Here is a 71,516-nt window from a genome sequence, read left to right on the forward strand (position 1 = left end):
AAATTGGGGCACTTTGGTGACCCTCTAGCCATTCCAGCCTAAAAAACACCATTGTAGGTTACTGCTCCTGGTAATGAGAGGTACTGCATAAGGACATTGAGCAGGAACAGATGAAGGGACCCTGGTTCTGGTATCGCCAGTGCCCCAGAGACCAATCCCCTCTTCATGGAGGTGGCTTCTTTGGTGCTCCCTGTGACCCATGCCAAGGAGCTCTGGCCCAGGCACAGGCCATGTGTGGTAATGGCTAGAGAAAGGCTCTCTTGAAGGATTTGCCCTAATTGGAACATTGAGTGAAGGATGAACTGCAGGGGGAAAGTGAACAGGCATTGGAGAGGGATTGGTGCTAACTGGAAGGAGTCTGCAGGGGAGATGGGCACAGCCTGAGGCATGGGTTCCTGGAGAGCAGAGAAAGGGCACTTCCCAGCACTTTGGTTCACCTCTTCTTCAGACATGTGCCTTGTCACCCTGCCCAGGCCCTGGTCCCAGAGCGGAGCTGGAGCCAGGCAAAGGACTGAGAGGTTCTGGTTCAAGGTTCTGAGAGCAATTCCAGGACAGACACCAACTATGGAGGCACAGGTGGCTCAGAGTGAAGGGAGGAGAGGAAACCCATCCTGCCTTGAGCACACAGGTAAGGAAGCTCAGAGCACACAGATTTGCATAAATCCAGTTGACAGTTCTGGGTACTCTTCAGGGAGCTTCACACCCCATTCAGGCATTCCACCCATGGGACACTTTGGGGACTCCCAACCCTGATAAAAACAGTAGAGGTCACTCGGTAATTGCCATTTTTCAGACCATAAAGGAGACAGGTATCATGCTTTTAGAGAAAATTTAATAAAGAATGCAAAATGTTCCTGGGTGGACTACTTGAATTCCAGGTGCCATCCCTTTGGATGGCCAAGAGACGATCCCCTGTGACACCTGCTGGACCATGCAGTTGTAGCAGCAGCATTCAGATCCCATGAGGGGCCCAGGCTTCTGCCATACCCCGCCTGGATGTCAGGATTCCTCTGTCCAGCTGGCTCCAGAGCTTGGGCACTGAGGCGGGGTCCACAATGCAGGGGCCTCCGGCTCCTTACGGTCCAGGCCAGGGACTCTCTGCTGAGGGGAGGACAAGCAGCACAGCAGAAGCAAACTCCTTTACTTTGGGGTTCTGACACCTTTTGCCCCAACAGTCAGACTCCCCAGGGTTAAAAAAAACTCCTCCATCTCCTGCTGCAGGAGGCGGTTCCTCCTCTCCGCATCTTCCCGTGCCCGCTCGGAGTTCCTCAGCTTGATTTCCAGCATGGTGTATCTTTTCTTTTCCTGGTCCAGTTCTTCCTCTAGCTGCAACATTTCTTTCCGCAGGTTAGCGGTACCTTCTTCAAGTCTTAAAAATCAAGAAGAAAGACCCTGCTTTAGAATGGCTTGCTGGGTTTGCCAAGAGAACTGATGGGGGAAGAGCCTCTCAGGCTGGGCCTGGAGGGGTGGCCGCGTGCAGCGCAGGCCAAGCTCCAGAGCGGCTGCACAGCTCCCCCGCCCCCAGACCCTGGCACTTCACCTCTGGAGAACCTGCCCATAGCTAGTGGTTCAGAAACACCAGTGTGAACCCTTGGCCTCCAGCCCTGAGTCCTCACTAAAATATGAAGACCACTTTACCCTGTGGGCCAGCCGACCATCCTGCGGAGGATGGACTGCGGAAAGCAGGACCTGTCCCCACTGGGACTTGCCTCCACTCTCCTCCCTCCCACTGCCTCATTCCCCAGCCACACACGGCAACTCACAGGAAACCCCATCAGCCATCAATTCCATTCCTGCTAGCCCTTCTAGTTCCAGCTCAGTGTGCCCTCAGTGAAGCTTCTCTGAATCCTCCCCAGCAGGTCACATTATTGCTCCTTTGTGCTACCACAGAGTGACACCACTTCTGTAGAGGCTGACACTGTACAAAGGTTGGTACATCTGTCTTTCCAACCAGACGACCAGCTCCTGTCTGGCCTGAGGGAGGCACTGAGCCTGGACCTTGGGAACCGGCCTAGCCACTTACAAGGCACATGACTGTGGGCAGAACACAAACTACCCTGAGCCCTAAGGTCCTGAAAAATGCAGGGACAGCCTCACTCAAGTACTACAGCTACAGTGGACAAAGACCACATGTGTACAACGCAATGCCTGGAACCTGGTGTATGAGGAGCAAATGTCAACTCCTGGCCCCAGACAGGGGCTGGCCTCCACCTCAATCACTGAACGCCAAGCTCAGAGAAGTGAAAAAACCTCCCTCCACCCCTGCCTTCCACCTGGGGAGCACAGGACATGATGTCAGAAATAAGGCCCCCAAGGCAGGTGGCAGCAGCCCCATGGCCCCTCACTGTTACTCTTAAAGTCCCAGGGCTCTCTCTGCCAATTCCTCCCACCTGCTGGTGAACTCTGGTGCACTCAAGTATGGGGCCCTGGTCCAGTATCCAGACCTGAAGCACCATCTACGTGCTAATGACCCTCAACTCTGCTCAGAAGTGAAATAAGCATCTCCATCTTCACAGGTCCACAGCTGAGCCCCTGACCCTTCTTCCAAGAACTTCTCCCCAGCCCCAGTGAACACCTTCTTTCAGTTACTTGGCCAAACAAAAATGTTGTCCCTAAGTCAGTTCTTTTTCTTACCCCCACAGTTGCTCAACTAGCAAAACCTTCCAAATATGTTCAGCATTTGGCTCCTCTCCCCACCTCAACCACTGCCTTGGGCCCATGTCACCCAGGCAGGCCTGGATCCTGTGGCCTAACTGGTCACGCTGTCCTCAGTACAGCAGCCAGGTGCACCTGTCAAAGTGATCAAAGTGCTCAAGGCCCTCCACTCACTTAAGAGTCCATTAGGAGTAAAATCCAGAGCACAGTCTGACTGAAGGTCCTGCCCCCTGCCCCAGCCAGCCCTTTCTCGCACCACACCCCGTCTGCCCCCCTTCCCTCTGCCTACAGCACCAGCTCAGCTCCAACCTTCCCCCCACGCTCCCCTCCCCTCCACCCTGTTTCATTCTCATCCTTTATCTAACTTCCTAACAGACCACACAGATTTTAAAGTCTATCTTTTGTAGAGTCTGTTTGTGCCCCCCACAACCACACAAGGACAGAGATGTTGATCTGTGTTGGTCATAGCTCTGTCCTCAGCATCCAGCACAGGGGAGGCAGGGGGAGAGCTGATGCCCCTGCCCACCCAGACCAGACCCAGTACTGGCTCCATAGGAACAGAATGAACAAGATATATTCCCCCTAAGGCCCACCAGATGGGGCCCTATTCCTTCCTACGCTCAGAGGCCTTTTCATTTTCGACCACTCCCCTCCAAGCAGGACAATGGGTGGGACTGCTCTGCCACTACAGGGTCTGTCATTGCTGTCCGTTTGCCTCTGAGGGCCTTATCTCTCTTCCAACCCACCAAGCAGAAAGCGGTAAGAGCAGTGTTTCCGGAGCACTCTGGCCATAGTCAGCTCTGTGCTGAGCACTCCCCCATCACCTCACGCAGTCTTTAAAACAAATGTGTGAGGTCCCTGAGTGGACGGCCAGTCAGTACCCACTGGGGGCAGAAAGCCTGTCTGGGACACTCTGTCCACACCTGACGGTCTGACCGAGTCCACCACGAAATAACACTGCATTTCCCCTGAGAAATGGAGCCTCTGAGTATGGGAAGGAACTAGCAGCTCGGGTGACAAGCTGACTCTGACCTCCTGTGAAGCTGTCCGTGGTGAATCGCCCTGGAGTCCACAGCTTTCATCCATGTGTTTGTTCGTCCCTAGCAGCTAATCACTTCCTCTGTCCCCATCACCGCTTCCACTGTCACCTCTGCCTGGTAAACCCAGGCTTGCATTTTTAGGGACTCCACACAACTGTATACCTCGAGGTTTTCTCATGGTGTGTCCTTTCTCCTTCTTGCGCAACTCGATCCTATCGGTCCTTTAAGTCCTGGCTCAGAAGTGACCTGCTCTGACCCTCCCTGACCTTCCTTGTGGCCTCCGTCCTTAAAGCTCTTCTCCTGTCATATATCTACCAAGGACACAGCCCCTGCACACATTAACCCTCCCTGGAGGCCCAGGATGTGGCTTCCAGAAGAGCAAAAATGCCAAGTGCTGCCATCCCAGTTCCCTTAGGCTCAAAATGAGAATTAGGAATTCCTTCTATCTCCACTGCCCCTGATAGAGAGAGGACGCCCTCAGAACCCACAGACACCCCTGCGAGTGGGCGGGAACTGGGCCACAGGTCAGAGAGCCAGACCAAGGAGTCAGAGATGATGCTGGAAGCACAGTGCTATTCAATGAAGCTTCTGCTGGCAACCTTAGCTGGAGAACCTGGCCTCTCAGAGCCAGAAAAACACCCTCCTCACAGGGAGGCTGGGAGGGTCAAACAAGGACCGTGGTGAGCAAGCTTGAAAGGCTCAGCACGTGACACAAAGCACCCTCCTGTGGTCAGGGCAGGATGGACAGCCTGGCTCAGCACTGCCAGCTCCCTCCCCAGAGGAAACCAGATTCTGATCAGAAGTTGTCCTCATTCACGTCAGACCTAACTGCTGTCAGCATAGCCCAGTGCCTCTTACCTGACTGAGGGCCACAGAGGAACCCCTAGCCTCAGCCCCTCTATCAGCGGTGCTCTGAGCAGCCCAGGCTGAGATTCTGACTCATTCCTTCAGCAGTATTCATGGAGCTCTCCCTAACATAAAACCCCCGAAGCTCCATCTCCACCCTGTCCTGCAGCATTCTCCTGCAAAGGTGACTTCTTGGGGCTGACTGCTCAGACCCCTGCCTCCAGGAGGCTTTCCTTCAGAACCAGAGGCTGATTGCCTGGGGCCAGGCCCAGTGAGCGCTGCCCCACAACAGCTCTGCCCAGCCCAAGGCACAGCAGCCTTGGTCAGCCCAGTCTGCAGCCCTTTACCTTTGCACACTTGTCTCGTACTCAGTCCTCTGTCGGCACAGCTCTGCCCTGAGCTCTGTGATCAGGCCCTGCAGAGTCTTGGAGTGGTGGGCACGGTCCTGGGCCAGGCTGCCTGGGTCGCTAGGCTCGCTGCTCCTGGGGCAGAGGCCCACCTCATCCAGGCTGCGGCCCAGGTCTGGGGATCTGTGGTCCTCATTGCTGCTGGGGAAGGGGGAGGGTTCTGGGGCCCCCTCGGTGAGCAGGGAGCTGCAGGCAGAGGAGTCACTGGCCCGGCAGGCTGTGCAGCTGCTGACAGAGCCCCTAGCAGAGGCCTCAAAGGAGGAGGCCCCCGACCATGCTGAGCTGGACATGCTAGGAGTGCTGGGGAAGAGGCTGGCTGCCGGCACGTTGTCGTAGGTGGAGAGTCTCTGTGAGGTGCTCGAGTCCTTGAGCCGGTCTCCTGAGGAGGCCCGGTGGTGGCCTCGCAAGGAGGACAACCCATTCATGAACCAGTTCCCGCCAGAGGAGATTATGGGCACCTCCAGGGACGAGCTGCCTGCTGTCGGGCTCCCTGACCGGGGCCCTGACTGCCGAAAGGAAGACTTCCAGTTGGGCAGAGTCTGCATCCTCTTCCCAGGGCTGCTGGTGGTCAGGCTACAGCGGCTACCCGGGCCCAGGGCAGAGTTTCTAGCCAGTGCAGCCACAGTGGCCCCATCCAGAGATGAGGTCCTGTGTGAGGGTAGGCCAGGGGCGCTGGGGCTCCTGGGCTCTGCCTGGTGGTCCCTCATGACCTCCTCGGAGCCCCACCCCACTGTGCAAGGTGGGCCCCCGTGGGGGGAGGCTGGCCCTTCAGTGGTCCTTGGAGTGAAGAGCTGGCTGTGTTTGCGGATCAAGATAGTCATCAGGTGCTGGACAAGGGAAGTGCCTGCCAAGGAGCCAAATCGAGAAAGGCCTGGCTGTGAATGTCTCTCCAGTCAGACCTGTCAGGGGACACTGCAGCTTGGACCCAGGGTGCCAGGCTCTGCCTGCAGCCCAGAACCAGGTTGCCCCTCAAGAGAGAACTCTGCAAGAGGTTGCCATCAGCCACCCTGAAGGAAAGGATGACCATTATACCCTCCAAATCCAGGCACAGACAGAGGGATACTGCCCAAAGATCGTCTTCCTCAGACAAATGCGGGTCCTGAAGCAGAGGAGGCACTGTGCCTCCCAGCCCACTCCAGCAGCTAGGTGCAGGGGAGAAAGCAGGCGCAATGCCCATGAAGGCTGTGAAGTGAGCAAGTGGCAGGCTAGGACTGGAAATCAGCTTCTGGGTGTCAGAGCCCTCTCAGCTGAGTCCCCGTATCTCACAACCCTATGCTGCCAATAATGTCTGTGCCTGACTACCCATGCTCTCAGGGGCTCTGGGACAGGGACTAGAGATGTCTTACAGGTACATATGGGCACACATGCCCTCCCACATTGTCATACAAACATCCAGTCACCTTCCATGATGGTCACTGGGTCTTCTATCTGTGGCCGAAGAATATTAGGTCCAAAAACGGTTGCCAGGTTTTGGACGCTCATCTTGTTGACATTTGAGTGGGACTGAACTTCATCTAGAAACCTGCCAAGTAAGGAAGAGGCCATTGGCGGAGGGGCAAATCCTGATGCCTGCTCTGTAGGGAGCTGCCTGGGGCCCACAGCCACATGCTCCCACAGCCAGCTACCCCTGCCAGCTTGGTAGAGGGCAGAGCCTCCCTTAGGGTCCAGGACGGACAGCAGAAGCAAAAACCTGTAGGACAAGGTACTGTCATCAGCATGGAAGGAAGACACATGGCTGTCTCACCTGCAGTGGGGCAGATGTCAGGGACTGGGGGAGGGCTGACCCGCATGCTCTTTCTCAACACCTGAGCTGGGGTCATGTCAGGAGGTGACTCTTGGGTAAGGGGACTGAGAAAGGCACGAAAAGGGGGCAAAAAGAACAGAAGTATGTCTCTTCCCTTCTGAATGATCCACGAGGGACTGGAGCACCTCCTGCTTCCACTGTAAGCTAGTTTTGCACAGGGACTGTTTTCTTTAGCAGTCCCTGCTGGCTCTCTGACTGGCACTCAGGGAGCAGTGTGGGATGGGAGAATGACCCGGCCCCTGCCCCGAAGTCACTTACTTGCAGATATATCTGAGCAGGTTGTAATTGGCCAGGGGAAGGCTGCTCACTTGTTTAGCCAACTCCAGAGTCCCCTTGGTATTGAAAAAGAAAAACAGCATTTCAGAAACCAGCAACTGGCCCTTCTCTCTCTGAGGGAGGGACAAGTAAATGGGCAGGGATGAGGGTGGCAGGCACCAGAGGCCAGACCTCCAGCTGCCCATTCGGCTCGGCCTCCAGTGACCAGAGGGCACCACCAACTCCATCTCCCTCTGAGGAGTGGCTGGGCCAGACCTATGACCTCCTGGGAAGGCAGATTTACTTTGGGGACTGGTGTGAGGGGTGGGCCTCTGCAGGGCATTGGAGGAATGTCAGGGCCAGTGCTTATTGAGACACAAATATTTGCCAGATACAGACCCCTCATCTCCCATAGGGCCACAGGGAAGGTAAACAGTCCTTCCTAGCCAAACACCTGCGGGTGGGGGTGGGAGCCTCTGTCCTATCTCAGATTCTTTCGGAAGGAGGCAGAATATAAACAGATGAAGGGTCTGGTTGTTTCTGAACTCTGTGGCACTGGGTAGCCTGATATGAGTGTAGAACTGGGTGGTAGAGTAGGAGTACCTACTGGGTAGTGTCCTGGGTGTGACCAGCACTCAGCCTGCTTTAGGAGGCACCTGCCCTGAGCCCTCTCAGGCTGAATGAAACCCCACGCAGAGAGGGTCCTGCACAGAGGGAGTGCTCCAGCACCCCCCACCGCCCCAGCATCAGGAGGCTTTAGGCTGCCCCATGAACAAAGCAAGATAAACCTGCCCCCACAGCAGGGTTCTCCCGCCCCCACCCCAACACACACACAGCAGGCCTCAGGTCAGGATCTACATGTCTCAAAACATGATGAGAGTCAGAGTTTTGTGTGCTGATTCCACAGCCCCCTTCCCACACCTAGCAGGTCCACCTCCCAGGATGAGTCCCCAGGAGCCACTAACCTCCCCCTCGTCCTTGGTGAGCAGCTGGGCGCAGCTGAGGAAGTCCTCATACCTGGCGAAAGGGACTAAAGGCTCGGGCAGCTCCCGCAGGTACAGCTTCAACAGGGAGGCCACCGTGTGCACGTCTGTGGTGCTGCCAGCAAGGGGACACATGAGAAGCATGGGTGCCAGGGAACTGCGAGATGTACCAGCATGTTCCCACCCACCGGCAGGCTCTGCTCTCATGCCCAAGCACGTGTGCGCACGCGCATGTGCACAAAAAAGCCACAGAGGGCTGGAGACTGCATCTGCTCCGACTGACCCAGTTAAGAAAATGCCCAGGCTGCTTCCAGGAGCCTGGCACAGGGGTCCAGAGTTGGCTAGGGACTGGAGCCCCAGCTCAGACAACCCACAGCCCAAGCCCCTGCTTAGAAGCCTTGTGCCTCAGGTCTGGGTTGGCCCTCGGGGATGGCATTGTGAAACTCCCCACTGCTGTAAAAGCTATGGGGCTGGCAGGGTGCAGTTGCTCCCCACACTGTGGCTGCTCTGGGTGGGAGGAATCACACAAGATCCCGCTGGCTCAGAGGGGCCCTGGGACAGCCGGTCAGGGAACCAGTGGGAGTGAAGAGTCCCCTTCTGTGGGCCTGGTGGCCACCCCAGAGTCCTCTGCAGGGTGACATGGCAGCTGCACCGTTCCTGGGTGGATGGGAGCGGGGGTGGGCAGGGAGGCAGGCACACAGCTGTCCTTGCCCAAGCCTGAACTTCCTCCTGGGGTGGGCAGATCAGAGGTCTGACCCTTTCCCCAGTGGATGCTTGGGCTTCTATGCTCCTCACCCTGTTTCCAGCACCTAGCATCCTAGGTGTCTGCTCCCAGTCCTTGGTCTCTTGCTTCCAGCTCAGAGATGCCCTGGCTAAGATGAGCACCATGGAGGGCAGCAGGCCTGGGCTCCAGGACTGTGTCTGGTCTTGGATTTCCTCTAAGGTAGTCTGCCAGACAGGGCTTGGGCTTGGTGACTGAAGACTCTGCTGGTCCCCTTTGTGTGCATTTACCTGTTTGCCATCTTCCCTGACCCCTTGAGGGCAGGACCTTTTCTGTCTAGTTCATGGCCACATCCCCTTGCCTGAGGGGGCACTCTCACTCAGTAGATGGGTGAGGTAAGTTGACTGAAGGAAGTAAGAAGGGACTATGGTTAGGGTCAATGGAGCAGTCAGGGTCTGGCTCAAAGGAAACCCTCCTCGGGGCTTGGCAACAAGGTAGACAGGCCTAGAACTGCTACACGCCCCAGGGCCAGGGCTGGGGAAGGGTTTGGTATGAGACAGCTCTGCTGACTGAGGCTTCTGGCCTGGTGGGGCTATTTATGGAGCAGGGAGCCCAACACCTGGGCCTGAAGTTCACTGTTGTGCAGATTATGGTTTGTACCTAGGAGTCAGACTGTTCTGCAATGCCTCGGAGCAGTTAGATGGGCACCAGGGCAGCACTAGAGGACCACCACGGACATGGTACAAAATGAGAAAGAATGGTGTCAGATAACCCAGGAAGCAGTTTCTAGAAGGAAAAGTGCCCAGAACCCAATGTCAAGGGTGAGTTTCCAGGAATCACAGAAGGGGCATCATTGGAAGCAATCTCCAACTACAATCCTGGACCACACGGGCATAGGATAGAAGAGGCCCAGCTGGCAGAGGTTCAGAATGGACCACAGGATCACTGAGACTGCAAATTCTGGACCACAAGTTCAGGGTATCAGAATGCAGCTTCATGAGACTCCAGATAGAGGGAGGGACCCCTGTGCCTCCTGGGCAGACCTCCTCTGGGGAATGGTGGTCAGTCTCAGACTCCACATCTGAAGAAAGACATGGGCAGACTCTCCTGACTACAGTGATGCGTCTGGGCAGAAGCTGGAGGGACGGGGGTGTTCTGCTCCACAAAGAGGCCTGAGAAGTCCAGGGCTGCCAGTAGGAACCCATAAACCTACCCTGGGGCAGAGAGGGCCACATCTGTGAGGGCAGATCCAAGAAGAAAAGGAAAGCTCCATGGAGGCCAGGGTAAGCTTGATGCAGGAAGAACTTCCTATGAAAAACTGTCCCCATTTCCCCTATTCTTAGCCCCTTGGCTCTTAGTGAGGTTGACTCTGCCCAAAGGGTAAACCTGTGGACCTAGTAAGCCCCAGTGATGGGTTAGGATGGGCACTGGCCCAAGACAAGTGGAGTAGACTTGCTCCCCATCAGGAAACCTGAGAGCATGTGGGGCCACAGCTGCTGCCCCATCTTGGCACTGATGGAGCCTGGGGGCAGGTCACCCCAAGCAGAACCCAGGGCAGACGCTCTAAAGAGGGCCTGAAGTCCTGAATGGAGCACAGAGGCCCTTCCTTTCTCCTGCCTGAGTTGGGTTTAGGGGCATCTGCAGCAGAAAAGGCCTGCCTGGAAGTGAGTGACCTCCTCCCTGGCAGGACTGTCCCTGAAAGGAGGCCTAGGGAAGCTGCAGGAATTTGGGGCTCTGGGCTCTGCCCATTGGGGAGGACTGTTTCAGCACACATGCAGCAATGTGAGGAACCATTCTCCCCAGAGTCCTGCTGCCAGGTTTCCTGGGCACCTGTGCAAGCCTGACTCTGTAGCTGATGTCCTGGGAGGAGGCCCAGCAAGGGGATAATGGCCCCACCTTCATCCCTCCCCAAGGGGCTCACCTGTCAAACAGTGGCTTCTCCCCACAGTCAAAGGAGTCCTGCAGGTCCCTCACCAGGTTGGCCTGGCCTGGCATGCGGAAGAGCCCCTCCTCAGTAAGCCCGCGCTCCCGGATGAAGTCCACACACTGTTCCACCAGCATAGGGGCCAGGCGGGGGCCATACTTCTGCTCATGGTGGACTGTGTCCTCCAGGCGCTGCCCAAAGACCCCTGGGCATAGAGAGGACGTGGTCACACCCTCAGCTATCCAGCTTAGCGGTGAGAGTGGGCTCTTGGGACAACGGAGGGCAAGGGCGGCGTCAGGGCCAAAGGCGGCTGGCTGCTCCTGAGGGAGCAGATTAGAAATTATAAAGGAACCTGCCAGGCACCTGGATGCCAAGCCACCTGGGACAGGGAGCAGAAGAGCACTGTGGACAGGTGTCCTGTTTCGTCTTGTGGAGATTGTGCAAGCCTGAGGAACCTTAAAAGGGCCCGCAGGGAACATGCATTACACATTTTATTGATTAGTTTATTCATGCAACACTAGCCTCTAAAGAGGAGAGGCCAATGATTTAAAAACTCAAGACCATGTCCACCACAAGACCCGCTCTAGAATGTTCTTAGCAGCAGTCCTTGCAACCTCTCCAAATGCGTAAGCACCCAATGCCCATCAGCAACAGAATGAGCAAATACATCAGGGTCTGCTCACATGGCCCTAACACAGCTATCAGCAGAGCAGGTGGGGCAGAGCTCATGCGACTAGGCGCACGATGCGTCCATGTGAAAATGCAGTCGTGACTCAACACCACCAATCTTTAAGGAAACGCAAACCAAAACCAATGAAACACTGCCTCACACTCACTGGGATGGCTGCTATTTAAAAACAAAATAACAAGATAGAAGAGGGGATGGGGAATGAATAGTAATGAAAAAGGACAATAACAATGAACTGTTAAAAGCATAAAAATGAAAAAAAAACAAAATAATAAATGTTAGCAAGGATGTGGAGAAATTGGAACCCTTGTGCACTGTTAGTGAGAATATAAAATGGTATAGCTATTGCACAAAACAATACAGAGTTTCCTAAAAAAATTTAAAACAGAATTACTATGCGACCCAGCAATTCCACTTCTAGTTATACACATATACCCGAAATAACTGACAGCAGACTTGAACATATATTTGTACAACTGTGTTCACAGTAGTATCATTCAAAATAGCCCAAAGGTGGAAGCAATCCAAGTGTCCATCCACAGATGAATGGGTAAACAAAATGTGGTATGTACTTACAGTGGAATATTATTCGACCTTATAAAGAAACAAAATTCTGGCCCATGCTACACCATGAATGATCCTTGAGAACATTAGAGTATGTGAAATCAGTCAGTCACAAAATGACAAATACTGCATGATTCCACTTATAAGAGGTGCTAGAATAATCTCAAAGTCGGAAAGTAGAAGGGTAGCTGCCAGGGGCTGGAGGAGGGAGATCAGGAGTTATTCTTTATTGGGGACATGGTTTCACTTTTACAAGATGAAAAGAATTCTGGAGATGGTGGTTGCACATTATGAATATATTTAATTCCACTGAGTTGTACAGTTAAAATTGGTTAAGATGGTAAATTTTATACTAGCTCTATGTACCAAAAACTTTTAAAACTTATGAAAAACCAAACACATATCCTTGGCCGAGTGGCTCAGGTGGTTGGAGTGCTGCCCTATAGACCAAAAGGATGTGGGTTTGATCCCCAGTCAGGCCACATACAGGAGTCAACTGATCAATGTTTCTCTCTCTTTTACTCTCTCCCTTCCTCTCTCTCTAAAATCGATAATCATATCCCTAAGTGAGGATTTGGGAAAAAGATTTTTTTTTAAAAAAGCTCAACCTCTCTCTCCCACGTCTCTAGAATCAATAATAAAAATTTAAAACAATACATTTAAAAAATGCCAGCCCTGGCTGGTGTGACTTAGTGGATTGGGCGAAGGCCTCTGAAATGGAGGATGGAGGTTCGATTCCCAGTCAGGGCACATGCCTGGGTTGCAGGCCAGTTCCCAGTGGGGGACGCATGGGAGGCAACCATACATTGATGTTTCTCTCCCTCTCTCCTTCCCTTCCCCTCTAAAGATGGATAAATAAAATCTTTAAAAAAATGCAAAAGCCAGACCCAGAACAAAACTTCACTACCCTATTTGTAAAATTCAAAACTAGGTCAGAACATGGCTAGCTCAGTGGGTCAGCGACTGGATGGGGCCTGACAGGCTCTGGGTGTTGGTGATGCACACTGCTTCCCTGGTTGCGTGCACTTTGAGAAAAATCACTAAACTGTATGCTTGTAATTGCTCTACTTTTATGTATGCTATATTTTAATGACACCTGCAAAAAAAATCAGGTAGTAAAAGATCCAAAACATTTAATACAGGACAAAAATAGCAAATGAGGGATAGAGCAAAAGAAGAATTTCTGACAGAGAAAACCTGTGAGAACTATATACACAACTGGGTTAAGAGGTCCCTGGCAGCCAAGGCAAAGAGTAGAAGGAGCTGAGACCCATAAAGCTTTCTATCTCGCAGTAAGAGTAATAGGAAAAACAGTCTTCTCCCAGCCCTAAGCTCTAGAGGACTTTGGAGTGCCCAACAGCTTCCAGATCTATGATGCAGAGAACTCCCCTGCAGGGCAGGTTTAGGAGTACACCAGAAGCATATGGTCCCTAAGGGACATAAGCCCAGACAGGTAGCTTCCCAAGACCGGCATGATGAGTCAGTGAGTAAGACTCTCAATCCTTCCCCTGGCGCTAAGTGCTGGCAGGACTCGGGTAGCCTAATTGTCTCTCCACACACAATGGTTATTTTGAAATAAGATATATCAATTTGTAATACAGTGCTTGGCATAGAACAGGGCTCACTAAATGTCCCTCCTCACCCCGCAGGACCCAAAGACGAAGCACACAGAACCCGAGGGATGAAAACATACCCTTCTAGAAGGGTATGGAATGCACCTAATAATGTGGAATGCTCATGTGGAATGCACCTAATAATGCCACCGAAGCTTTAGGAAGAAATCAGTGTGCACTTGGGCTATGTGTGTTCATACATGCATGTGGGGGTCATGTGTGTGCATATGTGTGTATATGAGGGAAGTGCTGAAATAGCTAACACATGGCACTTGTGGGACCAGGTGCTATTCTAAACATTTTACATATATCAATATATTTAATTCTCACATAACTGAGTAACTCAGAGTCTATTATTATTAATAAAAACAGGTGTGATCATCCTATTTTATAGACGGACAAACTGACGCTCAGAAAAGGGGACACTCTGCTCCTCGAGGACTTAGCCAGGATATGCACCTAGACCAACGCAGATGAAATCTTTGTCATTATGGCCTTTGGTTTTAACCATCATCTTCTGCCTGTGTCCCCTCCCCCATCCCTAGCCCAGACATCCACCCAAGCTCAGCACTTGGAGGGCCTCTGGGGGAGGCTCCTATTTCCCAGATTCCCTGAGGGACATGTAGGGTCAATGCTCATCATGACCCATGGTCTTTGCCAGGGCAGGGTGCTGCCGTTCTTCCAGTCTCTTCGAGCATCCTCCCTCGTGCCCACTCTACAACCCCTGGGTCCTCATCAGGCCTCACCCATGTCTGCCTTCAGGCCTCGGATTGCAGGCCGATTTCCGCCTCCCAACTCAGGGCCCCAGTGGCCTCCCTCTTCTGGCTCTCACAGCTCTATTTATGGAATGTGGGGAAAGTGCTCAAGGGGCTTCTTGGAGAAGGCATTGCTTGTTGCTGAGGTTGGGAGGGGCCTTCAGAGACTCAGGTACCCATGAACAGCGGGGCTGGCTCTGAGGCAGCTGCTCTGTCTGTTCCGGGCTTGTACCCAGAGGCTGGTGGAAGAGGGGCAGGGACAGGGCCTGGCCTGTCGGCCAAGTTTTGACTTTTCCCTAGGGGGTAATGAAGGGGGATGCGGAGGCAGCAAAGGGCTTCCAACAGAGAAGGCCTCAGTGGGATTTACATGTTTCTAGCCCTCTGGGCAGCTTTGAGGCTCTCTAGTACCTAGATAGGGCTGGGGCCCAAGTGTGAGAGAATGAAAGTGTGGAGGAAGGGATGGACAGAAAGACAACAGGTGTCTTGGGGACAGGAGACAGGAGCTCAGGAATGGTTGGCATCAAGCAGAGGCCAGATGGAATTACCCAAGGTCTGTGGCTCTCTACCGAGTTTTAGAATTGTTTTCCTCAGTGTCTCTTTCCTGTGACGGTGGCCTCAGTCACCTGTGAGCTGAGGGAGTGAGGCTGAACACAATGGTGGGGTAGGGGCTGTGTGTTCATATGACCTCTGCTCCACCCTGAGCATCGGGTCCGACTGGGGAGAGGGAAGTGGCCCCTGGTGAGGGGCCTTCAAGCAGGGGTGTCTTCACATCAGCTGTGATGGTGGCCAGGAGGGTCAGATCACTGTGGCTGTGCTGAAGGCAGGGTCTAGGACAGCTCATATAGGAGGGGGCTGCTGAGCTCCTCCCAAGGGCTACTAAGAAATGTACACAGACTGAGGTGGAAAGAAGCTTCCAGGTAGAGGAGCCTGTGCACTGTGTGCAGGCCAGGTAGCAGGACAGCAGATGTACAGGACATTTAGTTGGTGGGAAAGCTGAGGTGAAAGGACTTGTGGCTGAGCAGGAGGCAGGCCTGGAGGGCACAATGCCAGTCGACCTGTCTCTACTCTTGGAGGCCCTCTGCTCAAGGGCATTCCCCCTGGATGTCCCCTGACTGTTCACTAAAGGTCCTGATCCCAGTGCCCTTGGGAGACATCTGTTCCCTGCAGGTCAAAGTAGACGAATGCCTGGCAAAGCCATGTGAGTGAGGTATAGGCTGGGTGTAGTGGGGACTGTGGAGAAAGAACAAGTATGTGGACCAAAGGGGACAGAGGCCACTGAACTTCTCTGGTGCTGCCGTTTGGGAATTCAGGCCTGGTGCCACCAGATCTGTGCATTTTCCAAAGAAATTGGGAATATTGATTTTTATATAAACTCTCTTGATTTTAAATAACCTATTTAAAAATATTTCAAATATCATACTAGCTAAAGAAGAACATCTTAAACCCACATGTCCCACTGCTAAGCACAGGCTATTGAGCCCTGAGTAAGAGGCAACAGTGCCTCTGGGTGCTAGGTCACTCTGGGGCTGGACAGAGGCCAGGACCCTTAGTAGTAGGCGGTAGGAACTTCTCAGAGCTTCCCTAGGCAGTCACCTGCCACAGCCAGACCTTGGGATTGAGTCTACATTCCCAGCACAGCCATGCGGAGCCTTTCCTGAGAGCTTGTGCAGGCTTTCCAGGAACACTGCCTCACTTGCCACCCCTGGAGGGGAGATGCCTTGGGGAGCCCCATGGAAAAGCCTCATTTCAGCTCAGCCTTCCAGGCCTCCTTCCCAACTACACCCTCCCACTGGAGGCCCCTGCACTCAGAGAACAGGGTGTAGCCTCCCTTGCCCAGAGGCCTTGCCTACCGTTCTCCTGCCAGAGTCTCTTTGGCAGCACCTGGTAAAGCCTGGAACAGCTGCACTGAATTCTTTCAGCCCTCTTGGCACATTTTGGAGAAATAGTATTGCCAAGAACCAGTTCCAGTAGATCTGGCGGATCCCTGGAAACCCAGCCAGCATGCAGGTTCCTCGAGGTCCCAGCCCACGCTCTTCACAAAGCACTGGCTCTGCCAGGGAGAGAAAAGTGGCCGAGGATGCCTTTCCTCTGGATGAACCTGCTGAAGGACTCAGAGCTGGGCTGAGTCGGGCCTCATGCCAGCTGCCCTCTGACAAAGCCTGGGATCCCATGCGTGACCTCAACTTCTCTGAGTCTCAGCCACTGGCACTTTGTGGGGCTGTGAGCAGCCATGGAAGTGCCTACTACACCAGGCACCCTGAAGCAGGTACTTGGTAAACATGGCCTTCTTTTGACCTAGAGGCCTGGGGGAAGGGAAGGGCTGGGCTCTACTTGTCCCCAGTCTCACACCCAGGAAAAGGGAGACAGCTGGGATTCCCTGTTGGAGCTGATCCCTGAGCAGATACCTAAGGCCTGCCCTAAAGGCACAGTCACAGAAGAGAAGCAAGGAGGAAAATAATTCTAAAATTCTCTCCAGAGACCCACAAACTTTGGGCAATCCCTCCTTGCTTTCTTCTCCACTCCCCAGGGCAGGCGCCACATTCCCTGCACCCACCCACCGTTTGTAAATCCATCCTTCCATTACTCCAGCAGTTGTGCCTATATGCTGTAAAAATTCTTCGTGCTGAAACTCCTTTCCCTGGCTCTTCCTGCCCACCCAGGCCTCGCCAAGCAACGGGATAAAGTCAGCGCAGGAGACAGAAAAAAGCGAGAGGCAAACATCATCTTGGGGGGGGGGGGGGTCTGCCCAGAGCCAGGCCTCAAGAGGGCACAGCGGTCCCTCTCTGAGACACAGGAAGGTAAAAGCAGGAGAGCCTGGGGATTGGAATAGGAAGCCCTGGGCGCGCTTCCCACTTGGTCTCAGTCCCTTGTAGTGGTCGGGGGAGGCACGTCCTCTGCAAGCCCTCTCGCTGTTTCCTCATCTCCGCACGCCGGACGCCCACTCGGGTAGCAGGCGCCAGGCCTCGGCCTCTGCCCTGGGTCACGAGGGCGTTCCGCTCGACCAGGGCGACTCAGGGTCCCGCGCTGGCACCCCGGCACTCGCCCCCAGCTCCCAGCCGCGCATGCGTAGCGCTCCTCTAGCCCGCCTCGCCAGTATCGGGTTCAAGTGCGTTCCCGGCCCTGAACGCCCGCATCCTGTCCCGCCCTACCTGGGGCGGCGGGTGCGCAGCAGGCTGGCAGGCGACTGCACGGCCGCGGGCAGGAGCGGCAGCAGGAGAGGGCCCGCGCGGCCGGCATCAGGCCCATGGCGGCCCGGGCGCGGCGGTTCCGCGGCAGCAGGAATGCCTGGCACGCGCGCAGGTAGCAGCTTGCCCGAGGCCCGCCCGCACACCCTCAGCCGGCCCAGACCCCAGAGAGGAGGGAGGAAGAGCCCGGGACTGCGAATGCCTGAAATGCCAAGCCTGAAGTTGAAACCCGTGGAAGATCTGCGATTTCGATCATCTGCTCCCCCTTTTTCCTAATACCCCATGTTATTTTGCACCCCAGAAAAACTAGTAAATCCCATGATAGGTCCCAACGTCCTGACCAAGGACTGACGTTAGGAGCTCCCATTCCCCGCAACCTGGGAGGCAGGTGTTCCAGGTGGAGCAATGGAGGTTCAGGAAGATCAGGTACTAGGTCTGCCCCACCCTGCCAAAAGTTATGAACCTAGATGTAAATCTGGGAATAGCTGGAGCTTAGAGCTCCAGGCCTCAGGGCCAGCGCCTAAGAGCGCCAGGGACTGAGTGCAGGGGCGGTGCTTAGGACTTAACATATGGTATCCAGCGCAGTCCGGAGAAGCTAGTATTATTGTCCCATTTTTTCCAGACGACACAGCTGAAGCTGACAAAGGTGTCATTTTCCTAGGGTCGCAAAGATAGTGACAGATTTTCAATTTAGATCTAAACGATCTTTCTGCAAAAGCTATGACCTCACAAAGGCAGCATTCTGTAAAAAGAGCCCACGATCCCATACTGCAAGGACTATGAGGACTGGGATGGGTACAGAGTCCCAGGCACAGTCCCCCACTGTGAGGGGCTGGGGCGGGGAAGGGAAGCAAAGCTGAGGGCCATGCAACGCCAAACAGAAAGGATAGATGTCCTTCCTGTGGGCAGAACTCTGCAAGAGAGGGGGTTAAGGGAGCCCTGAGGCTAGAATGGTGGGGAGCTCATCTGAAAGCAGCGTGTGCAGGGCAGGGTCAGTCTTTTTGCTCTTCCTATTACACAGGGCCTAAACTAGGGTAAGGCAAGTGAGGTACTCACCACAGTTGCACAATTTAAGGCGGGTGCCAAAAACTTTAGTAATCAAGGTAAACATTTTATTGTAATGTTTTTAGAATGCAAATTAGCCCTGACTAGTGTGGCTCAGTTAGTTGGGCCTCATTCTGCAAAGCAAAACGTTGCTGGTTCAATTCCCTGTCAGGGCACAAGCCTGGGTTGTAGGTTCTGTCTCCAGTCAGGGGAACACATTTCTCTCTCATATCTCACAATGATGTTTCTCATCCTCTCTTTCTCCCTCCCCTCCCCTTTCTCTAAGAATAAATAAATAAAAATTAAAAAAATAAAAGTTAATGCAAAAAACCCATTTATAAAATATGAAAATTTTGTTTATCATGGATGTGTCAGGCTGAGTAAAGGCTCTCTAAAGATGTCCACATTCTACTCCCCGGAAACTTTAACTACGTTACCTTACATAGTAAAAGGGACTTTGTAGATGTGATTAAATTAAGGTGGAGCAATTACATTGGATTAGCTCAATGGACGTCAGAAAGGAAGTCAAAGGGAAATCTGATTATACAGTTGACCCTTAAACATGGTTTGAACTGTGAGAGTCCACTTATATGCAATTTCTTAAATAAATACTATAAATGTAATTTCTCTTCCTTATGATTTTCTTAACATTGTCTCTAGATTACTGTAAGAATACAGTATGTAGTACCTATAACATACAAAATATGTGTTAACTGTTTATGTTATCAGTAAGGCTTCCAGTCAACAGTAGGCTATTAACAGTTCAGTTTTTGCCAAGTCAAAAGTTATATGTGGGTTTTCGATTGCATGAAGGTTGGTGTCAACCCTCATGCTGTTCAAGGGTCAACTGTGGAAGAGGAGACAGTGTCAGGAAGGAAGTGATGAGGCCACACCAAGGAATGTGGGCAGCCTCTAGAGGCGGAAGAGGCAAGAAACAGGCTCTCCCCTGAAGTCCTCGTAAGTAATCAGCCTTGCTGACACCTTGATTTTCGGCTCCTAAAACTGAATTCTGACCTCCAGATTGATGAGAGAATAAATTCGTGGCAATTTGTGAGAGTAGCAATGAAACTTACACAATGGAGTTTTGGGGTGCTAATTTGCATTTTAAAAACTGTAACAATAAATTACTTATCTTGATTACTGAGGTTCTTGGTGCACAAGCCCTGATACTAGTGTGGGGTTTGGAGGGGAAGGGGGCAAAGGTGAGGGCTCTGTATTGTCCCTTCCCATAGTTCAGGTAAACATAATGACGGGAGAGTTCACATTGCTAGGGGGCCATAGACCCAGGAATGCCCTGCCTTAAGTGTGCCAAGAAAGCCTGGGGGTCCCATGGCCCCAGGACCCACTGGGTCTGAGCAACTCTGTAGATTAAAGAGAAGGGTCCTCAGGCTCAGTTAAGGTACCCACTTTGGGGGTAGGTGGGAATCTCAGGGGGCTGTGGTGCTGAGTTGCTTTCTCCTCTCCTGCCTCAGTTTTCCCACCCATGTGATCACTGAGTTAGACCCGCTGGTCTCTAGGAAACCCCTTCCACCCTCACCTAGATCCTCCAATGATGAAAGTCTGCAGCTGGCTCCTGAATGACATGCACTGTCAATCACCCCCAATAGACCTTAAGGGTAATTTTTAGCCATGGGGCCTGCTGGGGGTGGGTGTGCAGAGGCACTAATAAAATTGTCTTCTTGGGTCAGGACCAGGTTGCTGAGAAACTAAGGATCTGTCCCTTCACACAAGCACATAGTGACAAATGACCTCTTCAGCTGGGGTGGCCCTTATTTATGAGCTGTGTATACTGCAGACCCTGGGCCCACGACCTCAGGGACAGCCTCTTTCCTCCATCTGGACTGCTTCCCCATGATGCCCCCCACTGGCCCCTCATCAAGGCAGCTCAGATCCAGAGGCTCAGGTGCTCTGAAGCTTGCCTGGTAACAGCGAATCCGCAAATAGGCTGATGCTGGAGGCAGACTGCCCCTCCTCCCAGCTTGCAGTGTGCTGTTAAGCAAGTTGTTGAACCTCTCTGGGCCTCTCTGCCCCTCTACAACATGATTTTGATACAACAATCCCTAGCAAGAGCATTACATGGCAGCATGAGATCCCTCCCTCTTTCCCCAGGAGAACCATGGCCTCCTAGAGGAAGCTGAGGGCAGAGAACTGGCCACAGGGCCCTGGGAAGCCTCCTGGTATCCTAGTCTCCAGAGCAGGCCTTTAGCACCCAGGCTCTGAGCTCCTTCAGGCCTGCATTAGAAAGTGAGCTTCCTGCCTACTTCTCTGTGACCTGGACAGGTCATCTGAGCTTCCTTGCTACTGTCTCCTCACCCATAAAGGGGCTATACCAGGACTGGTTTCACTGGACTGCTGTGAGGGTCAATCAAGATACAGAGGCTGGCATGGGGACATGCTGAGTAAACGTTAGCTATTCTGGCAAGTGGCTGCCTCTGCCCAACTTCCCCCCTTTTGGCTGTGTCACCAGGGCACTGTGCAGCGTCACTGGCATGTGCACTACATTGGACTCATCTTAGCAGTGACCAGGACGAGCTCTTTTCTGGACTGTGATCTGAGCTCCACTTAGCACCCTCTGAAGCCAAGCAGGCCACGCTGACAGGCCACTCCCATCACAGCTGCTGGGAGGGCAGGAGGAGTGAAAGGTCTGTCAAGGTGAGTAAAAGACAGTTGAACAGTTATCATCCTGAGTTGCACAGGAAGCTCTGATGAGCAGACTCCTGAAAATCCCTCTCGTTGGCTTGCCAGGCTCTCCCAAGAGAGGGCAGCTATTTTTTCTGCCTGTTCTCCTAGTAAATAGCTCCTGTCAGTGGGGTCTGTGGCAGGGAGCTATTTCCTGTGAGGCTCCAAGCTCACAGGCTTCTGGGGCAGTGCAGGGAACCAATTGTGAACCAACCCCTATACCCAGAAGAGGCCAGATCTGCCTTCAGAGCCTGGAACCAGGCTGATATGAGATGGGGTCCAAGGCCTATATGGTGTCTCCTCTTCCACCTGGTATGTGGACCCACAGGGCCTATTAGAAAGGTGTGAGGGCACCGGAATCAAGCTTCAGTATTCTTTCTGCTGGTTTAGAGACCCACAGCCCAGTCCAGATCAGCAACAGTCCTTTCTCTCTCCTTTTGGAAGGGCTGTCAGGAAAGGCTCAGGCCCCCTGGCCTGTTGGGTGAACATTCAGAGGAAATGGAAGTTAAGACTCTCTTCTTGAATTTCCCACAAGAGCTGGGATATGGTGCAAGCAATAATGGGGCTATGTGGTCCACTGGGATCTTAGGCTCCGCCACTGCCAGGCTGGAGCCATCGACCTTGCCTCCTAAACCTGATTGTGCCTTGAGGACTTCCATTTAAAGATGGCATTCCAGCAAATAATGACTGCTCCCAACTGGACTGACAAGGTTGTGTCTGTCCCTCCAGTTGTCCTGAGGCTTGGATTTGCCCTGTGGCCTCTGGGAGCAGCATTTGTCCCCTCTGCATCCCCGCCTCTCATGATTTCTGAGGAACAGGTGGACAAGAAGATTGGCTCTGGCAGGTCAGAAGAAAGTCTCCAGAGGCCTACATGAGCCACACAGCTGGCCTTTGGGCAGCTACTCTCTGATGGCTATTGCAAGCCTTCTGCCTGATCCCTGGGAGCCTCTGGGCAGGGACACTATCCCCAGATCAGGCCCCTTGCCCCAGGACTGTCACTCCATGCTGCTGCCCATAAGGCTGCAACAAAAAGATCCTGGGTTTTGCTCAGCAGTTTGCTAGCCTGTAGGTGGGATAGTTACCCTGCCACCAGTTATTGAGCATTAATATTGCACACCGCCCCAGCCTCCTGTATATAACTGCCCACTCAGCATCTCCACTGGTTCAGTGACTAATAAATAGGCATCTCAAACTCAAACATGTTCAAAGGAGCTACAGTCTTGCCCCAACCTTCCAAACCTGCTCTACACTGAACCTTCCCCTCTTGGTTAATGAAAACTGTGTCCTTCTGGTGCTTGGCCAGACCCCTTGGAGTTCCCTTTCCCTCACACCCACGTGCTTTCAGCATAGATCTGGAATCTGATCACTTCTATTACTACCGATGATACTGCAGCTGTCTCTGCTTGGATTACTACATATATGTCTCTGGGCTTCCCTTTGTCCCTCTTTGCTCAGTGGTTAGAGTGGTCTTTTTAAATTACATACGAGATTATGTCATTCAGCTCAAAGCCCTCCAGTGCCCCCTTCCCCATTTCACTTACCAGTACACACTGAAGTCCTTAGAGGGGCCCATGAAGCCTCAGCCACCAGGCCCCCTTCCCTTCTAGTCCTGGTCCTCCCTACTCCTGCCCACCTTCCTTGGTGCCGACTCAAGGCTACATCAGATGTTTGCTGCTCTTGCCTGAGCTGTGGCCTTGGTCTGGTACACTTCCAGTGGCACGCCCTGGCCCATTCTCACCTCTTTAAGACTTTGTTTCAATGTCACTCTCTCATTCAGCCTGCCTCACCACTGTTTAAAACTACTCTATTTTTTTTTCTTTCAGTAGAACTCACCACCTAAAACATGGCTCTCAAAATGTGGGCCCAGACCAGTACTACTTGGAAATACAGATTTTAGGGCCACACCCAAGTGAGTTGGAAACTGGGTGGAGTCAGTAGTACATTTTTGTAAAAATGGACTTTCCTCTGGGTGACCCTGGGGCCAACTAGTTTTGAGAACCACTGCTCTATGCCCCACAATGGACTTTCCTTGCTATTGTCTGTCCTGGGGAGGAGGATAGAGGCTTTTTCTGATCTCTTTTCTTCCTTGGCGCATCCCTTGTTTGCACATGGCAGATATTCTGTGCTTTCTGAATAGATGAGGGCTATTTAGTACTAAGAGAGAAATGAGCATTTTGCACCCATTTTCTCTTTTAATTCTCAGGACAATCCTGAAAAGAAAATACTTTTATTCCCATTTCACAAACAAGGGCACAGAGAGAATAAGTGGTATGCCCAGGGTCTCAAAGAAGCAAGGAGAAGAGCCAGATTATACCCAGACCACAGCCTGGTGCTGAAAACTGCTCACTCTCCTCTCACACACCAATGAGACCAACTTTACTGAGCACCACCCTATGGACGTGGGATTCATCTCTGAGAGCTTGCAGGCAAGGACTCATTCATGCAGCCAGACAGTGCTGGGTACCCTGTGACTCCCTGCTTTCCTCTCTCTCAGAGACCTGGCTGGGAGGTGCTTCCTAATGAAGCCTCCTGGAGCTGGGCAGAGATGCCCAGAGAGCCACTGGGGAAGACAGCCCTCTTCTCAATATCAAGTCTTCTGATCCATGAACATGGATTGTCTTTCCATTTATTTAGGTCTTCTTTAATTTCTTTCAACAATGTTCTCTCATTTTAATAGCATTAAGTTTTACACTTTGTGTGTTAATTTTATTCCTATTTTATTCTTTTTGATGCTATAGTTAATGAAGTTTTCTCTTATTTTAACTTTTTAAAATTGATTTTGATAGAGAAAAGGGGAGAGCGAGAGAGACAGACAGACATACATGGATTTGTTGTTTCACTTATGTGCGCATTCATTGGTTGCTTTCTGCATGTACCCTGACCAGGTATCAAACCCACAACCTTGGCATGTCAGAATGATGCTCTAACCCACTGAGGTACCTGGTCAGGGCTGAAAATGAAGTTTTCTTGATTTTATTTTCAGTTCATTCACTGCTACTGTATAGAAATACAATTGGCTTGTGTATGCTAAACTTGTGTCGTGCAATTTTGCTGAAATTTTTTGTAGTTTTCTAGTGGGTTTCTTAAGATTTTTCTATATACAAGACCATGTTACCTACAAATATAAATACTTTCACTTTTCTCTTTCCTATGTGGAAGCATTTTATTTCAACGTGCTGACTAAGTGCTCTGACCATGACTTCCGATACAATGCTGAATAGAAATAGTAAAAGTGAGAGAATCCTTGTCTTATTCCCTTCTTAGAGAAAAAGCATCCAGTCTTTCTCCATTAAGTATGTTTTTTGTAGAGGCTTTTTCTGGCACCTGAACAGGGATGCAAAGGCTATCAGCCAAGGCTATCAGCTGTTGTGGTCAACACACCAACGTGGGTGGAACGCGCACAACAGCCCAGGTAAGCGCTGAGGACCCTGAGTGCTTTTTGGAAGGCGTAGGGTGTGTTGTATTTAGGGAAATAGGGTATCTTTCCAAGGTCGCCCTCTCTTACAACCGCACTCTCTTTAGTAAACAGAAGCCTTGCTCTCTCTCTCTGGCAATCGCCACACCCCTGCAGGCACAAGCAGTTAAAAGCATAAGGGTGCTTGCCACAACAAAGTCACCTGTGACAGGATGAGTTGGAGGTGGATCAAGAAAAAACACTAGATTTCCTGCCAACTGCAAGCAAAAGTCCGTACAACGAGAGTCAGACTGTAAAAACCACTCACAAGCCCATCCCCACGACACAATTCCCAATCAGGTTTTAGGCTTGGGAAAGAAAACAATAAACATTCCTTTCAATTAGCTTTTTTTTTTTACAAGTGCCTCTACACATTCTTTCCTTAAACTACTTTTTACAGCCCTTTTAATTCTGCCTTTTCCCTCTGCTGCCTATAAACAAACAAACAAACAAACAAATAAATAAATATTTCAGTTTCAACCAAACTCCAAAAATTACTTTAAAAACTCAAAGTTAGTCCTGGCTGGTGTAGCTCAGTGGGTTGAGCATGGGCCTGCGAACCAAAGGATTGCGGTTGATTCCCAGTCAGGGCACATGTCTGGGTTGCAGGCCAGTTCCCAGCATGGGACACATGAGAGGCAACCATACATTGATATTTGTCTCCCTCTCTCCTTCCCTTCCCTTCCCTTCCAAAGATAAATAAATAAATTAAATTAAATTATAAATAAAAAAACTCAAAGTTAATTAACAGAGTTATTTATAAGTGTCTCAATTTCTTACTGACGCCAAAAATAAAAAACATTCCTCCCTCTGACTTGAAATCTAAAGCATTCCTACATAAATAAAATGACTAAAATGACTAAAGTCAATCCCTAAGACACACAAAAACCTCACAAAAAATTCCAATCACAATAATTTAACTCTCAACTCAGTCAAAAAACGCAATATAAAAGTTAGTCACCTGACACTTCAAGCCCCCCTATCACAGTCTTAGACACATAAAAAAACCCTAAAGCCCATAAACAAAGTTAGAGTATCTGAAATAGATAAAATGTCTGAAATCAGACAGCCCTCCTTGACAATTTTCAGCAACAATACATTTCTGACCCACCACACTATATTCCCTAATAAATAATTAACTAAAATTTAATACAAACTACACAATCTAAAACAACAAAAATAAAAAATAAAAAAACCTGGTAACAACAAAAATAAATTCTAACTTATCTAAAAAACAAAAAGTCTACCTACATATATTATAATAACTCCTCCAAAAATCAAAATATAAAATAAAACAACAATATCTTCTACAACTTTTACAAACTATAAAAAAATATTACCCTACTTTTCCTAATAACAATGTTAAATATTAAAATTAAAAAAACTAACAAATTAAAGGCTTTACAAAATATAAATTTCCAATCAAAATTCAAAACTTAATAACTTAAAAACTTGTCAAGACTACCTCATGCCTAAACTAAAAAACTTTAATTATAAAAAATGCAAAATTTAATTCAAATTAAAAAATTATATACAATACAACAAAAAAACAAACCTGCAACTCCACCATAAAAACCTGTGTAATAGTAACCACTCCTTATCTCAATTATAAAAACATTCCTCCCCACAAAATCAATCACCATCAAAAAAGCCAAAAAATTCAAATAAATACCCTATTAAAATGGTAAGACAATACCCTCAACAGACAAAAAAATAATTTAAATGTCCTTTTAACTTTCCCCATTATAATCAAAAATCAAAAAAAATATCAATAAATATTTTTTCTCATCATCAGCCACAACAGGTGGACTCTGCTGGCCAGGGTCCGCCACAGCTTTTTGGCAAGTTGAGGAAGTTCCTTTATACCCCTAAACCATTGAGTGTTCTTATCCATGAAAGGATGCTGGAGTTTATCAATTGCTTTTTTGGGTCTACTGAGGCAATCGTGTGGATTTTGTCCTTTATTCTATTGACATATTATATTAATTGATTTTTCCAGTGTTAAACCATCCTTGCATTTCTGGGAGAAATCTCATTTGGCCATGGTGTATAATCCTTTCATATATTGCTGGATTCAATTTGTTAGTAGTGATTGGAGCATTTTTGCACCTATATCCACAAGAAATATTGGTACTCCAGCAACTCTTCCCTGCCTCTTCCACACCATCAATCCTCTTTGCATTGCTGTTTGTCTCCCAACTAAGGAAAAATAAAAACAAAACCCACTACCTTGCTTCCTCTTCCAGGACTGTCCCATTTCTCTCTTTCCCTTTACAACAAATTTCTAGAAAGAGTTGGCTAAGCTCACACTCCAATTCCCCGCCTCTTATCCTTTTTCATACCCACTATTTTCAAGCTTTATCCTCAGCTTTCCACCAAAAGCTCCCTTGTTCAAGTGACCAGTCTCTAGGTAATCAGTGTCCGTTCTCTTCTGACTGATGTATCAGCAGCGCATGGTGTAGCTAATCACTGCTCCTTCTTCCTTAGATAGTCGCTTCACTCTTCTCTGGGACCCAACTAATTCCTGGCTCCCCTCCCTCACTGGTCCTCTTCTCAACTCCTTCTGCTGGCTTATCCTCTGCTCCCCAACTTCTTACTGGGGAGCAGCTCAAAACTCCACTCTGGTTCTCCCTGTACTTGCTTGGTAGTGTCTCATCCAGCCTCATGGCTTCAAATCCCAACTATGTGTCAGTGACACCCACATTCCCTCTCCAACTCAGTCCTCTCGCCCTAATCTCTAGACCTAAATGTCTAACTGCCTGCTTGATATCTAAACTTGAGCTTCTCATAGGTATCTCAGACTAAGTAAGCCCCAAAGCAAACCCTCAATCTTCCTACCAAACAAATATACTTCCTATGTGCAGTCTTTCCCATCTCAGTTAATAACTAGTCATCTTCCCAGTTGCTTGGATCAAAACATCTTGGAATTACCTCGCTGTCTCTCATTCTCTTATGACTTTCTTCCATCTTAATGAAATATCACTGTCTGTACCTTTGGAATACATCAAGAATTCAATTACTTCTCAACGCCAATACCATCCTGGGCCAAGCCATCATCATCTCTCACCTGTATAATTATGTGATAAGATCCTAACTGGTCTCTCTGTTTCATCCTTGCATTCTTTTATCTTTTCTCAGCATGGCAGCCACAGGGATTCTGTTGGACCTGAGTCAGGCTGTGCCACTCCTGTGCTTAAAACCTGTCAAGGGCAGCACCTCACTCAAGAAAAACCAGAGGCATCACTATGAGCACAAGGCCCTGCTCGTTTACCACTACATGACTTCTGTGACCTATTTCCTGCTCTCTGCCCCTTAACAGATGTTGCTCTAGCCACAGTGGCCTCTTTGTTGCCCTTCTGGACACTCCTGACTCTGCCTCCAAAACTCTCTGCCCAGGTATAGGTTTAATTCACTCTTTCATCTTCTTACTTAAATGTTGCTAACCTCTGCCCCCTCTCCCATTACTCCTGCTTGCTTTCTCTACCTCATCTTTAGTCACTGAGCTCATCACCATCTAAGCTATAATGGGCTTACTTATCTTGTTTACCTGTCTCTTCTACTAGAACTTGAATTCCATGAGGGCAGGGATCTTATCTTTCTTGCTCATTGCTGTATCCCCAGCCCCTAGAACACATTCTTGAGCGAATGACTGACTGGTTGAATGAAGGAATGCATTAATGAATGCCCAGACAAGGGGCACCACAGTCTGGGCCACCCTAGGCAGGCCATCAGCAGTAACAAGCTCCTCTGACCCACTGGCCTGCTCCAGCTTTCTCTGTAGGGACACTCAGGCTCTCTAACTGCAGGCGGCATGCTGCCCATTCCTGTCTGTCAGAGCTGGCCTGCTCTGTGCCAGAACAAACATGCTTGAAAGGGGTCTTGGGCTCCGTTACAAACCAGCGAAAGAAGAACTGATCCTCTAAGCTTCCTTTTCAGGGGAACCCAGGCTAATAACAGCTTTGCCAGGAAACCTCCAGAGGCCAGTTGAGCCCACCTGTGAGTGCCCATGCTTGCCCAGACATGTCTGCCATTACTAACTCTAGGATTTCTGCATTTCCTCTGTCCTTCTTGTAGAAAGGAGATGAGCACTTTTGATGCCAGGTCCTGTTTTAATTCCTGCAAGTCCTTCAGCACACAGCCTGAGAAGTCTGATATATACTGGTGGGAGGGAGGCTGGAAGAGGGGCAAATCTGGGTTCTATGTGGGATTCTGCAAAGGGCCCTCATTCTAAGCAAGCAGTGAGAGAGGCAGAGAGAGAGGGAGAAGGAGAAAGAGGGTGAGATAGAGATAGGGATACATAGAGACAGGGGTAAGACAGAGAGAGACACAGCTAGAGCTTTAGAGATAGAAAGATAGAGAAGGGAAGGGGAGAGAAGGGAAGGGAAGAGAGAAAAGTGTAAGAGATAGGCTAGAGCAGGGGCCAGCAAGCAGACCAAGTGTGACCAAGTCCTCCATGGGTTGCGACGGAGCACAGCCTTTGGGCTCAGAACATCAGCCCTCATTTCTCAGCTCTGGTCACTTGACTAGCTATGTCACCTTGCATAATTACTTAGACTCTTGGACTCGTCGTTTCTTTTTTTATTTTTAAATTCTGTTATATAGTAAAATATGCACAAAAAGACATAATTGCACAATGAACAACTGTGTGACTATGACTACCATCCTGACTTCTATGGTATTCATTTCTTTGCTTTTCTTTATATTTTTGCTTCCTAATTACCTACCCATAAATAACATATGTAGTTTACTACTACCCTATTTTTCAACTTTATAAACTTTATGTAAGTGGGATCATAAAGCACATTATTAGGCTTCCCAAGTCCCACAGTATGTTTTAGGATTCAGACATGCTGGGTAGAGCTGTAATTAATTCATTTTCATTCTTGTAGAATAAATCCTTGTAGAATTGATGACAAAGTTTATTTGTCATCAGGCCATCTTAAATAAGGCTGCTGTGAACATGTGGTATGTATGAGTCTCCCAGCATACCTGTGCACGTATTTCTCTTTGAAACATGCTTAGCAGTGGAAGTGCTGAAACATAGGCATGCGCTGACTTTTGTAGATACTTTCAACTATTTGCCTAATGATATATGCAAGTGTCTGTGGCCTGCTATTCTCATCACGGTTTGGAATGTGCAGTCCTTTTTATTTAGTCATGCAAGTGGATGAGTGGAAGGATCGTGTTGTGTTTTGAGGTTACCGCCTGTGTTTGTTGGTCACAAGGATTTCCTCTGCTGCAATGTGGCTATTCAAGTCTCTTGCCTATGTTTCTACTGGCTTGTCTATCTTGACCTTATTGGTTTGCAAGAGTGTGAGGAGTACGTCTTTCGATGGTTGTATATGTAGCAAGTACCTTCTTGCAACCTGTAGCTCATCTTTTCATTTTCTCAATCTAGTTTTTAAAGAATAGATACTCTTCATTCTATATCACAGGTGGAAAACACAAGGCCCGCGGGCCACCTTATTTTATCCAGTCCCGCACCTTGTTTCTACCCAGTGGCAGAACTGAGCTCTCGCTTAACTATTAAGGAGTAGTTACATTTATACAGTCCCAAAATGACATTCAGCCCTTTGAAAGCAACCATGAGGCTGATGTGGTCCCCAGTGAAAATGAGTTTGAAACCCCTGTTCTTTATAGTATAATTTGTCAATCTTTTCCCAAAGATCAATGATTCTTTTAATTCATTTAAAAAGTCTTTCTCTAACCCAACATCATGGCTATGTTCTCACTTTTTCAATGTTCAAAGGTGTCACTTGTCATAAAGCAAAGTCCGGCTATATAGAAGTCTACTTCTGGGCTCTATTCTGTTGTGTTGCTTCACTTTCACCCAACTTGCACCAAAGAAAGCTCACAGAGGATGCAAAAATCCCTGGGTGAGCTTTGGTCCTTCCAAGTGGTTCAACTGGGGCTAGGGGTCATATTTGCTGGGATCAGCAGGGGGCAGGAGGCTATGGCTAACAGAGTGAGGCCATTTATGAAGCCCAGAAAAGAAACTCTGACTTTCAAAATTATATTGACTCTACATAAGAGACACGTGGTTGCATGAAAGGTGGTCAGGAACTGTATAGCCAGGAATGGGAGAGGAGAGCCGGTGAGGTAAGGAGTGAAGGAAGGGGCTCAGCCTGTGGGGCCTGCACAAGCTAGAGGTATGCTGTGAGTCCCAAAAGATAAACTTTTGCCTCTGTCTGGAGTCAGAGCCAGTTAAACTCTGTAAGGAGACAGAGGACTCCCATGACTCCTGTGGTCAGAACCTCAGCATCCTGAGGGCCCCTGGTCTACCCATTGAGCAGGAAGTTGGTGGACTCAGCCCAGCAGGAATGGTGACCCCTTCTAAAAGCTCTTTTCATGATTACTTCTTAGACACCAACCTAGAGAAACAGCAACTGCCTAGCTGGGAGTCATCTTTCCTTTCTCTGGTACCCCATGTCCAGACCATCAGCAAAACCCTGCAGCTCCACCTTCAGAACACATTTACAACTGACCACTCTTCACGGTCTTCTCCACTCCCGCACCAGCCCATGGCCCCATGACCCTTGTCCCATGACTGTCCCAGACTGTTATGTCCACCTTTGTCTATGGTTCACCATTAACATGGCAGCCAGAGAGCTCTTTTTATAAACCTAAGTCAGGTCATGTCTGCCTCTTGTTCAGAGCCCTCCCTGAAATCTCCACCATGTCCCCCCGGCCTTTGCGACCTCTCTCATGCCAGGTCCTCCACTCTCCTGTCCTCTCTCCCTCAGACTCACTGGCCTTCCTGAGATTCCCTGTGTTCCCTTCGATCAGTCCCACCTCGGGGCCGACACACTTGCTGGTCCCTTTGCTCTTCCCCTGCATTCTCCTGGTGACTCCATTAATTTGGCTCGGCTACAACCTCTAATGCAATGCCACCTCTGTCCTTCCATTTAGGTTTAGGTTGCTCATCCCAGTTTCTCACTGCTGGACATCATGTGACATGTTTACTTGCCTAACTCTGTCTCCCAGAGTACAATGCAGAGGAATGGAGGGTGGAGGCATCGCCTACTTTCATTTAGTTTACCACTGAAATCCTGGTGTCTAGAACACAACCTGGTACATTTTAGGCACTCAGTAAATGTTATGAATAAAGGAGAAAATGAGTAAATGGGAACTACTGGTTTCTGATTAGTGATGGGGGCAGATTTCGTGGGCAGTGCAAGGGACCTCTGCAGCTGCAGCAGGTGCCACAGAGGGAAGGATACTGTACCTAGGCATCTGATATGACCCTGTGGGTGCTCACTTATGGACTTTGTGCAGAACTCATCCACCTGAAGCACCCAGCAGGGGTCTGATGCTGAGCACCAAGAATGCAAAAGGCCCAGGACTGTGTGGTTGGAGTTGCATGCCTTTGAAAAAGGGCCCCGATTTCCCCTGCCAGGGTCTGCTTGGTGCACCTGAGGGACAGCTCTTGAGGGCCTACAGCAGAAGAGGAAGACAGTGCCTGTCTGCCTTGAAAAGCATGCCCTGGCTGGTGTACCTCAGTGGATTGAGTGCAGATCGCGGTTCGATTCCCAGTCAGGGCACATGCCTGGGTTGCAGGCCAGTTCCCAGCAGGGGACGCGTGAAAGGCAACCATACATTGATATTTCTCTCCCTCTCTCCTTCCCTTCCCCTCTAAAGATAAATAAATAAAATCTAAAAAAAAAAGCATGGGACACAGCCAGGGAGTCCTGAGCAAGAGGAGTCCTGTAGGCCCAGTGTGGGGTGAGGGGCATGATTACCTGGACACAGGGGTTCTAGAGGACGAACATGCAGGCTATGGGCAGTACCTCCACCAAATGGGGCCCAGATGACCCGGCGGATGGCCTGCACCCAGTCCTCCATGTCACGTTGAGAACTCGCCATGAGCAGGAGCGCCTCAGGGTTGGCTGGCACCTTCTCCCGCTCCCCGGCATCTGCAAGACAGGGAGACACAAGCTTACTACAGAGACCCTTGTGCAGACACAAGGTACCTTCCCCCACAGCACTCTCTCCAGCCCCCAAACCAGTTAGCTTTTTATTGCCTGGGCTGTGAGAAAGCTGTCTCTTTCATCAAGAGCCATACTCTGGGTTCTATTTTTGCAGCCTATTCCTTTCACATCTCACATATCTGTCTTTGTAACACTTCAGGGTTTCTCTTTTCTCCCTCAGTCTTATTTTTCTGTATCAAATCAGAATTATCAAAATCATCCTGGGGAACTATTTTTAAAAGCATGCAGATTAGAAGCCAGTGGAGAATTCGGTCCCCAGAGTAAAATTCCAGAATTCTGCACCTGTCCCCGCTCACATCTGAAGGCAGAAGATGGGAGAGCTTCATTCCTGAACCGAGTTTTTCCTACAGTAACTTCAGCGGTTCTCATGTTTTCATGTGTAAAAGATTCATCTTTCACATGCAAATGAATTAATCTTTGGGATATATATAAAACCACTCACACTAAACTTCATAGGCGATTTAAGGACTTTCAGGAATGTACCTGAAAATGTACCTTGTCTTTATGTACCCCCTACCCCGACATCATACAATACGTAACTCACTTATATGCTCGCCTAAGATCACAGAGCCTCAGACCCTAACCAGGGTTGTCTGCTAGTCAGTTGAGGCCCAGAGACCTGTATTCCCAAGGAGATAGAATGGCAGCGGGAACAACTGTGACACCCAAGACAATCCTTACTGCAGCCCCAGAACAGAGATCACACAGAAGTAACAGCTTACTGAGCACTTGGTACCTGCCTGAGACCCTTCCACAAGCTGCAGATGCTTAAATGAACAAAGCTGACAGACACACCTGTCTTCCTAGGATTCTTTAACCTTCACAGCAGTGCTGAGGGAAATACTTTTACTATCTGCATTTTACAGAAGAGGAAACTGAAGCACAGAGTGATTAAAAAACTTGCCTGAATTCACACAGCTAATGTGGAGTAAAGCTAGGGATTCAAAGTTCCCAGCTCTGGGATCTGACCCACTCCATGTTCCCACCATCCCCCACGAACAAGGTGGCCTGCTGGGGTCAGGCTGTTGTGGTCACAGCAATGCCACTGATGACTGGGGAAGCTGCCAAGGCTGCTCTGAGAGCTGGAGCAGGGGAAGGGGTGTGTCCTCACTGAAGGGGTTCAAGGAGCTAGGTAGGAAGAAGGAGATTCCAGTGGGACCCAAAGCTCAGGAAGGTGGTGAGCAAGAATACAAGACTGCCTGAGCTCTTGGGTGCATTCCTGGGCCCCTCACTACACGTCCAGCCCTGCTCCTTTGGGTCTAAGCCACTGAGCAGCAGAGCTGCAGAGGTGAAGAAGACAGCTTGAAGCAGCAATAGCACAGCCTGAAGTCCAATAGGTGGCATGGACCTGCTGAAAACACAGGCTACCCCACAGCTCAGCCAGCCGCTGGGGTCATGTGTGGGGTATGGGCACTGCCACTGAGGTGAGGACAATGGCTCTGCATGGACTGTGAGGGCTGAAATGGCTGAGTGGTTCAGGTGGGGATGAGAAGCTGGATGCCACCAGAAAGCTTTTCTGGAAAAGAGTCTCAAGATGACTTAGAGATCCACAGCCTTGAGAACTTGCTGTGGTTACTTGTTTGTTCTAAATGAATACTGAAGTTTGTACCTAATTGGAATACCTCATTTTGCAATTCTTTTTCCCAAAGGGGGCCACCATGTCATATAGGCTTCATACAAACTTCATCTACAAACTTGGACCTGCCATGCCCAGATGTTGACAGATGCTCTCGAATCCATCTGTACTCCTGCCCATAGTCCTGATCTCATGATGCTCCAAGTTTGTGTACTTAACTTTTAATGTACTTCTCACATATGCATGCTTATTTTTGGCAAGGACCCCCAAAACCCGGAATTCATTTATAAAAATTGCATATTTACTCTTACATATTTAAACTTCAGTTGCTTTCAAAGTACTCTCCATTAGATGCAATACACCTATTGAGACATTTTTTCCATTGCTCCAACAGTTTTTGAACTAATGCCTATCACTGCTTCTACCATTTTTCATTTCACCTCTTCCACACAGAAAAAAACATTTCTGTTTGAGGGCATTTTTCACCCAGGGAAACAAAAAGAAAAAGTCACTAGGGATGAGATCAGGTGAATAGGAGGGTGGGGCAAGGGGGTCATGCTGTTTTCAGTCAAAAACTTCTGAACTCTCAGCACTGTATGGGCAGGTGCACTTGTAAATCACCCATCATGAAATGAGCAACACATTGCAAGTCTTTAAAAAAATTCACTGAGGCTGAATGCAGCCTCTCACAACAACACCAACCTGTACACTGATATAAATGGGTTTCTGGAACACTCACCTAGTGGGGGACACCTGTACTATAAAAGGCCCATCCTCCAAAAGATAATTCTGTTTTTTGGGTCCCCTCTCATATATATGATATATATATATGTTTAACTTTTTAAGAAATTGCCACAAACTGCTTTCCAAAGTAACTACACCCTTTACAGTCACATGAGCAACATACAAGAGTTCCAGTTCCTCCACTTTCTCACCAACACTTGGTCTAGTAAGCCTTTTTACTTTTAGCCATTGTAATGGATGTGTAGTAGTACAGCATTGTGTTTGAATTTGCATTTCCCAAAATGACTAATGATGTTGGACATCTTTTTATGTGTTCAACTGCTATCCATGTATCTTCTTTGGTGAGATATCTGTTAAAATCATTTTTCCAGTATTTAGAAGTGTTGTTCATTTCTTTTTATTATTGAGATCTGAGAGTTCTTTTCCTATTCTGGATACAAGTCTCTTACAAGATATATGTTTTGCAAATATTTCTCCCATTCTATGCCTTTTCCTCTCATTCTATTCACTGTGTATTTCCAAAAGGAGGAGTTTTTAATTTTGATAAAGCCCAGTTTACCCACCTTTTTCTTTTATTGAGTGTGCTTCTGGTTTTGCATTTAATATACTTTTCCTTAAGCCAAGGACATAAAAGTTTTCTTCTAGGAGTTCCATAGTTTTAGGACTTATATTTAGGTCTTTGAGTTCGTTTTTGTTTATGGTACAAGGTAGGAATTGGAGTTTGTCCCATTTTGTGCGTGGCTGCCCACTTGTTCTGGCACCGTTTGTTGAACAGAAGTGCTCCTGTATAGGCAATTGCACCATCTGCAAATAAAGACAGTTTTCGTTCTTCTTACTTTTCAATCTGGAAACTTTTATTTATATTTCTTGTCTTATTGTACTGACTACAGCCTCAAACACAAGGTTAAATAGAAGTGGAGTGAGTGGGCATCCTTGTCTTGTTCATCTTATGGCAAAAGCATTTGGTTTTTCACCATTAAGCATACCTGCTATAGGCTTTTTTGTGTCAATGTCCTTTCTTAGGTTGAGGAAGTTCTCTTCTATTTCCAATTTGCTGAGTGTTCTTTCTTTTTTAAATCGGAAATGGGTGTTGGATTTTTGTCAACTGCTTTTTATGTATGTATTGAAATATCACATGAATATTTTAAGTTTATTAATATGATAAATTATGCTGATGAATTTTCGAATTTCAAACCAACCTTGCATTCCTGGAATCCTGATTGATCATGATGCATTATCCTTTTTATATATTGTTGAATAAAATTTGCTAAAATTTTGTGGAGGATTTTTCATTTATATTCCTAAAGAAATTCCTACCAATTTCTTTTCTTACAATGTCTTTGTTGGTTTTGGTATCAGGATTATGCTGATAATTGGCTGATTGGCCAATTGGATTATTGGCTTCAGAGCATCACAATGTCATGTGGCACAGACCATATGAACTAAAATCTAAAATATTTGCCACCTAGCACTTTAAGAAAGAGCTTGTTAACCAGAAAAATAAAGAGAAATATACAAACAAAGTCACTAAAACAAAAAACTGTGGGTTTTTTGAGGGGATTAATAAAATCAGTAATTTTCCCATGTGCATGTGCTAATGAGTTCCCAAGGGATTCTCCCTCTGAGCAGCTCTTTCCCCCTTGGTATTATATCTTGAAAACTCTAGATGCATTGGTACCTCCTGTCTCCAAGCTGTCTTCTTAATTCACAGAGCCCTGTGATCTCCACCTGGGTTTCCGTTTCCTGCATCACAGCCTGCAGACTTTCTCAGGGCAGTAAGTCTGTCACTGGCAATGTTCAGTGTCTTAAAAAACATGTTTCTTACATTTTATCTTCTTTTGTGGATGTTTTAGGTAGGAGACTAAGTCAGTGGCCTACTTAAGACCCAAACTAGCACATATCGGCTCAAAATCCTGCCATGAGCACTGCTGCCTCAACAAAGTTCTTGCAATGGTCTTCCAAGCCGCTCATCCCTTCACCCACTGCTCCTCTGACTTCTTGCTGCTCTCCTCTTTGCTCTTTGTCATTCCTGGAAAAACCAGGTATGTCCCTGTGTTTGCTCGGCCCTTGCTATTGCCAGGAAAGCAGTTATCCCAGATACTGACACAACCTGCCTTACCTTGTCAGGTCTTCCCTCAAATGTCATCTTCCTTGGGGAATCTTTCTGCTGCTCTATTTACACCTCACTCCACATCCCCCACCACTACCCATGCCCCTCCCTGACCTTAATTTTTCCATAGCTGTATCACAACCCAGTACACATGTATTTTGCTTTTATAACCTGATTGTGTATACTTTTTACTTTTGATCCACCCCTATTCTGTCTATTTTATAAACACCTGCAGAACATGGGGCAGTGCCTGGCGTGGGAGGGCATCACTGAATCTGTGATGGGTGAGAGGTTAGTAGTAGTAGCAGCAGCTGAACCCTCGTGGCTGGCAAGACAGAGCACTCACTCAGATGTAGGCATGAAGTTAATGAATTGAGGAACCTTATAAGTGTGAACATTCACGAGGGAAATGGTGTCATTATCCCCATTTTTGGGGAAAAGATGGAGAAAATATCTATAAACCATGTGTGTGATAAGGGGTTAATACACAAAGTATATAAAGAATTCATATAACTCCACAGTAAAAATGAAAACAATCATATTTAAAAATGGGCAGAGGATCTATACAGACATTTTTCCAAAGATGACACACAGATGGTCTTAATAGGTACATGAAAAGATGCTCAACATTATTAATCACCAAAAAAATACAAACCAAAACACGAAATATCACCTCACCCCTGTTAGAATGGCTATTATCAAAAAGACAAGAGATAGCAATTGTTAGTGAGAATGTGGAAAAAGGGAACCCTTGTTCACCATTAGTGGGGATATAAATTGGTTCAACCACTATGAAACAGAATTGTGGTTTCTCAAAAAATTCAAGACAGAACTATCATATGATACAACAATTCGACCACTGGGTATCTATCTGACAGAAGCAATAGCATAACTCAAACATATATGTGTACCCTTATGTTCACTGTAGGACTATTCACTACAGCCAGACCTGGAAACATTGAGGGATGAATAGATAAAGAAAACATGATACATGTATAATGTTATTCACCCATAAAAAAGAATGAAATATTGCCATCTACAAGGATGGACCCTGAGGACATTAGGCTAAGTGAAATAAGCCGGATAGGGAACAACAAATACTGTATACTCACACGCAAATCTAAAAAACATAATAACAAAAACAAACAAAACGAAGCTCAGAGAAGAGACGGGTGGTTGCCAGAGGTGGGGGTGGGGGGGGCGGGGTTAAAAGGTACAAATTTTCAGTTATGAAAAAAATAAGCCATGGGGATGTAGTGTACAGCATGATAACTATAGTTAATAACAACGAATTACATATTTGAAAGTTGCTGAGAGAGCAGACCTTAAAAGTTCTCTTTCAAACTACAACATTCAGAAAGAGTCCACCCTGCACTTGGCACTTCATCCATGGGCTGGCCTCATCGAGCCCTCCCTGGGCCAGCTTGCCCACAAGTACAACTGCAACAGGATGGTCTGGTGCAAGTGTTGCTTCTGCCTGCACCCTTGGGCTGCCGATGGCCATGCGAAGAAATGCGGCTGCACCAACAACCTGCACTCCGAGAAGAAGGTTTAATAAGGCCTTTCTACCACCTCCCTGACCCACAGGATGGCCTTGTCCCCGAACCGTGTGACCCTGGATCCTCAATAAAGCTTCCTTTTCATTGAAGAAAAAATTACTGAAAACTTCTAGCCAAGATGGAGGCATAGGTAGATAGACTTTGCCTCCTCGGGCAACCAAAAGAAGGACAACAACAAATTTAAAAACAAAATGCAACCAGAACTACCAGAAAATCGAACTGTTTGGAGGTATGACATCCAAGGAGTTAAAGAAACATTCATCCAGACTGGAAGGAGGGGCAGATGGGCAGCCGAGGAGGAAAGGACATGCAGCAAGGTGGCAGCTGGAGGACTGGGTAGGAGAGGTAGGGCTTTTGGTCCCACCTTTGCATGTGGATAAACCTGGAGGAACAACTGGGGAATGAGACAGGGTTCCAGCACAGGAAAAGAAAGTCTCAAAGCCTCTGCTGTAAAAGCCTGTGACGTTTTATGGCAGGAGCAACTCCCAGCCTCACAGGAGAGTTCGTTGGGGACATCCACAGGGTCCTAGAACATACATACACAAACCAACCCACCCAGGGAATTAGCACCAGAAGGGCCCAGTTTTCTGTGGGTAGTGGGGGAAGTGACTGAAAGCCAGCCAAGAGCCAAGCAAGTGGTATTGTTTCCTCTCTGACCCTTCCCCACAGATAGCACCACAACGCCGCGGACATCAGTTGCCCTACTCTGGTGAATATCCAAGGCTCCGCTCCTCACTATGTAACGGGCGTGCTGAGATCAAGAAATATGATCCAAATGAAAGAACAGATCAAAGCTCCAGAAAAAGAACTAAACAAAATGAAGATAAGCAACCTATCAAATGCAGAGTTCAAAACACTGGTAATCAGGATGCTCAGAGAAATGATTGAGTACAGTTGCAAAATAAAGGAAGAAATCAAGGCTATGCAAAGTAAAATAAAGAAAAATATACAGGGAACCAACAGTGAAGGGAAGGAAACTGAGATTCAAATTAACATTTTGGAGCAAAAGGAAGAAACAAATATTCAACCAGAACAGAATGAAGAAACAAGAATGCAAAAAAAAGGAGGAGAGGCTTAGGAACCTCTGGGACAACTTTAAACATTCCAATATCCAAATCATACATGTGCTGGAAGGAGAAGAGGAAGAGCAAGATGTTGAAAACTTATTTGAAAAAATAATGAAGGAAAACTTCCCCAATCTGGTGAAGGAAATAGACTTCTAGGAAGTCTAGGAAGCTCTGAGAGTCCCAAAGAAGTTGGACCCAAGGAGGAACACACCAAGGCACATCATAATTACATTACCCAAGATTAAAGATAGGAGAGAATTTTAAAAGAGGCAAGAGAAAAGAAGACAGTTACCTACAAACGTGTTCCCATAAGACTATCAGCTGATTTCTCAAAAGAAACCTTGCAGGCAAGAAGGGGCTGGAAAGAAGTGTTCAAATTCATGAAAGGCAAGGACCTACATCCAAGATTGCTCTATCCAGCAAAGCTTTCATTTAGAATGGAAGGGCAGATAAAGTGCTCTTAGATAAGGCCAAGTTCAAGAAGTTCATCATCACCAAGTCCTTATTATATGAAATGTTAAAGGGACTTATCTAAGAAAAAGAAGATCACAACTATGAACAGTACTCAGTAAAATACAGTAAAAATACAACAGTATTTCTACAACAGTAAAAATACAACAAACTCACAACTATTGACAACGGAACCTAAAAAACAAAAACAAAAACAAACTAAGCAACAACCAGAACAGGAAAAGAATCACAGAAAGAGATCACATGGAGGGTTATCAGTGGAGGGAGGACAATGGTGGGGAAGGTACAGGGAATAAGAAGCATAAATGGTAGGTACAAAACAGACAGGGGAGGTTAAGAATAGTATAGGAAATGGAGAAGCCAAGGAACTTATATGTACGACCCATGGACATGAACTAAGGGGAGGGGGATGCTGACAGGAGCAGGGTGCAGGGCAGAGGGAAGTAAAGGGGAGAGAAAATCAGACAACTGCAATAGCATAATCAATAAAATATACTTTAAAAAATAAATAAATTACTGATATATAAAACTAAATTACTGAGCTATATAAAACTAAATCTTCAAAATCTGGTATGTATTTTGTACTAACAGCACATCTTAATTTGGACTACCCACATTTCAGGTGCTCAGTAGCTGCACCTGGCTGGTGGCTACTGGCTTGGACACCTTTATGGTCACCCAGACTGGGCTGGAGTGAGAGGAGGGAAGACCACCTTCAGATGTCCTGAGACTGCCCTTGTGTGCATTGCCAGCTCTGGGCGATGCCTATAAGCTAGCTGGGCTTTTCTGCCCATCCCTAGGTGCACCAAGCTGAACCTGAGCAGGGGTAAAATCTGCCTCCGTGTCCTCCTGTCTTCACGTATTTCTCTTAATCTACTTGGAGCCACCAAAAGCCACTTGCCCTTCAAGTGTTAATCATCTTCTGGTCTGGTGTCCCTGAAGCCTGCCCTTGACCCTGGCTACCCATTTATTCCTGGGCATACGTCTCCTGCTCTTCAGATGGCTGATGGGACAGAAAGGCATGGGGCAGGAAAAAGTGAGGCCAGGTGCTGCCAGGCTGGGCAGGAACCCAGGTGGTGGGAATCCAGGCAGTGTACAGAGGCAAGTGGCTCAGGGCAGGAGCAGTAACTTCCAGGCATGTGCTCTGCTCTGTCCTCAGGCCCTTTTATTGTTCCTGGAACCTGTGTACCTCTCAACAGTCCAAGGTTGACCTGTCCAGGGTGGGGCGAGGAGGAACAAGTGGACACCCTGCTAGTGCAGGGGCTACCTTGGTTTCCTACAATGGAAATCCCAGTGCAAGTCCCTGGCACCTGCCACCTTGCACTCTCCCTCCCTTGTATTCTCGGAGAGGGCACAGGAAGTGCGGTCTGGCTACCACTGGGTCCATCCTGTTACCCCAGCAGTGAGGAGCTGAGAGCACAGGGCTGGACCCCAGCTCTATTGGCTTTGTGCCTCTGGGTTCTCTCCATGCAAGAAGACTGAAAAATAAAAGTGCTCACTGGCCACATCATCTTTCCATGTTTCCATTTCTTCATCAACAAGCAGTCAGTAATTGGATCTTACCTGTGAGGTTCTGGTGAGGATTGAATGAGATAAGGACGCTGTGGACTGGGCAATGCATGCAAATGCTCTATCAGTGCAATCATACCCTGTAGTCACTGTCATCCCGGTGTTATAGACAAGGAAGCTAAGGTTCCAAAAGCTTCCAGTGGCCCAGGGCCACCCAGCTGAGCAATGGCACAGCCAGGATTTGAACTTAGCACTGGTAGGTTCTTTTCCTGAAATCAGCTAACAGCTGTGGTAGGCAGTTAGTCGGGAGCAGAGCAAGGACGATGGGCCAGGTACAGAGGTCATAAGGGCAGAAAGCCCTAGGTGCCTAGCAAGGGGCAAACTGGGAAAACAAGGACCTTGCCCCCAGGGTAATCTTTTCTCCCCTAATATATCACTGGTCATGTGGCTTGGATACACACCTGACCTTTCCTTCCCTGACGTGTTGCTAGTCATGTGGGATAGACTCCCTTAGAGGACAAGGGGGCCAGAGAATAATCCTTCAGCATTCCACCCCCAGGATAAGCAGGTTCTGATCTGCACCAAATACACCTAGGCCTCAGAAAAGCAGCACAACCAGACAAACGACACCATGGCTGACATCAGAACCAAATACGACTAGTTACGACCCTGCTGAGAACATGACCCTGAAAGGACACTCAGGAGGAGATGCTGGCCCAAGGGGGCTGGGAGAGGTGCAAAACAGTCGTCGGGAGGGGAAGCACTGGGCTCAGAGGAGCAGAGGTGTCAGGCCCAAATGGTTCCTTTAGGGCCCTCTTGAATCTGTCCCTTAGTTAAGCTGGGGTAAGTGCACCCAGAGGAAAGAGGATGCAACCCCTAGGGCAGGTCCTCAACCCTCAGAAGCCTTCATGCAGGTCATATCTACCTGGGGCTACATGCTCTCTATCTTGAGAAGAAAGATGGAATCCTATGAAGAAAGGAGGATGCTGGTCTGAGCAGGATGGGCACCAACAGAGACCCCCACCCCACTTGGTCCCAGCACAGACTGTGCCCAATATCTCTGATACACTGGGCACATATGGTATGTTGACCCCTCTCCTTCTCGAGTTGTGCTGACTGAGATTTCTTTTTATCTCTAGGCAAACAGTGCATGCCCCTGAACAGAGTGTGCTATGTGTCCATCTGTCTTCAGTGCTGCCGGATATTTCACATGAAGGCCCTCACTGGTCATCCTTTCTCTAGGACCATGATGGTAAAGGAAATCACAGACACGTTGTCACAGGGCAGAGAGTTAGAGCCCCCACGCCCCAAGCAGTCAGTGCGCAGTGCACCCGCTTTCAACATCTTCTTTACCCTTTCTCTCTACTTTCCCTTGTCTTCTTCTTCTCTCTGCATTTGAGACAATAAAAAGTCTTCCTAGAAATGAAGTAGGTTGTCAGTCTCCTCACATCCCTGGCTTAGATCTGCTGCAATGGAGGGAACACAGTACATAAGCCACAGTCTCTATGTAACCTAATCTCAGAAGTGACAACCTGTCTTGTTTTGCCCTATTCTTCTATTCACTGAAAGCAAGTTGCAGGGTCCAGCCCACCTTTAGGAAGCAGGCTTCACTGGGGCCATCTCAGAGTTTGCCCACCAAGAGGTCAGACTGCTTCCAACTGCCTGGGTGCAGAGCCTCAACCCTCCACAGTGGATCTGCGACTGGCCAGCATGTTAGAAGACCAGTTTACAAGTGATTTCCCTTTGCTGAACAGGGCCAATGGGGAGCCAAGATTTGTCATCTGACCTCAGACAAATTACTCCCTCAGCCTCTGTTGTCTTATCTGTAAAATGAGTGTCATAATTATACTACCTTATAGGGTTACTTACTGCAAGGATACTGAGCTAAAGCATGCAAAGCTCTTAGAAGTTGCCCAGCGTATGGTAAACATCCAATAAAACTTGTAAATTTTATTAAGAGAGATTGCTGGGGCATACTGGTGGACCTGCAGCAGGGTCTAAAAAACATGAAGGACACTTGACAATGCTTAACATCCATTTTGACAAAAATCCTATGTTAAATCAGAATGGATGGACCCTTCCTCAATGTGGGTAGACCCCAGGCCAATATTGTGTGGAGTGGAGAAATGCCAGCAGCACTGCCATCACAACCAGGGACAATGCACGTGTGTCCACTGTCACCATTGCCATGTAACAATTTCCTGGAAGTCTTCCCCAGAGCCTCAGACTAGAGAAAGAACGTACAACTATAAAAGCTAGAGGGGGGAGGAGGTTATTATTATTGCTGTTATTATTTTTCAGTCATCTGTTTACATATGCAAAAACCCAAGTCAGGGAACTGAAAAAGCACTACAAGCAATTAGTGAATTCAGTAAGGTAGCCACACACAAAATTTATATTCAGAAATAACAATCTGTTATAAATTAGAAAAAAAACCAGAAATGTATGCCATCACATAAATAGGAAAACAGTATAACAGAGATGCCAATTACTCTAATTTAGTCTGTAAATTTAACACAATAAAACACTAATAGCATTTTTAAAAATTAGACAATTTGATTCTAACATTCATAAATAAAAGCAGAAAATGCATTTAAAAAATGATGAAGTCAGAGAAGACCTATCAATTATCAAAACAGAATACAGTATACAGCTACAATAATGAAAACAGCATGGTACTGCATAACACAAACAGAGATAGACTCCAACACATACGGGAGTTCAGAGTAAAATTAGGAAGTTATTTCAAATGGGCAAGTACAAGATGGGTTATTTAGTAAATGGACTAGGAACAGCTAGATGAAAAATTAACAAGTTGAGCCCTGGCTGGTGTGGCTCAGTAGACTGAGCACTAGCCTGTGAACCAAAGGGGTTGCTGGTTGGATTCCCAGTCAGGGCACATGCCTGAGTTGTGGGCCAGGTCCCCAGTAGGGGGAGCTCAATAGTCAACCACACATTGATGTTTTTCTCTCTTTTTCCCTCCCTCCAGCTCTCTAAAAATGAATCAATAAAATCCTTTAAAATATTAGCAAGTTGAATCCTTATATCACACCTAATAACATAATACAAATTCATAACAGATCAAGAATTTAAAGATGAAAAATGAAACAAGAGAACTAGGGTTAACCGTGGGTTAAATTTCATATTACCTCAAAGTGGTAAAGGCCTGTCTAACTACACTCTAAAACTAGAGGCCATTGCCCTGGCTGCTCTGGTTCAGTGGACTGGGTGCCGGCTTGTGAACCAAAAGGCCTCCGGATCAATTCCTAGTCAGGGTACATTCATGGGTTTTGGGCCAGGACCCCTGGTGGGGGTATGGGAGAGGCAATCAATCAGTATTTCCCTCTTTCTCCCTCCCTACTCTCTAAAAATAATTAATTAATTAATTAATATTAAAGAGAAACACCAGAGACTACAAAACAAAATTTCACTATAGGAAAGTTAAAAATATTTGCATGGTAAAGGAGAGAAAGTGTAAAGGCAAAAAACAAAAAGAGATGAGAGGAATATATATTCGGATTTGGAATCTTCTCTGCTAGATCAGTGAAAAAAAATAATGACATCCCATCATGTTTTGCAGAGGGAGGGGAAGTGGGGGAAGATGAAAGATATACTTTTTGAATATGTGTAAAATATTTATGGAAGGAGAAAGATGACTGGGTGGGAAGTGAGTGGCTAGGGTAAAAGGATGGGTGCAGGGAGAATGACTTTTTGCCTTTTGATATTTCAACCATGTTACCTATTTTAACAACTAAAAATAGAATTTAATATCAAGTGACAATGAGCCCTGGCCAAGTAGGTCAGTTGGTTAAATAGTTGACCCAATACAGCAAGGTTGTAGGTTCGATCCCCGGTCAGAGCACATACAAAAATCTACCAATGACTGCAACAATACATGGACAATGAAGCGATGTTCCTTGCACTCTCTCTCACCAAGATTAATAAAATAAATAAATAAATAAAAATTTCAGTAAAGTAACAATGACAGAAACCTTTTCACATCATGTGCAAAGGCAGTGGGGGCAGTGAGTCGGGGCTGCAGGTTTTGCCCTGAGTGGGGAATCAGCCATGGTGGCACGTGGGCACCTGGGAGTTGCTCAGAACCAGAGGAGGACAGTGAGGGAAGTGGGCAGACCCTTAATGTTGACAGGAGTAGATTTTGGACAACCTCTTTATGAGAAATAATTTGACAATATCTATCAAAACTTTATTTTACTTATTGATTTTAGAGAGAGGGAGAGAAGAAACATCAATTTGTTGTTCTACCCATTCATGCACTCATTAGTTGTTTCTTGTATGTGCCTTGACTGGGGATGGAACCCGCAACCTTGGTGTATTGGGATGACGTTCTAACCAATTGAGCTACCTGGCCAGGGCAATATCTATCAGAACTTTAAATTTTTAAATGACTATCCATTCCTGAGGAATTAATTCACTCTTTGGATAAAGCAAAATGCAGTGTGAAGAACATGCTGCCATTTATGTAAAGTGACTTGTAGGCACAGGGTCATGGCTGTGTGTGCCTACTTCTGAAAAGACAAGCACGACAGGGCACCTGAGCTTGCTTCAGGAGAGCAGGTAAAGGGTTCAGGAACACAGGAGGCTCACTTCTCACTAGAGTCTCTGACATGTTTGTGTGCATGTCATCATGGGCACAGATTACTTTCTTTTAAAAACTATTTCATTGTTAACAAAGGTAGCAGCTCGTGTTTGGTCCTGGAGGAGTTAGACCTGCCCTGAGCTTTGAGTACTTTTAATTTAAGAAAATGTCCAGATATCCTCCAAATGGTTTGAGCTCCAAATTCCCTTTTTGTCAGCCCAAACCCATAGCAGAGTTTCAATTCTTGAAATTGAAAGAGTTTCAATTCTTTCTCCCTGGAAAATCTTTTGTAGTTCTGGGGATGTTTGGGTTTTTAGGGAATCCACGTTGATCTTACTCTGGGCAGTACCTGTGAGAGAAATGGGGTTGCAATTTTTCTCTCAGGGACAACTGCAAAAGTGAAGCAAGAGTGAAGGACAAGCTGGAGGTTGCCTGGGTGCTGCTAGATGTCTTTCTCTGAAATGCAAGTCAGATCTGCCCCTCCCTGGTGAGAATTCCACACCACAGCCTCTCCCCTGCCTTCAGGAGGTGTCCAAGTTCACTGCTTCCTACTGGGCTTCTCTGTGATCAGCTGAGGGTACTGTTCCAGCCTAGCCAGCTACTGGCCACTAAATACTTCAGGCACTCAGCCCTACTTCTTGTTCCTGGAATATGCCATGCATTTCATCCCTTGCTGTCTTTGCACATGCTCTTCTCTCTTCCGGAGATGCCTTTCCCACCTGGTCCACCTATAAACTCCTACCCATTCATCAGTCCCCTGCTCAAATATCCACTTCTCTTAGCTTCCTTACCTGTTCCTCCCTCATACACTCCCAGTTTTCCTTATCTCATTCTCCCTTAAACAAATAATGTTTATGGAAGGTCTACTATATGTCAGACACTGTGCCATGTGCCAGAAACTCAGCAGTGACAAAACCAAGAGTCCCTGCCTCTTAGAGAATGCAGCCTGGTTGGGGAGACAGGCCTATCCATTATCACAAACAAATGCAAAACTGCAAGGGCTTGGAGAGACCCAGAGATCAGGGGCCCAGGACTCAGGCCACACTTTGTGAGAATTGCATACTCTAGGCCACCACCCACCAACAGCTCCTAGACCTGGGTCAGGCCACAACCTGTCTTGTCTCCAGATGTCTCAGGGAAGACAGGAAGCCAGGCCTCAGTCAGGCCTCAACAGAAACTTGGGAACACCACTGACTGAAGGCCAGCATCCTCCTCACTTTCCACCCCATTTAAAAATAACTTTTGTGTTTAAAAAAAAAGTTAAAAGTAGCACACATTAAAAGGGAATACAATACGCCAACTGCCAGAAGAAGACCTGGTTCTGAAGTGTTCCAGGGTGAGGCTGTGAAGCAGGAGAAGCAGGTGGAGGAGGAGAAGGTCTGGTACTTAGAATGGAAAAAATGTGATTTATGCTGACTGATCTGGAAGGAATAATGGCTTAATTCATTTTTCTTTTTTTATATTCCCATATAAATTTTTTAATATATATATTTTATTGATTATACCATTACAGTTGTTCTATTCCCCCCCTTCATTCCCCTCCAACCGCACACTCCCTCCCCCACCATTCCCCCCCTTTAGTTTATGACCACGTGTCTCAAGTTCTTTAGATTCTATATTTCCCCCACTATTCTTGCCCTCCCCCCTATCGATTTTCTACCTACTGTCTATGCCATTTTCTGTACCTTCTTCCCCTTCTCCTCCTCCCACTCCCCTGTTGCTAACCCTGCATGTGTTACCCCGANTAAAGCAATTTTGGCTGTAGGTCCTTGGATTTCATGACTTGGAATACCTCTTTCCAGCCCCTTCTTGCCTGTAAGGTCTCTTTTGAGAAATCCGCTGACAGTCTGATGGGTACTCCTTTGTAGGTGACTGACCCCTTATCTCTTGCTGCTTCTAGAATTTTTTCCTTCATTTTAGACTTGGCTAATGTAATTATGATGTGCCTTGGTGTGTTCCTTCTTGGGTCCAACTGCTTTGGGACTCTCTGAGCTTCCTGGATTTCCTGGAAGTCTATTTCCTTTGCCAGACTGGGGAAGTTCTCCTTTATTATTTGTTCAAATAAGTTTTCCACTCATGGCTGTTCCTCTTCCCCTTCTGGTACCCCTATAATTCGGATGTTGGAACGTTTAAAGATGTCCTGGAGGTTCCTAAGCCTCTCCTCATTTTTTTGAATTCTCATTTCTTCATTCCTTTCTGGTTGGATGTTTCTTTCTTCCTTCTGGTCCATTCCATTGATTTGAGCCCCAGTTTCCTTTCCATCACTATTGGTTTCCTGTGCACTTCCCTTTATTTCAATTAGTTTAGCCTTCATATGTTCTTCTAATTTGTGACTATAATCAACCAGTTCTGTGAGCATCCTGATGACCAGTGTTTTGAACTGTGCATCTGAGAGGCTGGCTATTTCCTGGTCTCTTAGAGTTATCAGCTCTGGGGCTTTGAGTTCTTCTTGAGCCATCTTTTGGACTGTTCGTGCCTGTTACGTATCAGGATTGGAGCCCTAGGTGTTCACCAGAGCAGGGCAACTCAGTCACTGGGTTATGATGCTTACATGGGGGTGGAGCCAAAGAGGAGCAATGGAGGTCTTGTCTGCCGCCTCCCGCCGCTTTCACCGCAGCTGCCACCGTCACCGGGGCCTAGCGTTTCGTCCCACTGCACGCGAATGTGCCACTGCCGACAGCCCTCCGCCACTGGGTTTGCCCGCTGGGGCCTGCTCGGTCCGTCTCACTGTGCGCGAATGTGCGACCACGGTCAGTCTGCCCCGCACCCCGGCTTGTTCGGGCTGCTTGCGTGCCTGGCGTCAGGGGATCTTTCCTGCCGGACCCTGCTGCGCCGCTGGCTCCGCCCCTCTTACTGGTCCCGGTTGAATGGGTCTGTTGCTATCGGACTTCCGTATAATTCAATTTTCTGTTCTTTGTCTGTGTCTTTGTTCTCCAAACATTTGTTGTATTCAAACTTGGTTGTGGGAGAAGGCACAATGTTTCCACCTATGCCTCCATCTTGGCGGAAGTCCAGCTTAATTCATTTTTCTAAGGACAGAAGGGAGCCTAGCATTTATGAAGTGCCTACTCAGCTCCAGCTTCCCTACAAGTGATTAGATTTGACCTCTCCAATGACTCTGTGCAGGGTTTACTATCTACTTTACAAACCAAGGCAATTGTGGAGATCAATGTATTACCATCCCCACTGTGCACAGGAGAAGCAGAAGCCAGCGGGTAAGTTTCCCTAGCTCAGGATCTAGTAATGACGGAGCCTTGGTGTGCATCCAAGTCCTGTCCTCAGTCCATGTCCAGCCTCCATGGGCCCCTCTCACCCCATGCCCTGCCTCCCCTCCAAGGCCTCTGGAGCTTTGAGATGAAACCCTGTGGCTCTCCTAAAACCTAGTAGAGTGCTTTGCTCCAGGTCTGTATTTCATCAGCATGCATAACAAATGACTAAAGCACTGTGGGCTCAGGTGGAGTGTACTGAATGAAGGTAACTGGTGCCTTTTACTACTTCAGGTTCCTATTGAGATTGTTTTCCTGCACTAATACTGTCTTAATCTGGGTTCCCTAAAACCAGGGGCTTGTGTGCAGGTTGTAGATTTGGGAACTATCCCAGGGAGAGCTGCAGGACAGGCAATGAACCAGGGAATGAGAGCCCACCAGGATATGGGACAGAGCAGGTTACTGCTTTGGGAGCCTGGGGGTACTCCATCCTGCTGGCATGGTCTGTGCAGCCTTGTGACTTGTGTATCAGAATTGCCAGCCCAGGGATAGAAGAGAGAGTAGGTACCCATTAGCTCCAGGTACACCTGGTGAAGGGCAGCTCCAAGAACTTTTAACTACGCCTCTTCCCCCACCTCTTCAGGAGGGCATGGCTGGTACAGGCTGGGCCTGACCAAGCTGCATGTGTAGGGGGACCCTTTCAACGAGACAACAAATATTCCTCAAGACCCTACTGTGTGCCAGCACCCTGCTTGGCAAAGGGGTGGGGTGGAGTGGGATGCCTAGGTGAACAAGACAGGCAAGGCCCCACTTCCTAGGACTTCTCCTAGGGATAAATGGACAAAGGAGGGAGGTGAGCTCAGCTGGGGTGACTGCAGCAGGGATAGGGTGGTTCCTATGCAGGCAGGACAGGAAGAAGCTAGGAAAATTTCTCAGGACTGAGACAAATAACTGAACACAAAGGTCAGGCAATTTACAGCCAGACACAGAGGTCACCTCCCTAGAGATAACATCTAAGCTCAGTTGTACTTCAGCTCCAGGCCCCAAAAAGCAGCAAAACCAGGTGGGCGGGTGGTAAGCCAGGACCAGCTGCAATGCCCCCTGTCCTGGTGCTGAGCAGTCAGTGGAGACCAGGACCCTGCAAGCGCTCACTGGGAAAACCAATATTCTATTGAAATACTACCCTAAACCCCAACCCTTTCAAAAGCCCTCAAAACAAAGGACCCAGCCTGGGCCTCTCCCCTTCCCCTTCCCTCTCAAGCATGCATCTCCTAAACTTTTTTTTTAATAACCCAGAGTTGAGCTCACTAGGTAGTTTCTTGTAAAGATTTTATTTATTTATCTTTAGAGGGGAAGAGAAGGAGAGAAAGAGAGAAATATCAGTGTATGGTTGCTTCTTGTGAGTCTCCTGCTGGGAACTGACCTGCAACCCAGGCATGTGCCCTGACTGGAATTCGAACCGTGATCATGTGGTTCGAAGGACCTCCCTCACTCCACTGAGCTACACCAGCCAGGGCACATCTCCTAACCTTTAAGGGACCACATGAGACTTGCAACCTGGGGAGCAACGGGCAGTGGCAGCCTGTCCAGGGCTAAACCCTTGAACCTGTCACCAAGGCTCCCTTTTCTCTGACTCTCCAGCGAGCTGACAGCAGCTCCGCCCTGGCTTACTTCTTTCCCACAGTGTTTTTTAGGGAGCCAAAGCAGTCCTGCTTCGTCTCTCTCCTGTTGTTTCTTGTATCCTAAGCCCTCCCTTGTTTCACTGTCCCCAGCGTTAATAAACATACTCTCAAAGTCACCTGGACTCATGTTGTGAAATCTTTCCTGCACAAAGTCAAGAACCCACCCACGCCTGGCCAGCCCTAAGTGGATGCACTAGAGGCCCAAGGACGGTCCCCTTTCCTATAACACCACCTGAGAACTCTTGATCTGAGGACTCAGTGACTAGAGGTGCTGACATAGATGGGTCAAGAGGAAGAAAGGGCAGCAACTGTAAGGGCCCGAGGTAGGAAAAGTTCTGAGGTCCCAAGGATGGCTCAGTGTACCCGAAAGGGCCTGGGGTGGTCAGGAAATAGACAGGAGGTTCTGGCAGATGTCCAAAGTGGAGAACTGGTGTTAATTTGGGGAGGGACAGATGGCAGGAGTGACAAGCACCTAATTTCAGGATCTGTCTTGATCTTAGACCCAACAGAACTTGCTCATAAATTTGGGGGTGGGCTAAGAAGGATGTGGAGGTAGTCTATAGGAAGTGTGAGAACAAGAACCAGCCTGCCGGGCTTCAAACCACCCCTACCCCTGCCACAGTGAGGCAGGAGAGAGCCCGGAAGGAGGAGACTCTGGAGGTGTTCCAGGGCTAACATAAAGGACATTGATACAGACACCTGTTCCAAGACCGATTGTTTTCGCTTTCTGGAAAAGTGCTGAATCATGGTGACTCATGAATGCACCTTTGCAGAAGATGCTGCATGACCCCCGTTTCATTATAAAAGCATTATAATAAATTAGCACTGTGCGACCCCTTTCTCCAGTGGCCAGTCAAGGAAAATGATGGGAGACCACCAGTAGCTTTAAAGTAATATAACTACTTGTACATGCGGAATAAAAGCCCTCCAAACTAGCCAGGAAATATCTGCCCTATAGGAATAGGATCCCTCCAGCCCCTGAGGTCAATCTCTGCTTGGAGTTGGCCTGCTCCCATGTCCTATGGAGTGTGCTATCGCTTAATAATCTGCTCTCCCTCTTCATGCTATATACTCGGTGTGTTTGGTTCATGTCCTTGTCCGAGATAACCGAGAACCTGGTTACCTGTGCCTACCTGTGACAGGGGTAGAGCCAAAGCAGGCATGAGGGCCCAATGCTGGTGAAGGGAGGGGGCATCTCAAGTTCCACCATACGCTGCTCACTTTGACTCCAGAAACTGCACATTTTGGACTAAGTATAACAATCACTGTGTAATTTTAAGTATCTATTTAAAATGCTGGTGGCCTTCCTTTTCACCCCCTTCCAAATAACTGTCCCCATTAGCCTAGCTGCTTAAAAAGCACAGATGCAAGGATCTCTGTCTGCCCTGACACCCTTTCCCTAGTTATTGCTCCCCTGTGCCCAGCCCCTCTCCAGCCAGGCAGGGGCTGACCACCCATGGACTCGATTAGATAGATTCTGACACCAGTAATAATGATGGCCGGCCCAGGGCCTACATCTCCATTTCTCTGTCTGTCAGGGGGAAATTCTTATTTGCCCCCAGGAGGGCTGGTTGTAGCACCCCTGCCCCAGAAGGTGCCCTGAAGGATACTTCCTACTCCTACCTGGACCTCTGCCAGGCACCAAACTAGGAGCTAGGGGCATGAAAATGAAGCAGATGTGGCCTAGTCCTCAGGGAGCCAAGGGTGAGTAGGGTCAGCTGCAGACAGAGAGCAATCTAAGAAACCAAATTAGCAAAAGCAAAAACATCTGCTCTTCACTGTAGTTGAGTAGGATGTAGATGTGGAAGCTTCTGTCCCCGCCCCCACTGCTCTTTATTGTGCAGATGAAGGTTCTGTTTCACAAAACCTCTGCCTCACAGGAATTACTCTTCTTGGTCGGGGGAGGAGGGAACCCAGCCAGCTCCAGATTTGGTTGGCTTCAGAGGCCTGGAGGAATGGGTGAGAGGGAACCCCTAGGATCACCAGTTTCATTATCTACCTCCTCTCTGCCTCCTGGAGAAGTGGGTTTGGTCCCCACCCCCCAGGTCTGAGCAGAGAGAGGGGTGGGCTGCAGGGAGGTGACAGGCAGCAGATGGTGACAGGCAGTAGATGTAGCCAGAGGCCTATAAGGAGTTCCACTGGCTGGAGATGGGTAGAGTGCACAGAATGAGGCTAGTGTTTGTGTGTTGGGGGTGGTGAGGAGGGGGAAGGTGGGGTGACTTACCAAATGGCAGGGAAGTACCAGGGACCAGTGGCAGTCCGCGCCCATGTCCTAGCCTGTATACTCATCCCATCTCCTCAGTTCCTTTCTGCTTCCTCTCGCCCGTCCTGTGGACATTTCTTGAGCCACAGAATTTATGTGGGGTGCATAAGAAATTCCCTTAATTTGATACAGACACCATGGATCGCTAATAGATGCTCTGTTCCTCTCTGCATGTGTCCTGGTAAGGTAAAGCCAAAAGTGGGCCCACCTCCAGCAGGTGTGTGGACCACAGGGCTTTAGCTAACATCTTTCCCACACTCTTTTTTACCAAACATTTTCAGGTTCTTAAAAAGCCAACACGCTGGTTTTACAATCTGCCTCCCTCCTGGCAACCAGGTATAAACAACCAGGCAAATAAGAAGTCTTGCTAGTGCCAGGATGGACATATCCTTCACGGTTAACCAGCACCACTTCCTAAAAAAACTCCAGGAGGCAGCCATTCACATTGTAGTCTAAGTGACTGACACCCCTCCCCCTCCCAAGGCAGCCATGTTCATTGTAGTCTTAAAAATGGCTCCTTCCAGAGGCACCAATGCACATTGTAGTTTATGTGAACCTCTCCTTCTGGAATTATGTGACATGTTTGTCTATCTGTTCTCATGGTTAAGCTTCAAGACAACCGTGACAAAAGTCCTATCTTTCCACTTTCTACAGAAGAAAACTGTCCAAGGATTCTCAGCCAGAGGCCAGAGCTAGGATTTTATGCTTCAGCTATCTGACATTCAGTGCTTTCCTCCTCAGCAGGGCCAGCAGGGCCAGGGAGCCAAACCCCCAACTCCCCCAGCCTGTCAGGACCTCTGTCCCCACAGCCCCACCTGCAAGATGTGATAGGTGACTCAAGACTTGGAAATTTTTAGCTTAAGGTAAAAAGTTATGTCTAGCAAGTAATATGTATGTTAAAGCTTTTGTTTCAGAAACTACAGAGAAGGCCCATCCTGGCTCCTGGGGAAAACAGCCTACCTCCTGGGGCACTGGCTAGAGATGACTGCCTGGGAACAAATTGGAAGCATCCAGGCCTTTTGTCTTCCAGGGGAGCAGATGACCACCTCCCTTGGGAACAGCTAACACAGCTAACAGTGTTGCAGCTTCTGAATCTCAAAGCCCTCACTGCACCTTGTTTGTCCTCCCCCACGCCCCTTATAAAAGATCTGACCAGGAAAGAGAAGGAGAAGATGGTTTGTTAGTGTATGAACCCACCATCTTCTTGGGTTCATACCTGAGCCGGGTATGAATAAAGCAAAAGATGATCAGGTCTGTGGCATCAAAGCAAATGAGCAAGACAGGGCGACAGAGAGGCCCATGGCCTCTGGCAAAGTAGAGAATCTTAAATCTGAGTGTAGTTTGTCCCTTCTGGTACTTGGAAAAGGTTGAAACAACAGAAAAAGGATCACTTTTGATGGAATGCATTCAGAGCGGGGACACATCCAGGGGGCTGACTGTGCCCACCTAGCTGTCAGGGCTAGCATGTAAGGGTGGTTCCCTTACATCCATCAGCTCCCTTCCCCCAGTTTTTATCCTGGCCTTGGAAAACTCTTGTATGTCCTGCTCCTTCCTCCACTAAGTGTTTTGGAGTAAGGAAGGTGCGATATCTGCTCTATAAGTATCCCAGCACAGTTCTTCGCCTTCACTTCATATGGAATAAATTAGAACGAAGTTTGGCGATTTTGCTCAAAGTCAAGAGCACGGGGCCCCCCAGATTCAAGGCACCATGGGCCAGCTGGGTCACTGACATGCTCTTTGGTTTTAGGCAAGCCACTTCCTCTTTGGGGGGCCTTTAAAAAACTCACTTGGAAAACAAAAAGGTGGAACTAGGTGACCTGAGGACCTCTCAGCTCACCCCCTCTGAGCCTGTATGTTATAAGTACCAACAATTCGCTCATTAGCAAGATGGATTCAGAGTTTGAGTGGTGGATGCTCTGTTTAACCCACCCCTGATACACCTTCACTGGAAATGAGCTTGCCTGTTTGCAGGCAGGTGACCCTGGACATGGCTGCGGGGGCCTTGCTAAGTTAGAAGGTGCTGGTGTTTCCTAAAGAACCTCAGCAGCCCTGACTGTCATGGGAAGAGTGTTGGTGGGTGCTCATCATACACAAGTCCTCTCCCTCCATGTCCTCCTGCAGTGGCGAGGCAGGGCTCTCCTAGCCATGTGGGGGCCCAGAGCCCAGGTGCTCACACGGAGGCACAGCAGGTCAAAGTGGGAACGTCAGTATTTGAAACTAGGGTGACCTGACATTGGAATGTCTTTCATGCTGTACCCACATCCTGCACCCCCAACCTACAAGGGCTCACACTCTGTCCAAATGAGCTTTGTGCTCTTGGAGAGTGACACAGGCCTTTCTTCATCTGACTCTAGTCATCAGAAAAGTGAAGAATTGGAAACTACCTAACCTCAAAGATTTCTTTGCTCCTAAGTTCAGGGGCTCTCTCCCTCCAGGAGTTGCTGTAGAAGACTGGGTAGTATTCAAAAACCTAAAAATTGACTCTGCAGAGACCGACACCAATCAGAACAGAAGTGGACCATAAGCTTGCTCGTACCCAGGGCTAGGTGGTGCTGCTGGGCCCAGCATCAAGTTTTTGGTACTCGATAGTGAGAATGCTGAGGAGCTCCAGGAAGGAAGGCTGGGCACAGTAACAGTTTACTAACTGGTACAGAAGTATTTCAGTCCTTTACAAAGCTCCTAGTCATTCAGGTGAGTGCCATCTGAATATCCACCATAGCTTCAGACCTCCTGGATGGGAAGGCAGCTGACAGCTTACAGGTTAGCGTCCTCCTTTGAGCAGGTCTGAGAAGGATGCTGGAGGGCAAGTACAGAGGGCTTTACACTAGCTCTTGATCCACACCTTGTGCTCTGCACTTTCAGAGAAGTCTCAGAATAGGCAGTGGCCACTGTGAAAGAGGGCACATTTGAGTCATAAAAGACAGAATTGAACTCACAGGAATACCTGTCCCTGTACAGCCTTGGTGTGTCAAGGTGAGCGCCATATTATTAAACATCAATTGCTCAGGCCCTGGCTGGTGTAGCTCAATGGACTGAGCGTGGGCTGGGAAACAAGGGGTCGCCAGTTCGATTCCCAGTCAGGGCACATGCCTAGGTTGCAGGCTAGGTCCCTGGTACAGGATGCATGAGAGGCAACCACGCATTGATGATCCTCTCCCTCTCATTCTCCTTCTCTTCACCTCTCTAAAAATTAATAAATAAAATCTTAAAAAATAAAATAAATATCAACTGCCCACTACTGGTGCTGTGGCTTCTGGGTATGGGCAAGGGGAGCTAGCTTGGAGGGGTCAAAGTGCCACGGCCTCAGTCTCTGTGAGTCTGAGCAGGCTCAGGGACAGGGCAGCACCGAGGCGGTACCCCCTGCCCCAAGACGAACTCTGACTGGATGGGGTGGGCACGTCCTGTGCGTGACTGATCCCTAGAAGAGGAACTGGGCCTTGCCAAAGCCACAAAGAAGAAGCTGCTGGTTTGTGACCAACCTTTGACTTTTTCCAAATTGGTTGTTGACTAGGGAGTGTCCAGTCCTTTTGTTCCAAGTTTCATTATTAAAGGGCATAGCTGATTTTTGTTTTACTCTCACTTTAGTGTTTTCCACTGCTAGTTGTTAAAGTGAACACCAGGCTTTACACCGTGTGGTATTTAAATATAAACACAGAGTGCAGGTTAAAAGTGCAGACCCTGGTGCCAGACAGCCTGAATTGATATCCCAGCTCTAAGTGGCCTGAGGCAGGAAACTCCATTCAGTTTCCTCATCTCTAAAATGACACTAATAATAAAACCCACTGGAGGGTTATTGTGAGCATTAAACGTGTTTATGACAAGGCTTGACACATAGTGAGTATTGTATGTATTATAAGTGCTTTTATTGTAATAAAACAGCACTGGCATCATCATTTTTTAGAGTCTTATGCTAAGTCTCAAACCAAACAATAATTATTTCCATTATTGGGCATTTTTCTGTGTGTATGCCAGCAACCTTACATAGAGGTCAATTTAATTCTTCCACTGACATACCTGGTGAGGTTGCTGGTATACCAATGTCCAAAGGAAGGCACCCTTCTTTGGCTCAGAGAAGTAACTTGTCCCCAAGGCTGCACAGATAGTATGTGACAGAATCAGAAATCAAAACAAAATCTGCCCAACTCCCACTTTATGAGCTTCCAGCATTTCACACTGCCTCAATGATATCAACCCCTCAGGCACCTAAACTGACATCCACGCCACCACTTGGCATGTAGGTGAAGTTTAGGTAAGAAGGACAAGGCCTCCAGAGAAGACCTAACTATCTGCCCACACACTTTGATATGAAGTAGCATCTCAGAAAGTCCCATCCCCAGAGCACTGTCTTATCCTCAGGGCACTGTCACAATTTCACCTGTCTTGCCACACCCTGAAAAAGCCCCATTTACACAGAATTGTCATTAATTTACTTGACTCACTTGTGGAAAAGCCCTAGTTCCAGGGCATTTGTCAAAACCATCGGTGGTAATTCTTTAATATGACAGCTGCCTAAACATATGATACTAATTGAAGCAAACATGAGCTGGCCATGAGAAATCTATTGGGAGCTCTAAAAAGCTCTGACATATTTCTGGAACACTACAAGGTCATGTACATGTGGAGAGCTGTGCCCATGAGCAGCAAAGACCTATGAGGCCCCCAATTTCTCATCTCTGGATGATTCTGAGTCCCTGCACAAGCCCAAAGTGAAGCCTAAGGCAGAGTCATAAACCACCTAAGCACTGAAGGTGTGCCCCAACACACACACTCAGCAAAGGGTAGAAGTCTTATTGGTTCAAGACGTTTATTTTTATTTATTTATTATTTATTTTTTGAAAGAGGGGAAGGGAGAGAGAAAGAAAGGGAAAGAAACATCAGTGTGTGGTTGCCTCCCACATGGCCCCCACTGGGGACCTGGCCCGCAACCCAGGCGTGTGCCCGGACTAGGAATCAAACCCGCGAACCTCTGGTTCACAACCCATGCTCAGTCCACTGAGCAACACCAGCCAGGGCCAAGACATTTAATTATACCTCTGACAAATCATTAGCTGACCACTAAACTAATTAATGAGAGACTTCAGTGGCTGCATACTACACATGACTACATATGACTCAAAGAGACTCACACATAGACATATTATAGTAAACTGTCCAAGGACAAAAAAATCTTAAAAGAAGTAAAAGAAAAAAATGATTCATCACATATGAGCCATTCACAATAAAATTAACAGTTCACTTTCATCAGAAGCCATGGACATTAGAAGTCAGTGGGATAACATTTTCAAAATGCTGGGAGGAGGAAAGACTATCAACCAAGAATTCTATATCCAGAAAAACCATCTTTCAAAAACAAAGGAGTAATTAAGACATTCTTTCCCAGAAAAACAAAAAGAGCATTCAGTTCTCTATCCTAGCAGACCTGTACTACAAGAAATTCTAAAGGGAATCCTTCAGGGAAATGAAAGGACATTAGATGGTCATTCAAATCCATGTAAAAAAAATAAAGAACACCAATAATTATATAGTTAAATATAAAAGACAGCATAAATTTATTTTAGCTCTTCTATGTGATTTAAAAGATAACTGCATGAAGCAATACTTATAAAACTGTGTGGATGGACTTATAATTCATAAAGATGTAATTAGTATGCCAATAATGACACAAAGGAGAATGAGGGGACAGAGCTATATTGGAGAGAAAATGTATACTATTGAAGTTAAGGTAGTATTAACTTGAACTAGATTGTGTTAAACTAAGAAGCTAACTACAATCCCAAGGCTGACCACTAAGAAAATAACTTAAAAAATACTGTGGAGGAACAATAAGAAAATTAAAATGTTACCAAAGAAAACATCTATTTAACACAAAAAGAAAGCAGAAAGGGAAGAATAGGAAAAAAAGACAGAGACTTACAAAAAACAAACAGTAAACTGGTTGACATAAACATACCTTATCAGCAATTACATTAAATGTAATGCACTCAACACTCCAACAAAAAGGCAAAGGCTGACATAATAGATTTAAAAAATAATCAAATTATTTTCTACAAGAGACACATTTAAAGATTTTTTATGTATTTATTTATTTCTAGAGAGAGTGGGAGGGAGAAAGAGAGGGAGAGAAACATCAATGTATGGTTGCCTCTAGCATGCCCCCTACTGGGTACCTGGCCCACAACCCAGGCATGTCCCCTGACTGGGAATCAAACCACAACCCTTTTGGTTTATAGACTGGCACTCAATCCACTGAGTCACAGCAGTCAGGGCATACAAGAGACACATTTAGATTTTAATACTCAAATAGACTGAAAGTGAAATGATATAAAAAGATACACTATACAAACAATACCCAAAATAGAGCTAGAGTTGCTATACAAATATCAGAAAAAATAAGACTTCAAGATAGAAATTTACTGGAGACAAAGAGGAATGTCCTATAACGATAAAGATTTGATTCAGCGGGAAGATATAAAAATCATAAACATATATGTCCCTAACAACAAAGCACCATAATTCATGAAGTAAAAATGGACAGCATTGAATTGAGATTCTCCAATAATAACTGGAAACTTTAGTATTCAACTTTCAAAAATAGATAGAACAACTAGGCAGAAAATCAATAAGAAAAAAGAAGACCTGAATAACACAAGGAGCCAACTCGACCTAATATACATCCATAGGACACTCTACCCAATAACAGTAGAATACGCATTTGTCTCAAGTACAAATGAAACATCTTCCAGGATAGACCATATGCCAAATCATAAAGCAAGGTTTTAATACTTAAATATGAAGGTATATTCACCAACTACAGAGGTTTGGAATTCAAAATCAATATGAAAAGAATATTTGGAGAATTCATAAATATGTGAAAACTAAGCAACTCAGTCCTAAATAAGCAAAGATGAAACCACAACAGAAATTTAAAAAACACTTTGAGATGAATAAAAATGAAAACAAATATACCAAAACTTAGGAGACACAGTGTGCTCAGAGGGAAACTTATACGTATGAATGACTACATTATACAAGAAAAAATATCTCAAATCAATAACCTAACCTTACAATTTCTTAACCTATTACACCTTAAGAAACTGGAAAAAGAACAGACCCACCAAAATACACAGATGGAAGGAAATAACTAAGATTAGAGTGAAAATAAAGAATACAAAGATTCAAAAGATAATAGAGGAAAGTCAATAAAAACAGAAATTGGTTCTCTGAATGAAAAGATCACATTTGACAAACTCGCTAGACTAACCAAGAAAAAAATCATAGAAGTCAGTAACGCAAGAATGGATACCACTGCCAGCCTTACAGAAATAAAAAGGATTTTCTATTTCAAAAACTGTATGCCGACAAATTAGATGAATTAGATAAAACAGACAGATTCCTAGAAAGACATAAATTGCCCAAATCAACTCAATAAATAGAAAATCAAATAAACCTTTAACAAGAGACTGGGGAACTTCAAAATGTGCCAAAATGTTTCACTGAAGAATTCTACCAATCATTTAAGAAGAATTAACACCAGACAGTTTCACTGGTGAATGTACCAATCATATGAAGAATTACTGTCAACTGTTCCCACACTCTTCCAAAAACAGAAGAGGAGGGGACAGTTTCCAACTCCTGTGCAGCCAGCAGTCCTCTGATAAGAAACCAAAGACACTGCAGAAAGACTACAGACCAACACCCCTTTGAACACACACAAAAATCCTCAATAACATACCAGCAAACTGGAGTCCAATGCTCATCAACTGGTGAAGGATTAACAAATGTGGTATACTCACACTAAGACTATATTCAGCCATAAAATGGAATACACTAGTGATACATGCTACAACATGGATGAAACTTGAACACAGTATGCTAAGTTAAGTGACTCAATCGCAAACGACCATATATTGTATAAAAGTAGTTCAGTGGTTGTGGAGTTGAGGGGTGGGACAAAGCGGGTGGGTTGTCTTAGGGATGGAAAGTGATGGCTAATAATGGGCATGAGGTTTGTTTGGGATGTAATAAAAATGTTCTAAAATCAGATTTGGGTGATGGTTGCCAAACTCTGTGAATATACTAAAATCAGGGATTGGTACAGTCTAAGTGAATAAATTCTATGATATGTGACATAGATCTCAATAAAACTATTTTAAAGAGTCTAGTGATGGAGTATTTGTGGGAAGACCTCATGCAAAAGATGTAATTCGGCCAGGATATGCATGAACTACATAGCTGGGTTGGGAAGGAAGGACAAGGAAAACTATTTTAGGGGTTCACTTCATTTGCGTGTTCCCCATTTTGGTGCCAGGATTCCTGAAGAAGAGACCCCTAATACGGCACCAAGGAACACAGACTAATAGGATGAAAAAATACCCCACCAGGCATTTTCTTTCTCCATTGAGGAGTTCAGGACTCCTGAGCTCTCTGGGAGGCTTGCTGCCCTAATGGTCAAGGAAGGTCAGAGACTTCAGCCTCCCCCAGGACTGAGGCCATAAGTCCACCTCCACCCACACCCCAAAGCCCCAGGGGACAGCAGTGTTGATTGTGGCTACATGCTGGTTAAACAGTTCTGCTTATAAACTTTGTCTAAGGGGGGGGGGGCACTGACCTTCCTGCCTTACATCCCCCACACATACAGCCAAATGACCACTGGCTGAGCCCTCTTTTGGAAGAGCTGGGAAAGGGCAATGGCCTTCTAATGCCCTACTAGGAGCAGAGAGCAGCTCTGAGTTTCCTCAGAGGGTCACCTGAGCTTCAAGCTGACAGGAATCCCACAGATCATCTATCTTACCTGGCTCCCTCTTTACAGATGAAGAAACTAAGATTCTGAGCAGTAATCCAGTTAGAAAGGAGCAAAGCTAGGACTATCACTGGGCCTTCTGACAACTCTTGAGTTTGGCATTCCTGTCCCCATTTATAGGTGGGGACACAGAGACTCACAGAGGTAACAGGTAGTCTGCGGTTTCCTGGCTAGGAAATGGATCCAAATCCTCTGCCTGAGGCTGGTTTCTCTCTTCTACTTCTTTATAAAATATTTTTAAAAAATGATTTTGGGGGGCAGGGAGGAGAGGGAGAGAGAGAGAGAAACATTGATTTGTTGTTCCACTTATTTACACATTCACTGGTTTACTCTAATATGTGTCCTGACCAGGGATAGAACCTGCAACGTTTGTGTACCTGGGTGATGCTCTAACCAACTGAGTTATATGATTTCCTTTTTGAAAGACCCACAGGGCTACTTGCTGCTCAGGGCACTTGAATGAGAAAGGGGTAACAAAGAAGAACACTTCTCAGAAACAGAGTTCAACCTATGCAAACCCTGAGCTACAGACAGGAGAGGCCCTAGAGCTCTGGCCCATGGGAGCAATCCCTGTAACCTGAAGCTCTATGAGTTCTCTGTGAATGCCATTCCAGTCTGAGCACTGGTGAACAGGAAGCAATGAGATCCTATAGGCAATTTGAACAGTCCCTGGCTGCTACTAGAGAATGCACTGGAGCACAACCCAAGCTGAAGACCCATCAGGAGGCTGTTGGTGCAGTCGAGCAACATGCTGGTGGCTGAACAGGGCTGCCTGGCATGGAATACAGACAAGCAAAGAGGCTTCAGATGCATTTTGGAAATAAAAGTGGCAGGACTTGGTGATGGAAATTAGAGCAGAAGGACAAAATCAAGAGTTTAGACTTAGGCTGATTAGCTTTGGCCCATCTCCAGTCCAGGAGACACTCAATGGAGGAGTCAAGTGGGTCTGGTGTTCAGAGCAAGGCCTGGACTGAGATGTGTTCAGTGATTCTGAAGTTTGCTGGCAAGAGGTGGGGGGGGGGGGTGCCAAAGTGAGCCTGAGGGGCAACTGCTCATGCAGGTCCCTGCGACCAGTCACAGGAAAGGAGCACCAGAGAGGGAGGAAACCCTGTGCTTCACAGAGGTGGGCCACTGCAGCTCACCTCTCCTGGAAAGTCCCTCCCTATTTTCTCTGCTGGACTAGCTGTTCCTCTGTGAAGAACCCAGCTCGGGGACCAGCTGGCCTGGGCATTTTCTGAACCACTCAGAATAGCCAGGCTTGCTTGTCTCACTGAATTTCTGCTTTGCCTGCAGTGTCAGTTTCCTGGTCTCCATTTGGCCAGGCTATGAGCATCATCGGGGGAGATGCTGTCCCTCCCCAGGGGATGAGGACTGCCATGGAGCAGGTGCCCAACAAAGATTGGTAAATGAATGAATAAAAGCTTGGATGGCAGCTTCCAATTAGCCATCTTGGAAGGATTCAAGAAAAATGGAAGCTTCTCAAGAAGAGAAGCTGTACAGGAGTTTCCATAGTAAAACCAGTTCTATCATTCACACCGAGTGATGGCCACACCTCTGTCTGCCTTTCTCTGGGACAACAAGAGACTTGAGCACAACAGCAGCAGCGGTAGTGTTCCTGCCTGGCCCACTGGCCTCTGCATGCTAGCTACCAGGCACCTGGAAAGCCTTCTGTCCATCAGAAAAGGGGCATGGAGTCCATGCCCAATGCCTCACTATATCACAGCAGAGAATTACACCAACTGGGCTTGGACACTCTCAGCTGGGGTAACGCTGGGATCTCTAGACGTCAGGTGACATGAACAGACGAAGGTGAACATAACCATCTCCCATCTCTGCTGCACCCATTGCTCTCCTGCCAGTGTTCACTGAGCACCAATTCTCTGCTGAGCCTGGTGCCATATCACAACAGTGACAAGACGACTGTCAGCTAGAGTGCCAGTCCTAGACCAACCAGGTACTGGAGAATGAAATGAACTGGACCCATGGGCCTGGGTATCAGAAGGTTCCACGTGCAGGCCACCTTTCAGAGGACTTGACCTCCTCAGGCCAAATTGAAGATATTGTGAGAGGCTGTGGTGTGGACAGGGACCAGAGAGGTCCAGGTTGTGGTAGGGGAAGCTGAGAGGGGGATGGGAGGGAGACATCCAATGCCAGCAGGGCTAAGAAGCTGGGCTTTTTCCAGAGGCACTCTGGTCAGAAACACAGTCCGAAGAGGGACAGAATGTGACAGGAGCTGTGCACGGGAGGCTAGCCTGGGCAGTGAACTGGAAGAGGCAAGGACAAACTGTGGATGACCAGTCAGGAAGCCAGCACTGTTGATGATGAGGGTCTGCACAGGTGTCACAGTAACTTTGGGGACAGGGATGGGGACACTGCCCTGGTCAGGAGGGCAGCCTTTGCTTGTGGGAAATGAAGCACAGTACAGGGCTGAAAGCCAGGAAACCTGGCAGGAGCCCAGGACTTCAGCCTGACTTCTGGATTGGCAAGCTGGAGATGGGCACTGCAGACGGCACTGTGTGCTTAGAGGCAATCACAATCATCAGGGACCTGGGAAGACTGAGCTCAGAATGTGAAACAAAAAGAATTCACATCTGAATGTGGTGTATTAAAGGGGGCAGGATGTCAGAGAGGGCAGGTCAAGGAGAGGTAGAAGGTGGGGGGCTCTTAGGTGCTCAGAGAACCAGGACTGGTCATTAGATGCAGCATGCTGACAGGAATAAGTACAGGAGGAGGATAAGGGGAAAGCAGGGCCAGGAAGACTATTCCTGGGGAGCTAGTGATAGAGGGAAGGTGAGACAGGAAGGCTTGTGAGCACACAGTGAAGAGACTGGCTTTTAAAAAAGTGCTCTGATGAATGATTCAGGCAGGTTTGTGGGCTAATGAGGAGCCAGTACAAGGAAGGGTGAGGGTGTTGGGGAGAAAGAGAACATGACAGGGAGCAAGATCCCAGAAGGCAGAGAAGGCTCCCGATGCTGAAACCAGGAGGTGTTATGGGTGAACTTGGGGATGAAGTGACAGCAGGAGGCCAGTGCTCCTCAAAGGCCTTAGGGGCCCATCAGTCTGCCCTGGCACCCTCCCTGGCCTTGAACAGAAGCTGACTCCATGATACATTCTTATACTGCCTCCTCTGTCTCAGGCTTGCACCACAGTGCAAAGTTGAAGAAACTGAAATTTGCCACTGAACATACCCCCCACAGAGCTCTACATAACAGACACATCTGGAAACACTGTCCAGAAACAATGAAATCAGACAGTATCCTCAGAGTTCAGAACAAGTACACTTGCCCTCTGCTTTAATTAAAAAAAAAAAGATTTTATTTACTTTTAGAGAGGGGAAGGGAGGAGAAAGAGAAGGAGAGAAACATCAGTGTGTGGTTGCCTCTCGCATGCCCCCTACTGGAGACCTGGCCCACAACCCAGGTATGCCCCCTGACTGGGAATTGAAACAGCAACCCTTTCATTCAAAGGCTCTCACTCAATCTAATGAGCTACACTAGCCAGGGCCACTTGAGCTCTGCTTTAAAGTGGGTGTAATGCTTCTCCACATCAGCTCCTACTCATTGACCTTTCAGCTTCTTCAGAAATACAGGGACCCAGGACTGCTCCATGTGCAACTATCTGTATTGCATATGATGGTGTGATTAACATCACAACATCTCACACCCCAAAAAGCACCTCTAGCACTCCCTCCGGAGTCCAAGCTGCCCAGGTGCAGTTCTGCAACTCCTGGAGAGAGTGCCAGGCTTTGGACTGTAAAAGCACGATGACTAGATCCACTATGGTGATTCTGGCATGTGACGATTATTTTTGCAGTTCTTTTCATGGAATTTGTGATTTACTATTTAAATTCTTAAACTTTAACAATTACATTTTTACACAATGAGAATATGGTCAAATATTGTTGTATAAGTTCTGATCCAGAAATATCCAAGAATAAAATTAATAACAACAGCTATTCTCTTGGGAAAATTTAAATTATATCGATGACTAATGCACTCTCTTCTGATCTTTTCTTAAATAAAATACATACACACATTTCTAGTGTGTAAAGTCAGAAAGCTAAACATACAATACACACACACCCCTTGGGAACAGTTGTACTACAACACTGCTATGACAACTGAATCAGTTACTGTCTAAAGCAGCATTTCTCAAAGTGCGCCCCAAGATGCAGTGCCATGAGCTGCTATATAAAAGCCAGTTCCCTTGGCGCAGGTTTGGAGATTGAACCTACCATCCACCTGACTAGGGGATGCACAAGCAATCACTATATTAAAAGCTCTGAGAAGTCTTACATTGAAAAACCTGTGCCACACTGGAAGAAGAGTTGCCTTGGGTCACACATTAAATACGCTGTGACACGTGATCACAAAAAAAATCTCATTATGGCCTTGGCTGGTGTGGCTCAGTGGATTGAGCGCCAACTTGCAAACCCAAAGTTCGCCAGTTCCATTTGTGGTCAGGGCACATGCCTGTGTTGGGGGCTGGGTCCCACCCAAATGGTGGCTCCCCCCCAGTTGGTGCTGTGTGAGAGGCAACTGTTTTTCTCTCACACAATGCTATTTCCCTTCCACTCTGTCTCCTTCCCTTCCCCTCTCTAAAAAGAAATATATTTTTTAAATCTCATAATGTTTTAAGTATATTTACAATTTTGTGTTGGGCTGTACTCACAGCCATTCCAGGTTGCACTCAGCCCTTGGGCCACAGGTTGGACACCCCTGGGACCTTTGGAGATTTTACACTGAAAAACTAAATGGCTGCCTTTCTTGAACCATGGATGATCTTTTCTGATGGGCAGTGGCTGGCTGCCTGCTTCGGAGGGCAAGTGCATTCGGACACCACAGTGCTCCCAGACCCCTCTTGTTCCAGGTCCCAGACTGGGACAGCCTTTCAAATTTACACAGGATGCGGGACCTCATGGGCCCTTCAGACTGAATCCCTGTTCCCAGGCTGCTGGGGCCAGCTGTGTGTCCAGGTCCATGGAGGGTGAGGACAAGCTGGGAAACACTCCCACGCCAGGCTTGTTCTTTACTGGAATAGGTGTAGCCCGGGGCACAGCCCCAGCATATAAACCTAGCAGGAGTTGCCCCTGGCTCCTTTCTGAGGCTGTAAGTAGATAGAGTATGTACTCTTCCTAACCAAAGCCTTGCAAATCCACCCTTGCTTCTGGGACTCCGGCTCCACCACCCCCACCCCCAGCCTTGCTTCCAGAGTCAGGAAAGACAAAAGCTACTCCAGCCCTGCCAGACCTCCCAGTGAAATCTTCCCTGCTCTGCTCTGGGCCCTGACCTGCCCTCAGCCAGCGTGGAATAAGACTTTGCCCTCTCCGTCCTACTGCTTTCAATCCCCTCTAAACATGAAATTCCACATGCAATTTTTTTCGTTTTTAAAGCAATGTTAAAATAACTGTTGCTCTGGGACAATGAGAACTATGAGACTATTCATGTTTCCTATTTGGTTTTGGCTGCAAAGTGGCCAGCCACAGACAGTGTCTTTCTCATGGCAGGATTAACTTCTCTCTCTTTGCTCCATATGTCCAGTTTAAATGTAAGGCCTGTTTAGCGTTTTATATTTATTTATTATACATGCTATAAGCTACCTCAAACTCTTTGTAAATCAGGCCTGTACATTTACGGCATCATTAGCACCTGGACAGGAGTCCCTGAAGCTGATTGACTGATACATTTACATTCCTCTTCTTTATCTGGTTCCAAAATATACTTTTCAAGGAACAGGGTCCTGGTGCCCACTCTTAAAAAAGCTGCGCTGACCTTATAGTTTACTTGCAAGGTTTCCTAACTCACCTGGTCAAGGCAGTCACTTGGGCAAGTCCTTAAATACACAGCTACAAGGTCCTTCCCTAGAGCCCATCCAGGTCAAGGTGGGCCCAGAGATCTAAATGTTTAACCAGGTGCGGGGTGGGGGGGTGGGGGGGTGGGGGGGTGGACAGGCGCGTATCAGGGTTGGATGAGTTTGGAAAGCACTACACTGCAGGGATAGCCTAACGATGTTTCCAAAAAACACAGGGATCATTTCAGTCAGTCAAAGTTAAGTTGGAAGGTCCCCAGCACGAGGAGGCTAAGCTCTCAGGGTTTTCTTTGCTTGGAGCCCTCTCCCAGACGCTGCAGTCCGCAAGCAGCTACAGCCGTGACCTTTGGAAAACTGAGTCCAGGTTTGTAAGAGGCGGCAAGGAGAATGAATGGGCCGCTCCCGGGCGGTTTAAGCTGCAGAGACGGTGCCAGGCGCTGGCCGGGCTCCGTCTGCTAAAAACTTGTGCTCGGGGCGGGCCTCCCGGGATTCCTCCGCCCTAGCGGAGAACTTGGCCGGACCTGCAGTAGGAGCCCGCAGTCCACTCCCCTCCGGTCCTGGGCCAGACGCCAGACCTCAGGCCCCAGCCAGCACCGCAGAGCAAGGGAGGCGCTGGACACACGCTCCAAAGTTTGGGGACTCCGGGACTTGCTGCCACGCCTTAGTCGTTTCTAGGGCTGAGGCAGGTGTTGGGCGGACAAGGCCCGGAGGAAGCGCTGCCAGCCCCCAGCCGCAGCTGGAGAAAGTCGGCGGCACACGCGCACCGTAGCAGAGAGCAGAGGTCCCCAGCCCGCGGCGCACGTGCACCCCGGAGAGTTACCTTTGGGCGCTCGCAGGTGTCCTCTCCAGTCCTTGCAGCAGCACAGCCCCATGGCAGCTGCCCCGCCAGCTGTCAGCACCCCGGGGCTGCACCCGGGGCTGCACGTCCGAAATCCGCCCGCGGGCAGTACGCAGGAAGGGCTTTCCGTAGAACCACCACCCTGGCCTCCCTCGCCCTCACGTTCAGTCCGGGCCCCAAGCAGCAGTCATCCCTGCTCCGAGCAGACCCTGGTAATCAACAGGAGAACGTGCTAATCGAGCTGGCTGTTCGCCTTCCTGCTTTTATCTCCGCGCGCTGGAGCGGCCCTGCTCCGCTCCTTGCCCTCCCAGGAGCCCTCCCCACGACCCGTTACTCTCCGGAGGTGCAGAGCTGCGCACTCCCGAGGGAAGGCCAGGGGGCGCTGTGCGAGCAGATGCGGCCTCGTTTCCCTCCTTCGCCCTGGGAGAGCCAGAGAGTGGGTGGGGGAAACACTGACCTGACCAATGTGCTCAGACAGGAAAGAAAGGTGTCCCCACTTGTCTCGGGCACCTCCCGGCCCCCATTCTCTGACCTCAGGGGTGGTTTATTGGGCGTGTACCAAGACCACCTTGCTCTTGTTTTCTCAGCTCACCATCACACTACAGAAAAAGAGAGTGTATGCCCAGGCAATCCCCATCTTGGTTGTGTGACTTCGGGCAAGTCACTTCCCTTCCGAGGCTGTTTCTTCTCCTGGAAATTGAGGGAAACAACACCGTTTCTGATGTCATTTACCACAAGTTAAAAGGTTTGATGGTATCAAGTTATTTAAACACTTTCTGCTTAGTTTTCCTCAGCTACAAAAAGGAGAGGATCATGGAACTGCTTCGTTGGGATCCTTCTAAGGATTGATTACCTGAGATTGAGGTGTATACAGCTGACCCTTGAGATGCATGGGTCCACTTATAGCTGAATTTTTTTTCAATAAATACGTATAGTATTGTGAATGTATTTTCTCTTCCTCATGATTTTATTAGTAACATTTTCTTTTCTCTAGCTTACTTTAATGTAAGAATACATTCAATACATAAGTATGTAATATGAGATAAATACAAAATATGTGTTAATCCACAGTTTAATGTTATCAGTAAGGCTTCCTATCAACAATAGACAGTAATTAAGTTTTGGGTGAGTAAAAAGTTACAGATAGATTTTAAACTGGGAGGGGTGGGTGCCCCTAATCCTCACATTGTTCAAGTTTTACATATATAAAATACACACACACACACACACACACACATCTAAAACTTAGAACATAACTGGCATGTTGCTCAGTAAATGTAAACTACCATCGTAATCAGGTGCTTCTGAGGACTTGAACAAACAGGTACTTTTGTCACAAAGATGTTTTTGGTGCAATCACTTTGGAAGGTGACCCATGAGCTGCTTACTGAAACTAAAAATACTAATATTCTGGGACCAAACAATTCCATTATTACTATGTACCCCACAGAAATGTTTGCCCACATGCCCAGGAAAACATGTGTAAGGCTATTCATAAGTAAAGGAATTATCAAATATACTGGTGTTTTCAGAAAACTATCTCACAGAAGGGAGCTGGAACTGAGTATTTGAGATCTGTGGATTCACAGCATTTATGCAAAGCATACACCCACAAAGTCTTCCTCTGGTCTTCACCTGTGCTGGACACTGCCCTAGGCACCAGGGCCTGGAAGATACATGGGAGGAAAACAGGAGACCAAGAGTGGCTCCCTCTGGGTAGAGGCTGAGTGACAAGAATGGATTGAAGATGAGTGTAAAGAGACTTTATGTTCTTATAGTGGTCTAATTTCTTAAAAGGGAGGTATATTTACATAGTATTGTATTAATCAAACAATCAAGTTAGAGAAAGTAGAAGTGTCTAGCACAGAGTAGAGTTCTTAATACCAAGTTCTTTCTCACTCCTCTAGTTCCTGGGATCTCTTCCTGCCTCTTAAACAGGGCTGTGATCAACCTTTGATGCCTTTTTGGCCTAACTGGGATTTTTCTCCCTTCTACCTCCCCCCGCCCACCTCATTTTGGGTGGTGGTGGAGGAGGAGAAAGTGGGGAGGGGGGTGCAGAGGCAAGGCCAGGCCAGAGGCAGAGGCTGCCTGGGGCATGGAGCAGAAGAGTTACATGGCCTGTGGGGAGGAAGGGAGGAAAGAATGACTTTGAGCAGGGAAGAGGTTTTCCCAGGAGTTAAGTCATATTCAAAGGAGAGATTAACAACAGTGGGGCTGATATCTGCCTCCCTGTCCTTTAACTCTCCAGAAAGACCAGGGTGAGGCTTCTTTAGGGAGAGAAGAGGGCCATCCTACACTATATCTGGAAAGAAAGATATTTTCAATTCATGACTTGTCGGCAGGGGGTTACAAAGAGGGAGTCACTGACTAAAAACAGAGAGACCTGACTTCTGGTTGTTGCCAAGTTATTTTAAACAGTTTTAGCACCAGACAAGATGTCTTAGTCACAACGGGCTTAATGAGGCCCAAGAATTCTAAGCTAGAGCCTGCATTCAGGGAGAGCATGTGAGGGGAGCAAGCCTCCCCACCCGCCCCGGCGTGATTGTCCAACAGCCAAGCTGTGCGTTTGGAAAGGAAGATTTAAAAGAAAACATCACAGTGGCCACTGTTGGCTGTTGTTTATCTTCCTAAAAGGAAGTAGCAAAGCGGGATCATTTCAAATGAACCTATTATAGAGG

The 71,516-nt window shown here is 47.7% G+C and overlaps 1 protein-coding gene across 3 annotated transcripts; it reads right to left on the minus strand.

Moving 5' to 3' along the window:
- Positions 1 to 623: 623 nt before the first annotated feature.
- On the minus strand, positions 624 to 32,527 carry ARHGAP22 (Rho GTPase activating protein 22). Of its 3 annotated transcripts, none has more exons than XM_037056669.1 (7): positions 32,405 to 32,527; positions 10,633 to 10,840; positions 7,973 to 8,105; positions 7,011 to 7,084; positions 6,349 to 6,470; positions 4,889 to 5,792; positions 624 to 1,369 (listed from the first exon to the last, which is right to left on the minus strand). In XM_037056669.1, the coding sequence occupies exons 1-7, from the start codon at positions 32,478 to 32,480 to the stop codon at positions 1,141 to 1,143; spliced, it is 1,746 nt and encodes a 581-aa protein (XP_036912564.1). In that variant the 5' UTR covers positions 32,481 to 32,527; the 3' UTR covers positions 624 to 1,140. The 3 variants fall into 3 exon arrangements, with proteins under 3 accessions (XP_036912564.1, XP_036912562.1, XP_036912563.1); XM_037056667.1 differs by having other exon boundaries at positions 32,357 to 32,527; XM_037056668.1 differs by lacking the exon at positions 32,405 to 32,527 and adding an exon at positions 17,405 to 17,513.
- Between the last annotated feature and the right edge of the window lie 38,989 nt (positions 32,528 to 71,516).

Source organism: Sturnira hondurensis, unplaced genomic scaffold, assembly GCF_014824575.4.
Source record: "Sturnira hondurensis isolate 20B ecotype Veracruz unplaced genomic scaffold, ASM1482457v3 Scaffold0009125, whole genome shotgun sequence".
NCBI lineage: Eukaryota > Metazoa > Chordata > Mammalia > Chiroptera > Phyllostomidae > Sturnira > Sturnira hondurensis.

What these genes read in the sequence shown, in the direction of transcription:
- ARHGAP22 (XM_037056667.1), bottom strand. Translation starts at nt 32,480, where the DNA reads ATGGCGAGTTCTCAACGTGACATGGAGGACTGGGTGCAGGCCATCCGC. An exon ending in TCACCAAGGACGAGGGGGAG is followed by an intron (nt 7,085 to 7,972) that starts GTTAGTGGCTCC and finishes TTCAATACCAAG; the next exon opens with GGGACTCTGGAGTTGGCTAA. An exon ending in CTGCTCAGATATATCTGCAA is followed by an intron (nt 6,471 to 7,010) that starts GTAAGTGACTTC and finishes CTTACTTGGCAG; the next exon opens with GTTTCTAGATGAAGTTCAGT.